The sequence below is a fragment of the Panthera tigris genome, chromosome A1 (assembly GCF_018350195.1).
Source record: "Panthera tigris isolate Pti1 chromosome A1, P.tigris_Pti1_mat1.1, whole genome shotgun sequence".
NCBI lineage: Eukaryota > Metazoa > Chordata > Mammalia > Carnivora > Felidae > Panthera > Panthera tigris.
This window is the reverse complement of record NC_056660.1, coordinates 215,439,099-215,511,187: the sequence shown is the minus strand read 5'-3', so window position 1 is coordinate 215,511,187 and position 72,089 is coordinate 215,439,099. Positions and strand designations below refer to the sequence as shown.

The 72,089-nt window shown below is 36.9% G+C and overlaps 1 long non-coding RNA gene and 1 pseudogene across 2 annotated transcripts; both read left to right on the top strand.

Annotated features, from left to right (window-relative positions):
* The first annotated feature begins 808 nt into the window (after positions 1-808).
* Positions 809-4,760, top strand: LOC102957266 (annotated as a pseudogene).
* An 18,545-nt stretch (positions 4,761-23,305) lies between these two features.
* Positions 23,306-66,049, top strand: LOC122231859. Of its 2 annotated transcripts, XR_006209126.1 has the most exons (6): positions 23,306-23,479; positions 26,919-27,034; positions 32,778-32,873; positions 38,165-38,331; positions 38,955-38,998; positions 40,494-40,573. It is a non-coding gene; the product is annotated as an uncharacterized LOC122231859 (long non-coding RNA). The 2 variants fall into 2 exon arrangements; XR_006209127.1 differs by lacking the exons at positions 38,955-38,998; positions 40,494-40,573 and adding an exon at positions 65,752-66,049.
* The last annotated feature ends 6,040 nt before the right edge of the window (positions 66,050-72,089 follow it).

Here is a 72,089-nt window from a genome sequence, read left to right as displayed (position 1 = left end):
GTACCATTTCTCGGGTTTATAGTCATTAGAATGGTTTGTCATATATTTTGTTATCTGACAAATCTAAGGTAACTATAATCCTCTATTTTCAGATTTTCCTATTTATTTTATATACATATAAGCGATATATTTCATATTTATTTTTCCATGTGAGCTTTATAACCAACGGTCCTATGTGTGGGGGAAGGGTATGCTATATTTATTGGAATTCGGTGGAACTGACTGACACTCTATTACTCTAGCAGCTGTTTGCAGGTGGATTGGTGGTGAGAATGGTGAGCAATGAAGGAAAGAGGATGAACAGGCGATAACGAAATAATCTTGGTGAAAGATGGCTAAGACTTGGCCAGGTTAGTAACAATGGAGATGGATTAGTGCTAAAAGTTTGAACATATTTAAAAAAAAAAAAGGGGGGCGCTTGGGCGGCTCAGTCGGTTGAGTGTCCGACTTCGGCTCAGGTCATGATCTCCCGGTCCATGAGTTTGAGCCCCGCGTCGGGCTCTGTGCTGACAGCTCAGAGCCCGGAACCTGTTTCAGATTCTGTGTCTCCCTCTCTCTCTGACCCTCCCCATTCATGCTCTGTCTCTCTCTGTCTCAAAAATAAATAAAAGTTAAAAAAAAATTTTTAAAATAAAATAAAAATTAAAAAAAATTTAAAAAAATTTTTTGAACATATTTTAAATGCCATAGCAATGGGATTTCCTAAACAAACAAACAAAAAAAAGGTATGTGAGGTATTAAAACCAATTATATTTCCAAGTACTCTGGCCTGAGCTACCAAATTGGTGAAGCTGTTCTCTACTAAGGAATGGAGAGCTGTAGAGGAAATAGCTTTGGTGAAATTTGTGAGTTACAGATCAATCCCATCTTACTTTTGGTGCGTTAATTTTGATTGAGTTGCTTCCTAGTAGTGGTACATTTTCTTTTTATATTATTATAGAATCAATCATAATATGTCCTTACTTTTTTTATACTTCACTCTCTCTGTGGTTGAGCCCTATTTTTCTGTGTTAGCTTCATTCCGACCCCTACCTTTCTTTTTTACCCTGATCATTCTTCTAAAAGTCTATCTTTATTCTGAGTCATAATTAGAGAGCCAAAATTTCATTCTGCTGTTTACCTCTAATAACATTTGTTCATTTTAATCCCCTTATTTACTTTTCTTTGAGTTTACATTTGATTTTTTTAAGTTACTGATTTGACCGCTTCGCTAAATTTGCTTCATTCTAGATAATTTTCTAAAACATTCGATTAGCATTATAAATTTTTCTCCAGTAAAATTTTTGGTTGAATTTGAAAACTTTTGCATGAAGATTTTTAAGTTCTTAAAATTTTATGTATTTTATCATTTCAATTATTACTTGTTTGTGAGATAATATCACATCTCTCTCAAATGTTTGTTCATTTTAACAGAAGATCTGTCTTATCTTCTGTAAGAAATATTTGGAATATATATTTTTTTCTATATAACTCTAAGTACACTTGAAACAAATCAATCATTTTGTATGCAATCAAACCCCTAGATTGTGAAGACTTGTTATTTGGTAATTGAAATATTTATGCCTTAATGAAATACTCAGATAGAACTAAAAGTGTTTGCAGCTGCTTTGTTTCAGAAATGGCTTTAAAATGATTGTAATGTCAATCCTTTGTGACTAGAAAAAAAAAAACTTCAAAATAATTAGAAGCCATTTAGTTTTAGAATAACTTCTCAAAGAATTGGGAATTAAAATTAATACCTAGACACTAAAGTCTCTCATTAGTTGAACTGTTCATAATCAATAAATTTATAGTTCTAAAATGCTTAAATTTTTGGAAAGAAGAAGTATGTAGTGGTTTACAGATAAGTGTCATTTGACAAAAATTTTACAAAGACAACTGACATTTTCATTAGTGAGATTAAAACATGGGAGCACAGGGGTGCCTGGGTCGGTTTAGTGTCCAACTTCAGCTCTGGTCATGATCTCATGGTTTGTGAGTTTGAGCCTCACGTCAGGCTCGGTTCTGACAGCTCAGAGCCAGGAGTCTGCTTTGGATTCTGTCTGCTTTGGATGCTTTCTCCTTCTCTTTCTCTGTCTCTTCCCCACTGTGTTCTCTCTCTCTCTCTCTCTCTCTCTCTCTCTCTCTCAGAAATAATAAATGAATAAACTTTATGAAAAAGAAAAATATGGGAGCACAAGGGCCACAAAAGGGGCAATGCCCTTGGGGGTCGGTAGGCTTCAGCTTTAGCAGGCGGCCCCTGGTGGTGGTATGGCATGACTGGCTAGAGATTTCTAGCACCATGGCCAGCTTCTTAGCTGTCATGGACAGAACTGATGAAATGCAGAAGGATCTCCTTAGTAAAGACAAAGACATGCAGTTATCCACGAACTGAGAAGAGTGAAGCTAAACACGTTGAGAAAAATGATGCTGACCCTATCTTTGTGATGAACAAAACCATTTCAACTCATTACAATTTGCCAGGCATCTGAGTGGGTGGTAATCCTGGAAGTCCATTCCAGCTCTTGTGGACAAACAGCCTTGGAACATGTACACCCTGGTGACCAAGTTCCGAGGAATTTAGTTTCTTACTTTCAAAGGTCATGAGCAAGGAGAAGTGAATACGTCTTATGGGCATTCTTGTGCCATGATGATGGACTGTATGACAGAGAGGGCATTGGAAAGTGAATATGTGGTCAGTTTGTTCAGAGCTCCAGAGGTTCCTGCAATCTTTGGAGCCTTCTGTTATGATACAGTTTTAGATAAGGGACTTGATGAGTAGATGCCAACAAAAGAGAATCTACATTCCTTCACCAAAGATGCTTGCCCTTTGACTTATAAAGATCTTCCATTTGAAACGCTGGAAGTTGAAACAAATTGGCATTAGAAAGACTTTAAAACAACAAGCAAAATAGATCTCGTAGAAGAGAAGGCATCTGGGAACGCTGAGGATATCATCCAGCTACACAGATTTGATGACTTAATTGATGTGAGGAAGGGTTCTCTTAGTCCAAGAACAAATATTTGTTCCTGTTATGTAGCATCAGCAGACCACTTTCTAAAATTAAAAAAGAATATTAAATTAAAATAAAAGTCTTCTATGAAACAAAACAAAATAAAACATGGGAGCACAGGCTTCTCAGCAGGCCAGGAGTTACAGTGGTTGTGTGATGCTGGCCTTGTTAGCTCTGACGCCTTTCCTCGGTTTTTTGTTTTTCCTCCTACTATCCTCTGGAACTCTCTCTCATCACCTCTCCATTTCCATCATCTCACCTTTTCAGAGAAATATTCCTGTGGTTTAGCTCTTTGTAGGCTATGTTCTCCGGTTTCATTTTAAAACAGTGTTTGGGGTGCCTGGGTGGCTCAGTTAAGCGTCCGACCTCAGCTCAGGTCATGATCTTGCAGTTCGTCAGTTCAAGCCCTGCGACAGGCTCTGTGCTGATAGCTCAAGGGCTGGAGCCTGCTTCAGATTCTGTGTCTCCTTCCCTCTCTGCCCCTCCCCCGTTCTCACTCTGTCTCTCAAAAATAAATAAACATTAACAACAACAACAAAAACAACAACAAAACTGTTCCTGGGGCGCCTGAGTGGCTCAGTTGGTTAAGCCTCAGTCCTGATCTCCTGGATCATAGATTCCAGCATTAGGCTTTGAGCTGTCAGCGCAGAGCCTGGAGCCTGCCTAAGGTTCTATGTTCTCCCTGTCTCTCTCAAAAATAAATAAACTTTTAAAGGCATTAGTAAGTTAAGAATAATAATAAAATAATAGTTTAAAGAAAGTGTTACGCTGGGCCACCTGGGTGGCTCAGTGGGTGGTTAAACATCTGACTTCTGCTCAGGTCATGATCTCACAGTTGCTGAGTTCAAGCCCTGCATTGGGCTCCCTGCTGCTGTCAGGAGGGACCCTGCTTCAGATCCTCTGTCTTCCTCTCTCTCTGCCCCTCCCCCACTTCTCTCTCTCTCTCTCTCTCTCTCTTTCAAAATAAAAGTTAAGTAAAACATGTCCTATAACCTAAACTTGACAATTAACTAGCTTTAAACACAGAACTGAAAAAATTTTATATAAAACTATATTTTCATTCTGGTTCATTTCCATGTGTTAAGCCTAGAGCCCTAGTTAAGGGCCTCCATTCACTGTAGCTAAAGACAGTCCTACAAGACTGGGATTGTTACTTGATTTTTACTATATTCAGTACCATTTTTTGCACTTACTGCATTTGCAACTAATTGACTTAGAAAAAATGACCCCAAAATACACTTTGTGCATATGTCAAATAGAAAATGAAAAATAAACACTTTATGTTTTAGAACAACTGATATCAGAAAACCCGGTGACTTAAGGTTGCAAAGGACACCTTGAGAAAAACACAATAAAGCACAAGAGTAGTGGGCAGATTGTAATACTGATAGGCTCCAAAGGATTTAAAGAAAATCTTTCCATGGAAAGACACCAAAAACAAAGGTTTAAAAAAAAAAGTCTATGAATAAAATATAACCAATGCATATACGTGATTTGCAGGATGATATTTATTCTCTATTTCTTATATTTGTATCAGGTTTAGGAAATTTCCACCATTCTCCCAAGAGGAAAGTAGTTGGTGGATGCATTCGGCTCAACTCCATACACAATAAGGAAACGTGGGAATTTATAGCCAAGGAGCAGAGTGGAGAATTACCAAGAGGAAACATCAGAGGTGACGATGGGGGCGGATTCTGGCTAAACTCACCTACGGGCTTCTTGCTGAAGGCGGGCCAGAGTGCTAGGACATCACCTGGGGAATGGTAGAGGTTGAGGACCCATATTAGATATCAAGGATTCTGACTAAACTGATAGCAGGATTCTCAATGAAATTGGGTAATGCAGAGATGACCATGGAAGCCGAGAAACCATACTTGCCAAGAGTTCAGAGTAGAGCTTAGTAGGCTGAGTAGAGCTTAGTCAAGGAGGGAATCTTTGCCACAACTTCTCCCCAAACCTACTGCCAGCTCTATGTTTCTCTATACCCCTTATCATCTTCTAATACAGTATGCAGTTGATTTATTCATTTTGATACATTTCCCCATGCTAGCATGCAAATTACAAGAGACCATGGATTTTTGTATCTAATTTATTCCTTGCAATTGATCCATCAGCTACAACATTGATTGCCCAGAGTAGATACTCAGTAAACATTTGCTGATTTATGATCTATTGCCTAATTTTTGTTGGGCTTTTGCTATAAAATAATTCATGAGAATTCCTTCTAATAACACCTAGAACAAAACCTTTAGTGAATGAAAGCAGTGATCATTTTGTCATATTTTAAGAAGTTAGATCTGTAAAGGGTTAATATAATGCTGTAGAAAGTGAAAGCTGACCCTCTTAGCTGACAATCCTGAATAAAAGGTGTAATTAGCATACTGTTTTGCCTCTTAGATACAATTGATTTTACTGTTGCTAGAAATAGTAAATGGAAGAATTCACTGATTTTATTCTTGTGGATGTTTCTCCTCTTCCATTTAAAGCACCTGAAGTGTTGCTGATAAGCAGGCTTGAAATTTGACAAATATTCTCTAATTTCCTCCTGGTTTTCAAGTGTGCAAAACACAGGCAAAAAAAAAAAAAAAAAAAAAAAAAAAAAAAAAAAAACCAGAAAGCCAGAAACCTTGTCATAATGTCAAAATGAGAATAAAAGGAGGTCTAACCTCAAAAAGAATATTTTTAGTTGAAATATACATTTGTATGTGAATATTCTAAATATTATCGTTCTGAGTAACAAATCCCATGGATTTCAGGTACTCTGGGAAGAATAGTTACAATGCATTTGTCAATGATTTGCCTAAATTTCACCTACAGACTTTTAGGTGCTGAGGGGATTTTAGTGACCAAGAGAACAAGATGAGTGCCATTCACGCCCTCACTGAAGTTACTTATGAGAAGACATGGATTCAATCATGCATATACACGAATTTTAAAACAGTGTGCAGGGGCACCCAGGTGGCTCAGCTGGTTGAGCAGACTTGGGCTCAGGTCACCGTCTCGCTGTCTGTGAGTTCCAGCCCTGCATCCGGCTCTGCGTCGACAGCTCGGAGCCGGGAGCCTGCTTCAGATTCTGTGTCGCCCTCTCTCTGCTCCTCCCCACTCACGCTCTGTCTCTCTTTCTCTCAAAAAGAAAGAAACAGGAAAAAATAAAAATAAAATAAAACAGTGTACAATACACAGGGCGTGTTAGCAATGTACAGATTGTGCAATTTAAACCGCTTTGAGGTCTATGAAGGGACCCTTGAAAATTTGATGTGAAAGCTGAGACTGTAGAAAGAAGTAAGTAAATGCTAACCTAGGTAGAGAGGACATACAAGAGGAGGGGTAGTCTATGGAGAGGGTGTGAGGTGAGTATTTCTCTGAGCAATGCAGGACATTGAAGGACGCTCCCGCAAAAGCATAGAACTTCATCGAAGAGAGGTGGGCTATGGGGCTCAGAAGATGAATGGCCTGATCACATATATGAAAAAGGTTAAAATTTATCTTCAAGATAAATGAAGCCATTTGAAGATAAGTATGGCATCACTGAAGAGAATGAAACGGAAGACCACGAGAGACCCTTGGAAGACTAGTGCGGGCATCCAGACCGTGGTAACGTGGACTAGGTGGGTGGCAGTGAAAATGCAGAGAGATGGATAGATTCCAGAGTTATGAGAAGTAAATGATTGGATCTGTGCGATGTACGAGGAGGAGTGAGCAAGTCTCCCGTCGCCGTATGTGGCCTGAGAAACTAGGTGAATGCGCTTCCTAATTTGCATGTTTCTTTTCTAATATTGAAATAATAGAGGAAGAGTATGTGTGGAAGGAAAATTCAATGATGAGTTCAATTCCAGGGAGAAATATTAAACACAGTGGAGGCTGACTCAGATAAGTCGGAGCTGAAGAAAGAGATTGGTCATCAGCGGCACATGCATGGTGTTCTGTTTCAACCCTAACTGGTCCTAGTTCAGTGTAGTTCTGACATGAACACCCAGATTTAGCATCACACTCCATAAGTCTATGGACATGGTTTCCAGAAAGAATTAAAATCACCTTTATTCAGAATCAGAAAAATATGAATCAAAATAGTAATTATACCCTCAGATGAGGATGTAGCAATCCCATTCTAAGCTTTCAGTTATGTGAATATAGTTTTATTTTTCAGTTGCTCTCTTGAACTTGAATGTACATATAGTAATATAATTCATTGTCTTCAGCGATCCATAGTTTGCTCCTTTCAATACAAGACCCTTGTATTGGGGGGTGCCCGGGTGGCTCAGTTGGTTAAGTGTCCAACTTCAGCTCAGGTCATAGTCTTGCGGTTCACAAGTTGGAGCCCCGTGTCAGGCTCTGTGCTGACAGCTCGGAGCCTGGAGCCTGCTTCGGATTCTGTGTGTCTCTCTCTGCCCCTCCCGACTTATGCTCTGTCTCTCTCTCTCTCTAAAAAATAAACATTAAAAAAATAAATAAAAAAAAAGACCTTTGCTTTCTTTGTTTCTGTTTCCCTTTTATTTTTCTCACAAAATCCAATTTTCACTTGTAGAAGTAGCTCAATCATCTGCACTTGCAAACCTATTCCCAAACCTGCAATTCCGTGTCACTGGCTGATTCCATGGGGCTCTTGCATTTTTGCATTTCTTGTGAACCAAGGCAATAACAGCTGCATTTTTAGAGAAGCCTGAATCAAGCTTCGCAGTCTCTGCATTCCTGTTACAAAACCCACTCAATGTGTTCATGTCACCTGTCACCTGTCTCTCTTCACATCTTCCTGTGGGAGTTGGGCTTGGGAACTGGCATGAGAAAATACTGGTACTGTCACTACTGCTCTTGCCATAAATAATAAAGTCTTTTGGCTCTGACCCGGGAGTATTATGACTTCTGCCAGCATCCATGAATGAGAGACAGAATAATGAGCTAGCTTGCAAGTAAAGTAACATCAGAGCCTTCACAGCTCTCCATTAATATGAAAAATAAAAACAAAAACAAAAACATCAACTACTCTTTGTATGAACTAATAGCGTAATAGAGTATCCTGATATGCAATAGACAAAATGAGAGGCAAATTTATCGTGATCACACAATGATATAGGGGCTAGTCAACTTGTTTACATGATAAAAATGAGGCTTCAAGAGGTAATGCCAACAGGAAAAACTCATACTAGATACAATATTATGCAAGGAGAAAATTCTGTCAATCCAGGGAGCCAAAAAATTACAGGTGCAATTTTATTGGTGAAGACATAAGCTATTAATTAGGATTCAAACTCTGATATTATCTATCCTAAAAAGATAGGGTTCTGTTGCAGCCGAAAATATAATTAAATGGGGTGGGGGGAGATGAGATGAGGGCATGGTGGCATTTCTCATTTCCCAATACATGTAAGCACTTCAGAATATAGCTGATTGGTTATAGCATGTGTAACACCCATATACACACATACACTCCTGGGATTCAGTGTTTGTGCTAATAGTGTGATCCTCAAGTTTCAGGAGAAGATATGCCCTGGAAAGAGTTCTCATTTTGGAAATGGTTAGGAGAAATAAACCACCACAGTATTCACCATGTGTATCCCAGGAGCTCTTCCAGCAGCACTAAACGGCAAGAACTGCTGAAGCTGGAGAATTCACGGGAAGGACAGGAGCCGATTTATCATAGCATGGCAGGCCCCTGAATTGCTAAAGAGTCAGGGGCATTCTGCCCCAAATCTTTCATCTTTCTAAAAGGTAATCTCTCAAACAGCACTTGCGAAGAGCTCCTCAGCTACACAGTACCTGGATTTATGACCTACAGAGACACTTGGCATGGTGGTGGACTGAGATTTTGCTGTCTCACATGTTTTTGGAGCGGAGGTAAGTGCTACGTTCATCTAAATCGCAGCTTCCAATGGCCTCCCTCTATCAGGCAGTGTGTGTCAGGGAGGCAGAGCCTGCATATAGCAAGGATTCCAAGATGTATGAACATACGTTTGCAGGTGTATGTTTGGACACAGGCATGCACATACGGGGACTTACGAATTAAGCCCTCATGATTGCTCACAAGGCTATGGGTGAGTTGGGTCGGTCTCCTGATCCTAACTGGGCACGTTCACATGTTTCCACTTAACCCCAAGTCAGACAGGTGGTTCACCTGATGTAGACTGGACTTTCTTATGTACCTGTAGGTCAGCTGGTTGTCAGTTAATCTGGGATGACTTTGTCTGGGTCCACTAGGGATACTTGCCTCGTCCATGTTGCTTCTTATCTTCCACCAGGCTCTCCCATACTTCTCATTTGTGTCTCGGAGGCAGAATTCCCAGAGAGAGTGGAAGGAACACAAGGGTCTTGAGCAAAGGCCCAGAACTTCCACACTATTGGATCCATTACTTTCCATTGGTTGAAACAAGTCACAGTCCAGCTCAGATTTAAGAATCCCCACCTCTAGGGGTGCCTGGGTGGCTAAGTCAGTTAAGTGTCTGACTTGATTTCAGTTCAGGTCATGATCTCACAATTTCTGAGTTCCAGCCCTGCACTAGGCTCTGTGTTGACAGTGTAGAGTCTCCCTGGGATTCTCTCCCTCTCTCTGTCCTTCTCTTGTTTGAGCTCTTTCTCTCAAAATAAATAAACAAATGCTAAAAAAAAAAAAAATAGCAATCAATCAATCAATCAATCAATAAAAAGAATCCCCAGCTCTAAATAGCCTTTTCTTAGAAAGGACTGTTGCACATTTACTATCCCATCATTTTGTTTAATTCTCTGATCAACACATATAACTATCAGAAGCTTGAGTGATTATTTACATTTTTATGTTTTAGTTGTGCTTATCTATCTTCACAGATGAGAATGTAAATTTGGATTCTTGTCCACTGCCAAAACCTCAGCAAATAAAATAGTTCATGGCACATAGTAGGTACCTGATTAACATTTTCTGGTGGTTCAGTGAAGATTCCCTAACTGCACAGGAATTCTTTCTTTTTAAGGGCACTGAAAACATTTATCCTTATACTCTAGTAAGAGATACTGCAAAAATAGATTGAAAAGGAAGCAGGTGAAGTAAATAAAGCAAAACTGATTTTATTATATTTATAAATATATGTGAAAGAATCCACAATGAAAGAATATCCATCTGAACATATCAGTTGTTCACTGGTTTATTCATTACTAACAAAAAATTTGTACAAAAAATCATTAAATCTGAATATTCTTTCAATTAGCAAATTATTCATTGAAACACAGATCATCAAAGTTTCTATTTTTAAACATTTAGGAAATAAAGCTAGATTTGTTAACTGTTAGTTTTATTTGAACGCCTGTGCTTTATCCAGGGAGGATGAAATAAATTATTCACTTTAAATGGAGAAATACATTAATAAATTCTGATCACCTCTATTCTGTGAATCATCTCTTTTGCATTGCAAAAAAAAATTAATGTCTCTTCCCACCCTGAATAATTTATGTACTCTCCTCGGTCTTTGCAGCAACATAATAAATGTACTGAGTTCCTGGCAAGTTGAAGATTCTGTTCACAAAGTGTGGTAGATTTTTTAACACACTTTCCATGTGCCTCTCAGTCATCTGCCTACTAATTATCAACGAGGCTGTCATTCAAGCAATACAATCTAAACCTTTTGCGGATTTCTGACCGAACTATGTGTCCTACATTCTCTATCAAAGTTAGTCAGGCAAATATAATGTTTAATATTTTTTTTTGCCTTTTTATGTCCCTAAGCAAGAGAACTTATGTTTAATACAGACTTAAAACTGAGTGTCCTGGAGATGGGGTCTTGGAGTTCTCTTCCTTGCTTGACCTTTAATAGTGAGAGGACCTTGGGCAGGTAGTTTTTCTCCCGTCTAAGTCACCGTTATTTGTTTTGTTTTGTTTTGTTTTTTAAAATCTGTATGACGGTGATAGTAAAACTTTTTAAACTTTTAGGTAAAATACCATGATTATGTGATACAACATCACAAATTTATTAGAACAGTGCCCCGCACAAAGAAATCCCTTTATACATTTAGTTATTACTAATAAATAGAATTTATACTTTCATCAATTCAAAACTAAATATCATTCTCTTATTAATGTCAGAATATGTCCATTAAAATGTTAGTTCATAGAACTGATGATTTTAATGAGAGAAATATCATTACTTTATTTGATTATAATAGAAAAATGATGGAATGGAAAAATATATATAATATGGTGTGTGTTACCCTTACCCAACACAGATAAAATTGGTCATGCATGTATTTTCACTTCATTTCTTTAAGAACTCAACTTGAAAAACTCAACGGGAATCCGGGATTACTTTCACTAGATGAACTACTGTAAGTTTAAAACTGCTGAGATGTCCAGGATTTACTTTGATGGTACCATTTAAGTGAACAAATTGAGAAAACCAAAGAGAAGTGCTATTTGGTTGTATTGGGCGGATGTCTTCCCTGGAAAATAACCAATTTCCCATGTAAGTCACAGGTTTTTTTCGTTCGTACTTTAAAAATACCCCAAACTTCAGACAAAAGTACCATAGCAAAGAGCATGGAAAAAAAAAAGTGTTTTTTGTGTGTTTGTTTTTGTTTTTGTTTTCAGAGGGAGGCCAGAAACTATGGGGAAAGCTTAAAACAACAGAGCACAAAAAAGAGAAGCACAAAATTAAGAACTGTAGCAGCATAGTTTAGCACATTCAAGGAACGTCCAAGGACAGGAAAAAGTAAGACTTGTGTAAAGAACCACAAAAGCATGACTTTAACAGCAATATCATAGAAGGAGAAATGAAGAAGAGAGAAAAGAAAAAAATATGAATATTTACAGTATGGTGAAGAAGAGTGAAAAACTCTAGTAATAACACTGGTAATCTGGGCCCTGATTTACTAAAGTGGACAACATTGAAACATAAATATATGAGGAAAACTATTCTGGTAATTCTCCCACTTGAATCCGCAACATCAACAGAAGACTGTGTAGGTAGGTCACTTTAAAAAATGGCAGGTGTTAGCATGCACCCCGATATTTATAGCAGCATTATCTACAGTAACCAAATTATGGAAACAACTCAGGTGTCCATCACCTGATGAAGGAATAAAGAAGATGTGATATATATATGGAATATTACTCTGCCATCAAAAAGAATAGAATCTTGCCATTTGCAATGACATAGATGGAGATAGAGAGCATAATGCTCAGAGCAATAAGTCACTCAGAGAAAGACAAATACCATATGATTTCACTCATATGAAGAATTTAAGAAACAAAACAAATGAGCAAAGTGGGGAGTGGGCAGGTGGAGAGAGAGGCAAATCAAGAAATAGATTCTTAGCTACATATAGAACAAACTGATGTTTAACAGAGGGGCAGTGGGTAGGGGGTTGGGTGAAATAGGTCATAGGGATTAAGGAGTGGACTTGTGATGAACACTGAGTGTTGTATGGAACAGGTGAATCACTATATTGTACACCTGAAACTTACTATTACACTAAATGTTAACTAACTGGAATTTAAATTAAAAAATTAAAAAAAATAGCAGGTGTTAACTCAGCATTGGGTAATGAATTAAGACTACTTAATAAAGTGGGAATGATACTCAAAACAATCCCATCATCCATCTGTGCATGCATCCATACAGGCATCAGTGTCCCTTTGTATCCATCCATTGTCAGTTAGTGGATCAGTCCGTCTAACAATTGTTAATTAACTATTTTACATTGCACTGAATATTCAGGGTACACAGGTGACAAGCATTTTATTTCCTTTAATATATAGTAATGCATATTTATTTAAAATATGTGTTTACATTAAAAAAAATTAAATATGTAAAAGATCTGTATGCTGAAAGCTGTAGAAAGCTTACGAAGGATATTGAATAAGATACAAAGAAATGGAAAAACATTCCATGCTCATGGATTGGAAGAATAAATATTGTTAAAATGTCAATACTACCCAAAGCAATCTACACATTCAATGTAATCCCAGTCAAAATTGCACCAGCATTCTTCTCGAAGCCAGAACAAGCAATCTTCAAATTTGTATGGAACCACAAAAGAACCTGAATAGCCAAAGTAATATTGAAAAAGAAGACCAAAGCAGGAGGCATCACAATCCCAGACTTTAGCCTCTACTACAAAGCTGTCATCATCTAGACAGCATGGTATTGGCACAAAAACAGACACATAGACCAATGGAATAGGATAGAAACCCCAGAACTAGACCCACAAAAGTATGGCCAACTAATCTTTGACAAAGCAGGAAAGAATAGCCAATGGAAAAAGGACAGTCTCTTTAACAAATGGTGCTGGGAGAACTGGACAGCAACATGCAGAAGGATGAAACTAGACCACTTTCTTCCACCATTCACAAAAATAAACTCAAAATGGATAAAGGACCTGAATGTGAGACAGGAAACCATCAAAACCCTAGAGGAGAAAGCAGAGTAAAACCTCTCTGATCTCAGCCACAGCAATTTCTTACTTGACACATCCCCAAAGGCAAGGGAATTAAAAGCAAAAATGAACTATTGGGACCTCATGAAGATAAAAAGCTTCTGCACAGCAAAGGAAACAACCAACAAAACTAAAAGACAACTAACGGAATGGGAAAAGATATTTGCAAATGACATATCGGACAAAGGGCTAGTATCCAAAATCTATAAAGAGCTCACCAAACTCCACACCCGAAAAACAAATAATCCAAGGAAGAAATGGGCAGAAGACATGAATAGACACTTTTCTAAAGAAGACATCCTGATGGCCAACAAGCACATGAAAAGATGCTCAATGTCACTTCTCATCAGGGAAATACAAATCAAAACCACACTCAGATATCACCTCACGCCAGTCAGAGTGGCTAAAATGAACCAATCAGGAGACTATAGACACTGGAGAGGATATGGAGAAATGGAAACCTTCTTGCACTGTTGGTGGGAATGCAAACTGGTGCAGCCACTCTGGAAAACAGTGTGGAGGTTCCTCAAAAAATTAAAAATAGATCTACCCTCTGACCCAGCAATAGCACTGCTAGGAATTTACCCAAGGGATATAGGAGTACTGATGCATAGGGGCACTTGTACCCCAATGTTTATAGCAGCACTTTCAACAATAGCCAAAATATGGAAAGAGCCTAAATGTCCATCAACTGATGGATGGATAAAGAAGATGTGATTTATATATACAATGAAGTACTACTTGGCAATGAGAAAGAAAGAAATCTGGCCATTTGTAGCAACATGGATGGAACTGGAGGGTGTGATGCTAAGTGAAATAAGTCCTACAGAGAAAGACAGATACCATATGTTTTTACTCATATGTGGATCCTGAGAAACTTAACAGAAGACCATGGTGGAGGGGAAGGGGGAAAATAAAGTTACACAGAGAGAAGGAAGCAAACCATAAGAGACTCTTAAAATACTGAGAACAAACTGAGGGTTGATGGGGGTGAGGGAGAGGGGAAAGTGGGTGATGGGCATTGAGGAGGGCACCTGTTGGGATAAGCACTGGGTGTTGTATGGAAACCAATTTGACAATAAACTATATTTAATTAAAAAAATAAAAATAAACTATAATGTATCTGTAAAAAATAAAAATAAAAATAAAATATGTGTTTAGGTTGTATACATGTATTCATAAAGTTAAAGTCAGATTTTACATCAGTCATCTGTGAACTGAAGTTCAATTATGAACTTGCTTTTAGCAAAATACTTCACATGTGTAGATCCACTCATGTGGAGGTCAACCTATCAGTGCCTATTCAGCATTAGTAAACTTTTCATTATTGAGTTGTGTTGTGGAGAAGCTGGTTTGAATAGGAACATTCCATTGAGAATGCTTGTTTACAAAACCCCCATTTCCAGCTGATGTGCCAGCATTTATCCTACTGCTACTGACTACTTCTTCACTGATGATGGAGTACAAGTAATACTTCATTGCTTTCAGTCCTGACATGGAACATTTCTTACATCAAGTACATATTCAGATAATCATTCTACCAAAATTTTAGGTGCTAATTCATTACTAAAACTCTCTTTCCTTAGTTTAAAGGAACACTTTTTTTAATATTTGTCCTCTGTAAAATAAAACTACTTGTAAGATTATTTATCTTTATAAGTCATTATTATCTTTTTCTGTATATATGTTAATTACATATATGTGTTATATATATGTTATATATAGAGAGAGAGATATTAGATACATATTAACCTAAGTTTTCACCACAACCAAGAAATCTAACATATTATAATTATTGTTCTGAGTCAAGTAATTACGAAGGAATCAAGATCAGAAATACTTTTAATAGTAGTTTATGATAAACTCTCAGATCTTCTATAAATCTTCTAAATATTTTATTTCACATCATGTATTTGCCATAGAAAAAAAGAAAACAATGGTGCAACCTGAATAACTTGCACTTGGTGTTGACAACTGAAGTGCTATGTGGTGCTCTCCCTCCAAATTGAGTCTACAAATATTCTTGCTGGTTCCCATTGTCTAGATGGAGGTTTCTCTTTTCTTCTCTAAGATGAATTTGTTGACATTTGTTCAAAATACCATCACTTTCAGTATCCTCTGGGAACTTGCCCCATCCATCATCCTGTGTTTCATGTGTCTTCATTTGTCTCATTTCTACTGGCCACCTCAGAGGAGTAGCACATATACACCAAACTCCTGCCAAGGCAGCGTTCACTTGGACCTTGTTCTTCTCTCAATCTTATGGTACATGCCTCTTTCTAGGCCATAAAAATTTGCTAGAAAGAATGGCCTGTAGCTGCTACTTCTACTTCTTAACCTTCTAGTTTTTTTGTTTCCAAAATTGTATCCTGGCTTTTACGTTTTCCATGTCAATGAAGTGCTTTTCTTAAGTCATTAATGCATCATCATATCTAAATACACCAGGATTTTTTTTTGTTTTCATCCTTTTGGCTCATTAATCTACATGTTAGTCTCTTGTATTAGTTCACTTCCTTAGAATATGTATCCCAGCAACCTTGGTTCCAACTTATAGCATTGCGGCTGAATTCTGATAAATAGAATGTAGGAACATATGATGCGTGTGACTTTCAGGACTACCTCTTTCACACTGCTCTGAGCTTTCTGTATTTGTTTACCAGTGTATCAACCATAGAGTTTCCATACGAAGACTCACAAATAGGAACAACAACAACAACAAAATGGTGGATTCGAAGAAAGAAACCCTAGTTTCAGAATACTCAAGCAGAATAAGGGTGACCACAAGTTGTCCCAGTTTGTCTATGACCTTCCCGGTTTTAGAAATGAAACTCTTGAATTCTGGGAATCTTTTCAGTTCTGCACAAATCAGGAAGGTTGGTCATCTTTAGGTAGAATGGTACCCACTGAACACTGTACTGTTATTGAACTAGGAATAACTATTCTACTCTATTAAGACATAAAGATTTCAATTTTTTTTATACCAGTCTACTTGAATAAACATTCAACTTGAATAAAAAAGAATCAATTATCTTCCTTCATATTGCTTCAACTTCCTGTTGTACTTATTACATTTGTAATTATTACTACTTAGTCCAGAACCTGATAATTATCTGATGTTCAATTATTTTTCATCATTCATAGATCCAATCAAACCCTAAATATAAGGACCTAATCCTCTACAATCTCTAAATGTTTTCCTCCCCAGACGTGAGCTCATGTTCTCCTATTTCCTCACTTAGAACACTGATAATCATACTTAGGGTCATAATATAATTAATTATTCAGTGATTTGTTAAAGGTTCCCTGAACACACCTGAAAGATTCTGATCGTAGGTCTGAGATGGAGCGGGGGGGGAATCTATTATTTAAATCACCCTTATGATACTGATAATAAATGTGACAGTTTAGAAACACCAATGTGGATTGTTGCTAAAGCCTTATTATGGATGGCTTGTGCATTAATAAAAATCCCCTTCATAGTAGGAGTTTGATAATAATAATTTTCTAAAGGAAAAAATAAGTTTGCATGTCTGTGGTAGAGTAAATAAGTTAAAATAATCCTTCTCCAACTTGTCCCTTGATTAGCGCTTGATTTTAAGTGTGCGTGATCTCTACAGGTTATATTTAAAATTTAAATCTAAACAACAAAGACTGGGGAGCCTGGGTGGCTCAGTCAGTTAAGCGTCCAATTTCAGCTCAGGTGTGAAGTCAACATTTGTGAGTTAGAGCCCCACATCCGGCTCTGTGCTGACAGCACAGAGCCTGGAGCCCGCCTCAGATTCTGTGTCTCCCTCTCTCAAAAATAAATACATATTAAAAAAAATTAAACAACAATAACCAAAAAAAAAGCAGTACAACAGTAACAGGTAACTCAGCTGAACCTCTTCAAGAAATTGTCAGATTTTGATGATGATCCTAACCCCCCTTAAACATGCCAGCTTTCACATAGGAAATTAATCTGGTTTGACTCATGTGAAACTTTTTTGAATATGTTGTCTTAAGTATTTTTAGGGTGATCACAAGGTGTCACTTGAGATAATGTAAGGCAGACAGAAGATGTGCCATTTTGGGTGGGGCTGTTCAAGTGGCTTTTTCATTTCCTTTTCAAACACTGAGTACATTTGTTTCACTGAATGTAAAATACGATATCCTTGCAATCAGGTGCAGAGCCAGACATGGCCCTGTTTTACCTCATTTACTTTGTTCTGTAATCTCCTTCCTTCTCTCTCCACCCCCAGATCGCCTGTTTCCCTTGTGTCCCTGCCAGTGCATTCTCAAGAGCAGTGATAATGTTCCTAAGGAGGCATAAGTTGGTTCTTGATGTGGGGTGTGTTGACAAAAATAATACTTTTTAAAAATATAAATCACAGATTTACAGATGGTACATAAACAGACTTATGGTGCATATGTGGCTTGAAAATTTCCTTGGGGTGGTTATTAGGAAAAAAAAAATAATTAAAAGGGCCCCATAGCAGGGTGCTCATGAAAATAAATAAATAAATAAATAAATAAATAAATGGCTAAGAAACACTGTTAGACAATCAAGAAACAGTTGCCATCGCTCTTCCAACTGGTTGTTTCCACTGCCTAGAAAATTCTTTCCTGGATATGTGCACAGCCCAGTCTGCCCAAAGTATTTTAAATTGCATCTCACTCTGATATTTTCCTTTCCTGGTTATTTTTCTCCTTACCCCTTAGCACTAACAGTTGTACTTTAAGTTTCTTTCTCATTGACTAAAATAAGACTTCTAACACCAAGGATTTTGCCTTTTTCAGTTTGTTCTCCAGAACCTCGAACATCGTACGCCTCAAAACGAGAATGCTGTCCATGAGGAAGGAAGAGAAGCCCAGGCCTTTACCTTGTTTACATACTTATAGTATAGAAATGTACTTAGAGTATTATTTGTCACTTGAACTTAGCAAAGCTACGTTCATCTCTGGATCCAGGGCACTGGGGTGTCTGGGATATCCTACCAATCTGAGGAAAGGCCAAGTGAATTGGCTCAAACTGTAGCTGGGATAAAGTGGTGTCGTAGACATAGGCATGAATGGACACATCCGTAGCAGCCCTGTCTCTTGGATCTATGAATTGGATACTTTCATGAGCAGCTGATACTCTGCGTCAGATTTTGCAAAACTACATAGGGCCTAGGGCTTTTTAGGAGCACCCAGGCAATGGATCACGTGCATTGCTTGCCTTATGAAAACACTCCGCATGTGCACAGAAGGGAAAAACATCTATCTCCTCTCCGTTTCTGATGTTTCCTTAATAGTGTAGGGAATTCTCTTTTTTCTCTTTTTTCTCGGTATCACTCAGACTCCTTGCTCCTCCAGATCTTGGAAAGATGGAATGATTTATGGGAATCGTAAACTGGGAAAACATTACTGTGCTTACCTAAGTCAGCTGCCCTTTCCTCGTCTTGTAATCAGGCCTGCTCATGGCTGTGTTACTTCACGACACAGAATTTACCTTGTCTGTGTCTATGCTGTCTGGGCTGATTGGCTAAATTTGCTGAAATTTACTTGACATAAACCCATCTTAGCTTCTGTCATAAACATGACCTTTTGGCCTGTACATAGCTGTGTTTTTCTTCTAAATTTGTTCAGAAATCGGGCACAGAAAATACATATTTGTAACCTTGTTGGATACCCCAAATTGTATAGCTCATCAATTCCTCTTTTATTCACTCATTTATTCAAATATGCATTTAAGCAACAATGTTCATTGAGGCTACTGCTTTTTATGGACTGTGCTGGTACTAAGAGAACTTACAATTTAGTCTCTGAAGTACAGGGAAGTCTTTTTTGGTTAAGAAAACAGAAAAAGTTGCTTCTACATTAACATTTCAGCTGTACAAAAGACGGTGTATAGAGAAAACAGAAGTCTCCCAAATGAGTGTTCTGCCCGATAAGCCAAATGCTGAGCCTTCTGTGAACGTATAGATACTACCGTGTGGCAAGGATTCATTAGAATCCTCAAATCACTTAGTAAATTGTCAATATTCATAATTAGAAAGAAGACAGGTTGCTGGTGTGCCGTGATTGCAACACATAAATCATAAGGAACAGAAACTAACTCAAGGTGCGGAATTTATTTTGTCCAATTCCAAGATTGGGGATGATGCTGTTCTTCAGGTAGAGACCCTGCATAAAGATTTAAAATGTTGTCAGAGCTCCTACCTTTGGTAGGAGAGGATCATCTTACCCTTCCCACAGCTTCAGTCATATGCGTATACTCTTTCTGCGTCCTATTTCTAAATTCCAGAGACAGAGTATCTGATAAGCCCAGTTTGGAGCAATCATCTTTCTTTTTTCATCAATTACAGCCAGAAGGTTGGGTAACATAGTGGAAAGATAGAATGCCTCGTATGTAAGGTAAGCGTTTCTAAGAGAGGTGTTGCTGGTCAGACCTACTGTAAGTCTCCTTTACCCAGAGAATGAAATCGATTTTAGTAATCACTCATGTCAATGTTTATTCATGATCTTTTGAACCAGCTTATAAGTATTTTGAGCTTTATGAAATTTGAAATTTTTGTCTACATTAACTTACCTGTAAGAATAAGAGGAAAGCAGCCTGCAAGGAATATTTGGGGGCAATTTGGCTTTAGTATATGTGCCTAGTGGGGTGCCTGACTTCAGCTCAGGTCACGACCTCACGGTTCATGGGTTCGAGCCCCTCGTCGGGATGTGTGGAGCCTGCTTCAGATTCTGTACCTTCCTCTCTCTCTCTCTCTCTGCCCCAGCCCACTCACACTCTCTCTCTCTTTTTCAAAAAATGAATAAACATTAAAAAAAAGGAATGGTTTAGTATGTGTGCCTATTTATTTTCAACTATTATTTTGTGATTTTTTTTTTATCTGCCATAAAACAGTAACTTTCCAATGCGGTTAGACCAGAATTAATGTGTATTGGGAATAATTTATTGTCCATAAACTAAAATGTGACAAATTTACAATGTTAAAATAAAATAGAGAACATTTGTGTTACTGTCACTCTCTTCCTTTCTTTATGGGATCTTAAAGAAGGAGAGGAAACGATGGGGTTATTGTCAGCTGGCAATTAGATACATGAGAGAAATCACATGATATATACCAATGAGTTAGTGATCCTAGCCTTTGCTGCAACCTCTAATTTATTAAAAATGATTTCGTATTTGGCCCCTGGCCCCAGGGTATTGCTGGGTTGAGTGATATAAATGATTCATTGCAAAGTTATAAGAATCTGAGCTAAACTAAATTGATTTACTATACAAATGATACAGCACCACTGCGGGATGAAAATCAAAACAAAATAAAACAAAACAAAACAAAACAAAAAAACAATAATGCATTTAAAAGTCTGCACCAGTCAGCCTAGATATAGGCAAAAGGATAGGGTAACAGGAAGCCAGGCTAGAAGAGTCTGCAGGAGAAAAGGCAGATTGGGACAATAGAGCAGTTAACTGCTACTGTGTAGGAGGTGAGGTAATCATTTACCAAAGAGCGCTCAGAAAAGTTTTGCTTTCTGTGATAGCTGAGATAATAACATACTAAGACTGCTCCTCTAGAGAGTTTATTTTTATTCACTTTTGACTCACGTCTTGAGAATTCCATAGAATGTGAATGCCATCTATAATGCCGCCGTAGTTCACAGACCAAACGACATAATTATTCTGAATCTAAGCATTCCAAGAGATTATTCATTACCTGCAGTAACTCAAATGGGTCAGCATCAAATATTTTATTTTTGAGGGCCACATGTGCAGATTTTGGGCCAAGTTAGAGTTAATACAATTGATTGCTTTCTTGGAGCAGAAAACCATTAAATGTTATCAAAGATAATCAGATATTCCTAAATTTACCAATTTCAAATATGGCTAATATCCCAATTTTCTAATTTATCCATTTCCCTAAGTTGAATGGATTTCCCTATAATTGGCATTGTTTCACCTGGACCGTCCAAAAGTATAATAAGAAATAGCTTCCTTATCTATTTTGAAGCAATCCTCTCTAAAAGCTAAAAGGTTTTAGTCTGGTATACAATCAAAGAGGATTGATAGGTAGGCAACTTCAGTGCATATTTCTCAAAAAAAAAAAATGTGACCCCTAAGAGTGATATTTAATTTTAGAAAACTACCTTTAATACATGCGAGATGTTTTGAAGAAGGCTGATAGCGAATAATTCAAAGTAAAAGCTAAGCTTCATTCCGATAAAGTCAGAGCTCCTGTGGCTGCAATTAACATACACTATAATCGATACAGTTTATCCTTAGTCCTCAGAAGCTGAAGCATAAGGAGCTGGACAGAGCCCATAATGTAACCGACTGACTGTTCCTAATATAGCCAGTAGTGAACAAAAACAAGCAAAGAAAAGCAACAATAACAGCAAACAGATAGTGGAGATTCGTTTTTCAATCTAAAGAATCCAGAGCCACCGATCATATAGCATATGTGAAGAAGATCCACCTTGCCCTAGTAAAGCCCCCGTGGTAAGCAGAATAATGGTCCCTGAAAATGTCCACATCCTAATCCACCAAAGGGCACATTACAGATATAATTATGGTTGGAAATATCAGCATGTAGAGATTATCCTAGATTCTCTAGGTGGGTCCAATCTAACCACATGAATCCAACAACCGTAAATCCTTTGCCAACTACAGTTACAGAAATAAGTGATATGGAAGGAGGGTCAGAGAAGTCCAATGTTGCTTTCTGGCTTTGAAAAGGGAAGAAAGCGGCCACGAGTTCAGTCATGTGGGTAATCTCTAGATGTTGTCAAAGGCAAAACAAAAAAATAAACACACAAACTCATTTTTCCCTAAGCCTGCAGAAAGGAACATAGTCCTATTGATACCTTGACTTTAGCCCAGGGAAACCCATGTCTGACTTCCAAACCACACAACTGTAAGATGATATATTTTTGTTGTTTGCAAGTCATTAAGTTTGTGGTAATATTTGAAGGCTGCAAGAGGAAATTAATACACCACCACCTAAAATGTTGTTAGTTAAACTTACCAGGAATATGAATTGCCTGAAGAACTTGAAAATGCAGTTCTTGGGCCAGTAGATCTTAGTTTGTACCCAGGATTCTGAACTCCTAATAAGGCCCCAGTTTATGCCAATACTGCTGATCCATGGATCATATTTTTGTTAGCAAGGACTCAAAACGTGCTTAGCTCTCTGGCTTGATGTCAGTCTGAACCATCCATGGAACTCATGAGAGAAAAACTGCATGCCAAGCATTCTAATTTTGCTTAAGAAAGTTATCTTGCACTATTTATTGTTGTTTTCTATTTCTATTTTGAGTCACCCTGTGTTCAGTTTGTGACCCTACATCTTTACTGATTCATGAGCAATGCCGATTATAAAAAAATGTTTTTTTTCTATTTCAGCCCCCTGACTTGTCACGAAGTTCTTTCTCTCTCTCTCTCTCTCTCTCTCTCTCTCTTTCTTCTTTTTCTTCTTCTTCTTCTTCTTCTTCTTCTTCTTCTTCTTCTTCTTCTTCTTCTTCTTTTTCCTCTGTCTCTCTCATAATTCAACTATTCTTAACTGCTTTGCATATTAACACTATCATGACTGGTCCCGGCATGTTTGACTCAACAACAATCACCTTGATGACCAACCTTTTAAGAAGATATTTGCCACCTGTTCAATGTTCAGGAGATAGAAAACATAGCTTACTATTTAGAGTAAAAAATATGCTATTTAAAAACATGCCCCATTTGAGCAAAGACATGTCATATAAACAAATCTAGACAAGTGAAAATTACAGAGTTTCAGAATGCAAGGATCATTAGATGTGATCTTTTAATTAGTGTAGTCTTTTGTGTGTGTGTGTTATTCTATTGCTTCTGGTTATGAATAGTCCATTGTGACAACATTCTATTTTTGGATACGTTAGAATCTGAATAGATCCTTTCTGTTAATCATCCATATCTCAACGTTCAACTTTACATTAGAATTCTCTTAGAAGTTCAATATAGATAGATAGATAAATAGATAAACTAGCTCCTTCTCCACTCTCCAGATATCTCTAGAAAAGGGAAGAGATGTTAACTTTAAAATTTGCCTGGATGACTCAAATCAGTGACCAAGTTTGAGTACTACTCACACAAGGTAATACTTCTGAGAAGCTTGCATTCTTCTTAAAGTACATAAAATTTACTTTCTAAGATAATTTGAATTAAATATTATGCCGAAAGTCAATTTTCTACTCCAAAGATAATGACATAGTCAAAACTATTTGCACGGAGAATTAGTTATTTATTGCTATATAAACAACCTTTCTAAAATTTAGTGAATGAAAACATCAATTTATTTTGTTTATGCTTCTACAGTTTAGCCTGAGTTCAATTAACGGTTCTGTCAGGCTTACCTGAGAGCCCGCATGTGGCTGCAGTCTTCTGGCAGATCAAGTGGGGCTGAGGTGGGGCAAGATGATGGAGAAGCGGGCCAGGGTTGTTGGCTGGGGTACCTTGGTTCTTGTCCCTGTGGCCTCATCAGCTCATCAGTCTAGATATCTTTCTTTCTTTTTTTCTTTTTTAAATGTTTGTTTATTTTTGAGAGAGAAGGAGAGAGAGAGAGCAATAGGGGGAAGGGTAGACAGAGAGGGAAGCGCAATATACAAAGCAGGCCCTGCTCTGAGAGTGGAGAGCGTGACACAAGGCTCGAACTCACAAGCCGTGAAATCATGACCTGAGCCAAAGTCTGACACTCAACCGACTGAGCCAACCAGGGGCCCCTCAGTCGAGATTTTGTATATAGCAGTGTCCGTATTTGAAGAAGTCAAAAGGCCATGTACAAGTGTTTCTCAAGCCCCTTTTTCTGTGACACGTACTGATATACCATTTGTCGAAACACATAACATGGCCAGGTCCAGAATCAATGTAGGAAGTGATTAAACAAAAGCACAAATTCTGAGAAGTATGACCATTTGGGGACCACGAAGGTATATCACAATCAATGTGTGTCTGCACCACAAACTTTGGACAGGACTAATTATGCAATATATATTCTGATTTCAGCTTTTTCAAAATGGCTTTCCTTCTGAAATAGAGCTTATTTACAAAAGTATGTGGAGCATGACTGTCAAGCTTAATAAATGAGAAATGATTGCAAATACACACTGTGGTGACCAAAACTCAGCGCAAGAAGGGGAATTTTTGCAACATTCCCCTGGATACCCCTTTTGAATCACAAACGTTCATTTACCACAAGTTATCTGCTTCCCTGACACTGTGAGAAACACTTGCTTCTCTTGGGAACCACTTTCAACAATTTTCATCCCGTTTTTGAACTTTGTAAGACTATAATATAGTACTTATTGTTTTCTATTCCAGTCATACAGGGTGTTGCATGGAGCTACACATCATTGATTTAATGGCTATATGCTATTAATTTTATAAATTTTATAAATACACCATATTTTCTTTGTTCACTCTACTGCTGTTGGACATTTCAGTTTCTAGCTTACATTTATTATATTTATTATATTTGTTATGAATAATATTGTCATAAACTTTGTTATAAATATACACACATTAAAATTATGTATATTTTTCTAGGTTCCAGTGCATGCAAATATATATATATATATATATACACACACATATATATATACATATATATATACACACACATATATATATACATATATATATATACACACATATATATATATATACATATATATATACACATTCCAAATATATATATATATATATATATATACACACGTGTATATATATACACATTCCCAAAATGCATATATAATCTCAGAATAGAATTATTTCTGGGTCATAGAGCATCTGCTCAAATTTAAAGACAATAAAATATAATAAACACTTTAGCAGTACGTGGATAATTTTAGTGTTTCATATTCATTTGATGAATGGATTTTAACATTGTATAATTCTGTATCTGTCATGTGATAATTCCATTTAACTTATGTATAGATTTGTTTAAAATTGTTTAGGGGTTTCTGGGCATCTCAGTGGGTTAAGCGTCCCACTTTAGCTCAGGTCATGATCTCACCACTCTTGAATTGGAGCCCTGCACTGGGCTCTGTACTGACAGCTCAGAGCCTGGAACCTGCTTGGGATTCTGTGTCTGCCTCCCTCTCTGCCCCTCCCCTGTTCATGCTCTGTCTCTCTCTTCCAAAAATAAATAGAGATTAAAAAATTAAAATACATACAATAAAATTGTTTACGTTCAAATTTAATTATCTGTGAATAATGAAAACTTTCTCTTTTCTTTTTTCTTTTATTTATCCTTTCTTCTTTTTTTTTTAATTTTTTTTAACGTTTATTCATTTTGGAGACAGAGAGAGACAGAGCATGAACAGGGGAGGGTCAGAAAGAGGGGGAGACACAGAATCCAAAACAGGCTCCAGGCTCTGAGCTGTCAGCACAGAGCCCCACGCGGGGCTCAAACTCACGGACCGCGAGATCATGACCTGAGCAGAAGTCAACCGCTTAACCGACTGAGCCACCCAGGCGCCCCTATCCTTTCTTCTTAAATATACAAATATTTTCAGATCAATTATGATGAGAAATGATGGGAACAAGTAAATATTTTTATATGAGAAAATAAATGTGCAATTCAAGCATTGTAAAAAATTGTATTTTTGCCTTCTTGACATCAAATCATCATCTCAATTCTATCTGCAGCTATTATGCATGTTATTTATGCCTATTAACTTTAATTAACTCTATTTTCATTGACATTCATTATTATTTCTCTATATTAAGCACTTTAAAATGAATTTTGAAGGGATGTTATGAGAGCTATTTTTATTGCATGTTAATATTATTATGTTCATTATTTAAGAAATAAAAAGCTTTTTTTTTTTTTTTTTTTTTTTTTTAAATCCAGTGTTGTCAGCATTCAATTCGTATTTTAGATATTTAAACCCCTATGTAAGAAGTGTCAGAGTCGGCTTGGGCTGCCATAACAAAGTATGAGAGACTGGGCCCCTATACAACAGAAATCTGTTTTCTCAGTTTGGCTAGGTTCTGGTGATATATCTCTTTTTGGCTTGCAGATGACTGCATTCTGGTCTTGTCCTCACATGGCAGAGAGAGACAGAGACAGAGAGAGAGAGAGAGAGAGAGAGAGTAAACTGGTGTCTCATTTTATAAGGGCTTTAATCCCATCAGGAGGAAGCCATAATTGTGATCTCATCTAAACCTCATTATCTTCCAAAGTCTATGTCTCCACAAACCATCACATTGGGATTGGGGCTTCAATACATCCATTTGAGAAACACACAATTCAATCCATAGTGAGATGTACATTTCCCTCCCTCACTTTTTTTCCCCTTTTTTTTTCTCCTTTCCTCTCTTCTCTTGTTATTTTTCTTTCCCCTCTCTCCCCTCCCTCCCTCCCTTCCTCTCTCTCTCCTTCTTAGTCTTCTTTCCTTCTTTATTGTTCTTTGGTTGAAAAGTCTTTAAATCAAATTCTTTAGACAATAATTGTTTTAGAGTACTTTCATTTTATGTTAGTATTCATTTCATGATAATCTTTCAACGATTTATTATCTCTTTGGCACTTTCAGATTGTCACAACTTCTCTCTAAATCCATTGGGACTACCTTTAGTGAGGATTGAACAAGAAAACATATATGACCTGATTGGCCTACACGCTTCACAGCAATAGCATCTTTCTTATGCAGTAAGATTGTCTTTAAAGCCTAGTATTTATATGTAGATAAATTAACTAATCCCCTTTTCATAGCATATCCACATGTCTTTGTTTAACTAAATTGACCTGTAATTATGCATTTAATTTAATACTTGCGTTCTAGATAAAAGAATAGCACCTGTGAGGTATTGAACTATGAGTTATACCTTTTAACTCTGCAACATAGTAATTTATTGTGGTCCTTTTTATGTTGGTATATATACACTCTTGTTACAGAGTTTTATTTCTGAATACATTAGAAAATGGTAGTAAAGCATTCTTGTCACTTTGTGTTTAACATGGTGGATTTGGATCTAAGGTATATTTGCTCTGTACTTTTACTGAAATATTTACTCTGGCAAAGTATAAACAAAGATAATCTAGAGGCACAGTCAGTTAAATGCCTGACTTTGGCTCAGGTCATGATGTCACGATTCATGGGTTCGAGCCCCACCTCAGGATCTGTGCTGACAGCTCAGAGCCTGGAGCCCGCTTGGGATTCTGTGTCTCCCTCTCTGCCCTTCCCCTGCTCATGCTTCCTCTCTCTCTGTCTCTCAAAAATAAATAAACATTAATTTTTTTTAAAGATAATCTAAACACTGGTTGTTTATTATCAAAATGAATTAATTCCATTGGAAACTGTTTACTCCAAGACAGTTTATCCACCTTTTTTTTCCTCCATTTCTGTAAAATTATTTTGAACATACAGATGTGCACCTCTCCTCATTTTTTATATTGGACTACAGATTATTTTCAACTGAAGTTCAACTAGCTTCAACAGATTCAATTTCTGCCTTATTAAAAAAATAATGTAATTTTAAAATCAAACTATTACATTACTATTTTAAATATATGCCACATAATACAAGTTAAAGTTGAATCCCTATGCTATTTTTAACAGTCAGAATGTTTACACTCCTTTTTCTCATTTAACTTGTATTTGTATCTTGTTTTCTTCACTATTTACCCCAATACAGTGTACTTTTTTAAGAAGCGTATTTTTAAGGTGGCCGGGTGGTTATTTTGGCTCAGGTGATGATCTCACAGCTGGTGGGATCAAGTCCTGAGTTGGGCTCTGTGCTGACAGCATGGAGTCTGCTTGGGATTCTCTCTCTTCCTCTCTCTCTCTGCCCCTCCCCCCCTCACTTCCCCCTCTCCCCTTCTCAAAATAAATAAATAAACTTTAAAAAAGAAGTATATGTTTAAGAAGTATATTTTTAGAAGTGTATTATTCTCCAAAGAATGAGAACATTAATTTGTTATTTACAAGCAATTTATATTATCTGAATTAGGAAACTTTTTTTTTTCCTGGAATTAGTGATGGTAACAATTAGTAATAAAAAGTAACCACAACCTCTCTCAATTCTGAAAAACACATTGAACTGCAATGTGAAATTTTATGGGGTAATTTCTTCTTCAACAAGATTGAGTGCTGCCTTGGTAAAGTAAACTTCTTTGGGCACAGATTTTCCGAACTGTCCCTGTTTGAGGCACACACAAATATTTTACCACTGAAAATATTGCCCCTTTTAACATTTTAGGGTAGGTGAAGACTCCGCTTTATTTTTATAAAATTAAAGGGCAGAGGGTGATTATAAAACAAACAAATTAGAATATAAAATCCCAGTGATACCTAGGTCACAGATATATCATCAAACAAACCAATTTTAGGAAAGAATCAATTAATTTCTTAAAAATTACTGGTGCCCATGTACTCTTTGTAAAGTCTTCATATATCTCCAGGGTTAAAAACACCAAAATGTAAAGATTTGTCATTCCAAGAAAGAATTCAAAGTACATTTTTTCCTCTGAAAATTTGGTAAGGCCTTCCACTATAGACTCTGAACGAGCCATCCCTTCTGAAAGTAATGCTCAATTAATTAAATAAGGAGGCCAGGAGGCTGAGGTGGCTGCAATTCGGGGTGCCCTACATAAGCAATCTGAAACTTAAAACAGAAATGCCTCAAGGTTACTGAATCAAACCCTAGGGACAACCAGTAACTAGCCGCTAACTACGCTTTAAGCTATAGCCAATCAGAAATGTTCCTGCTTGGCTTCCGCTTTTTCCCCCATAAGTGTCTCCCAGAACTCCTGTCCCAGGCGGGGCACTCCCAACCACTTCTGACGTTGCACTTCCAGATTGGAATTGATTTTTACTCAAATAAACTCTTAAAATTTTTAGCATGCCCCAGTTTGTGTTTTAATGGAAATAAATTCGTGAAATCCCTGTGTGAAAAAGTAAGTATCAGCAAATGTTTTTGAGACAAACTTATTAGTAGCAAATATGATCCATAAAAGAGCTTATTTTCCAAAGAGTTCACACAAGTGAGGGCAGAGGGGAAGGGAGTCACTGAGTTCAAATTGCTAAACAGAACAAAAACTAAGATGCTAATTCATTAAATGCAAATGATTATTACAGCATAAGGAAAAGTGATACATAATCATTAGTAACCCTTAAAACACAGACTGAAATAAAAATGTTATAAATTATGCTTAAAATATTGAAAAATATTGGGGCCCGTGGGTGGCTCAGTCAGTTAAGCATCCGACTATGGCTCAGATCATGAACTCCCAGTTCGTGGGTTCGGGCCACGCGTCAGGCTCTGTGCTGACAGCTCAGAACCTGGAGCCTGCTTCAGATTCTGTGTCTCCCTCTCCCTCTGCCCCTCCCCTGCTCACACTCTCTCCCTCTCTCAAAAATAAACATTAAAAAAAATTTAAAAGTATCGAAAAATATTTGCTGAGGTTTGAACTGAATGTATTATTATCTTGTTAAAAAATATCTTTGGGTTTCTGGGTGGCTCTGTTGGTTGAGTGACCAACTCTTGATGTAAGTTCAGGTCAGGATATCAGAGTTGTGAGATTGAGCCCTGTGTTGGGCTCTGCATTTACATGGAGCCTGCTTAAGAGTCTATCCCTCTCTTTCCCCTGCTCTCTCTCTCTCTTTTGAAAATGAATTTTAAAAAAACAAAAAAAAATCTTAAAACAGTTGGGTAAAGAGATCTCTGCTACTTCTTTTTGCTTCAAATGTGTCATTAAAGACAAAAACCTGGGGCGCCTGGGTGGCTCAGTCGGTTAAGCGTCTGACTTCAGCTCAGGTCACGATCTCACGTTCTGTGAGTTCGAGCCCCGAATCCGGCTTTGGACTGATGGCTCAGAGCCTGGAGCTGCTTCCGATTCTGTGTCTCCCTCTCTCTCTGCCCCTCCCCCGTTCATGCTCTGTCTCTCTCTGTCTCAAAATGAATAAACGTTAAAAAAATAAATAAATAAATAAATAAATAAAGACAAAAACCTAAGGAAGTCTTCTAGCCCTTCTTTCTAGCACATCACTTAGTTATTTATCTTTGGTCAGTCTGAGTTGTCATCACTTAAGAAGCTGTATTAGGTTACATTTCAACTAGTGATTTTTTTTTTTTTTTTTTGGTAACAAAGTAGCAATTCTATGTGCATCATTTTTCCTTCTTATTTCCATGTGTTGAAGTAACTAGGATCTATGTCTTTGGGTAAGGCTAAAGAAAAACTCTTTTCTTTTTCATTTTTTTTTCCTTCTACCTGGGGGAGTAAACTGAGGTTTGAAAGAAGCCACCCTTCAGATCTCCAGACCTAAAAAATCAATTCTGCAATCCACCTTTGCCCGGACAATGTAGTCTTAATGGTAACTGGTTCTTGCCAATCTTTTTGTTTGTTTTGCTTTTAGTTCAAGTGGAAATTAATTATTTTTTGTGTGATTTAATTTTTGACTAGAGGTAAAGAGCTAGATACCCTTTATTACAGTAATCTTGAGTCCCCTTAAGATATCTTAAAAGACAAATCTGTGAAGTACAATAAAGATAGAATACTCATCATTGTCTTACATATATTTACATAAACATTAAGTGTTTTTTAGGACTATACACAAAAAGTATTATAGGCATAGACAGAGATGTTCATGAAAAATTACTTAGAAATATGATTATGCTTTAGAAAATTATACATGACAATAAATGTTACGTGTAATTTAAAATTCTGTGTTTTAATCTATTGAGAGAGAGACAGAGAGATGACAGGCTGCACATCAAATCTTTTGTGCTAAGCCCACATCACCAAACCAAGACTTAGTACCTTACCTAACAGCAGTTCCAGCCTTTTCCAGAAATGTAATCTTAACCAGTCAGTCCTGAATTTCCCGGTCGGCACTAATGAATTAAGCCACGTGATAGACCGCTGCCATTCCCCCAAAGGAGGGCGACCTTGCCTGAAACAATCCATTCTTGCCTAGTAGCCTCCTTGTCCTGCTCCCTTTCTGCCTATAAAAATATTTGGTTTTGTACGGCTCTTCTGAGCTTTCTGTTTGTTAGATGGGATGTCGCCCCATTCATGAATCATTGAATAAAAGCCAACAAGATCTTTAAAATGTATTTCGCCGAATTTTGCTTTTTAAGAAATGCAAATAAAGTGTGGAAAACATCTCCCATACTATGAACAAAATCCGGATAAAGTGTTATAAATACCATAGTATGGAAAAGAGCTTACATTCACAAAAAGAACAGAACTAAAAACCAAAATATATCACCATTATTTGTTCTTTTAGTAAATCATAATTTTTAAATTTTTATTTTCTAAATGTATTAATAAGCCTAAATTACTCTTTTAAGGCAGTTGTACAATAATGTCAATATAAAGAAAAAGGAAATCGTGAAGATAATTTGTACAACTCAGTATATCTTACAGTGTTGATTTTAACTGTCTTCTTTCATGCTTTTCTTAGTATTCCTAACCTTTTAAGATGTTTACACCTTTTTATGAACATATTTTCTTTTGTATCTATACCTCACAGGAATACAAATGAAGGCATTTAAATATATGTGTGTATATACATATATACATATATAATATGCATGTATACATATATATTATATATACATGTATATATAGTTATACATGTATATACAATATACATGGATTTATAATATATATATTCTTATATTGATAGTTTGATATCATGTCCTTACATTTTAGATTTATTCTGAACGAATTTTTCAGCAGATATTCTATTTGTAGTGACTTTTGAAGAATATTACAATACCTGTTAAAAACACAATGGGTTTAACTCCAATTTGAAGGCATTTCTTTGTATTCTCTGTTGAAACCGCAATTACAATTTGCATTTAGTGACATTCTGATAACAATATACAAATGTTTGTGCTCTTAAAGTTTTACCATGCATTTGTCATGCTCAAGTTCTATTAAATGTCCATTTATTTAATTTTGGAGTTCCATGAGAGAATCCAGGGGAAATTTATCAGTATTCATATATTAATGTTCACCTTATTCTGTTGAGCTCTATTGGGTGTGGGTTGAAGAAATTATAACTGATTGTGAGCGGTTTCCGTGCCCATGTTAAAAGCAAAACTTCATCTTATTATTAAGAATATGAATATACCCAATCACGTATGCATAATTAGTTCAATAGTGTTGCCTAAAATAATGATGATAATAATAATAATGTATTTTGGTTCATATTCTTTGAAACCGACTTTGTTCCCCATTATTATTTGTTGTTAGGTTTTCTTCAAGTTTGACTGTACGCACTAAAGAATGTTGCACATTCTCCGACTTTCTGTTTTGGCATCAAATTTAAACAAAATAAATGTAACCCACTAGTGTAAACAGCCTAGGACTTCAGATACTGATCTGAAGCAAAGCTCCACTCCAGAAACCAGAGATGGTTTTTCTTTTTCTATTTCCCCTACAGAGCCTTAACTGAACTGAAGAATCAAGTGCACTGGTCCAGAGACTGAAACAAAGCAGGGGTGCTAAAGCCCTGCGGGGGTGGGCTTTACCTGCTCAGGTATTGACCATTCCCCATCTTTTACTCCTGGGGGTTGCTTTTGCCTCCGACACCTTCCCCTTGCTTTCACATTTCTCCTCCTTGCAACAGGTTCCTCCTTGCCGGATTCATTGGTCTCAGTAGATTCCCCATGTTAATCAGGGATGGATTTTGACTGACATATCAGATCTCAGAAGTCAGATTGTAGGAATGCGACCTTTCACAAGACCCCCATTCGTCTATTCCACAGATCCTGAGCTGCAGATAATGTTTGTTTGGGTGTTTGTTTCCAGTAATTAGCTCTCAGGCTATGTAAACCATCACAAAATTTTACATGACATTAATTCTCATGTAAAGTAGATGAGAGCATATCATATATAGTATATTCGCATATACAGTATATTCTCATAGCATATTTTACATATACAAGGAGGAAGAAGATATTTTCCAGCCTCTTATGATGTGTTTAGTTTAGTTACCAAGGAACCGAATGCATCACGTGCTTGGCGAATTCTGTGTTTTTTGTGTCTTATTTCAGTCAAGCTCCCACTCCACCCTCACAGGAACAACTAAGGCTTTGAGAATCACTTCTCCCAGTTTATCTTGCAATGAAAAATATTGACTGAAAATAATGCTTATAATGTCCCATGCATCGTTCTAAGTGTTTTATTGATTTAAAATTATTAATTTCTCAAAAGAACCCAATAAGGTTGTTACCACTGTTATTCCTGTTATACAGACGAGGAACCTGAGGAACAGAGAGGTAAAGAAAGTTGCAGAAGGTCACACAGCTTTTCAGTGTGGTAGATAGGCAGTGCAGCATCTCAGTCCGTGGTCCTAAACTCACCATTTCATGGCTTCCGACTATCACAAATGCCCAGAAATGTTCTTCAGGCTCTACCTGTCATACACATTCTCTGTTGACTTTGACCAAGGAGCTGGGGACAGAAGTGGGAAAGTATTGAAAGTTGTTGTTTGTTTGTTTGTTTTTTTTCCTCTTTATCTCTGAAGAGTGTGGTGACCATAATAATTACAGAGCTAATAGGACAAACTCTTAGTGTCCCGTCCTTGGTGGCAGCAACCACTTTTCCTCGTCAGATCAGTTCCGCATCAGGATCTCGGTGGTTGTCCCTGGAATCTTGCTACTAAATTAGGTTTCCCAGTTCTCCAAAAGGCGAGCTTCCCAAAATCCTTAACAAATGTAGTAAAATGCTTCAGCAGTTGAATTATCAGCCAGAGTTGCATTTATCACTTTCAGCCAGGAGTAGTAACTAAATCTGACTCATCATTTTCAAGGCAACTAATTGCCTCAGGACGATGTATGAACTTTACGTATAGGAGGATTAGAGGCTTTGCTTCAATTCTTGCTACAGATTTTAACTCTTCATTTATGTCAGGGATATGAAGTCAATCACCACATACCAATTATATTCAACTCCTTATTGTCAAGAGCTGTGCGGAGCTGAGGGAGAACTGAACAGTCATTGTTAGAGCCGATCAAAACAAGTCAAGAGGTGCCCGGGGGGATCAGTCGGTGAAGGATCCAACTCTTGATTTCGGCTCAGGTCATGATCTCAAGGTGCTGAGATCGAGCTCTGCATCGGACTCCACACTGGGCTTGGAGCCTGCTTGGAATTCTCTCCCACCCCCCCCCCGCCTCTCTTCTGCTCTCTTTCACTCTCTCAAAAGAATAAAACTGAAATAAAATAAAACAACAAGCCAAAATTAAAGTAACAGTCAAGGCTTAAATTGCTTATTGCAATCATATAAGAGGCTAAATCACAAAGATGTCGGCTACTGTCATGTTCGATTCTTGAGCACAGATCAGCACCAGATGCATCAGTGCAGCCAGGGGGAAACGTCTCAGCGCCAAAGGATCTCTGGACAAAAAGCTGCTGCCATTTTATTGGCCACAGGAGCCAAGAGAAGGGGGGAGGGGACAGGGCCGGGAGTCAGAAAGTACTGAGACAGACTCAAGTGCCTTTATGGTTTCCCCTCCTCCCCTCTAAGGGGGTCTTATCAGAGGTGCCAGTGGGAAGAAGCCCAAATGGAGGTGTGTGGGCCCAGGATGCAGACACGCTTGGGGCTTGGCTGGTCACAGTGGGGCCGGATTCTTTTGCTGTCACTCCCTTCAGAGACCACAAGGCATCGGCTGAGGGCCCTTTTGGGTTTAGGGGAACTTCTCCCATGAGGTTCCACAGGGAAAGCCTTGTGACTGCCTGTGGTTGGGCCTGGAAGACCTGTATCGTGTTTTGTTCAGAAGCTGGACTCCTCGCTTTTTCACTGCACTAGTGCGTCGGGTTTCCATAACATAGTGTTACAGACTGGGTGGTTTCAACGATAGAAACGTATTTTCTTACAATTCCAGGGGCTAGAAGGCTGAAGTGTGAGGAGGGTTGGTTTCTCCCAAGTCCTTTCTCCTTGGCACGCAGATGCTGTGGAGTTGCTCGGGACATGCTAACCCCAAACATGGCAGCTTGGTATACTGAGTGTTTCCAGCCAAGGAAGATTGAGTGACCAGCAGAAGCAGGTTCCTCCTCCCCTGAAACAGGTCATAAAGTCCTTGACGAATCTGAACAAGCCGGCCTTGCTAAGTTCCCCACAAAGTATCACACTTACTTCCTTCTCTTTGATCTATCCTATTCCTCGAAGACTGTCCATTCTTCAATAAGCCTAGCATAAAAATACTCAGACCTAACTGTGTTTTCATTCTGAAGGGAAGGAAAAATTCTTCCCTACCCTCAGGGTCTTCCAGCTAAATTGAGAATTAAATTTAAAGGAGACATTAACAGGAGGGGGAAAAAAAATTAATACATGCACAGGGAGGCCTTCGAATAAAATTGGGACCCCAAGAAATGACCAACGCAGGCATTTTTTACACTTTTTTAGACACAGAGACAATACATCTGTGAGGAACTGACAAAGAAAACTTACTTCGAGATTTTCAGGAAGTAAGGAATTCTGAACAGAATGTGGACTGTGGTAGTAAATTACTAAAAACTAACAAGGGTTCTTGATACAGGCTTCTCGGCTCTGGATTCCCCATTTCTGGTGATAAGGCTGCCCTTTTATCTGATGGTACCTCTATCTTTCACATGAGAGATTTATTTCCTGCTTTCGGGGAGATAGGGGAGGATCTGAGTGTCCTTCTTATACAGGCTGTCTCTTTAACTAATGTTTATTTTAAATATTCAGTATGCCAAAGTGGCACATTTGGGGGCAGCCTATTCATGGCCCCTACAGTTTTGTTATGAAGTTTCCTGTGTCATGTAAAACTTCTCTTAAATAGGCTGATATGCTTTCCTGCTGTTAACGTCTTTGCCTGTTTGATTTTCAGACCCACCTAAGGTCTCTACAAAGATTGGGGAAAACTTTTTCCCTCTCATATAGAGTCTTGATCTATTTGGGTTACTAGAGGGAAAGGCCACAGAGTGAGTGGTGTATAAACGATAGAAATTTATTGCTCACCGTTGTGAGCCTCGAACTCTGAGATCAGGGTGCTAATATGGCAAAGGCCCTCTTCCAGGTTGCAGACTTCTCTTTGAATCCTCACATGGCAGAACGGTCTGGGGGCGGGGGAGAGGGGCACCTGGGTGGCTCAGTCTGTTAAGATGATCTCTGTCTCTATCCCTCCCACTCTCTCTGTCTCTCTCTCTCAAGATAAATAAACAAACAACAACAACAAAAAAAAAAAAAAACAGAAAGGAAAAAGAAAGGACTAGGGAGCTCTCTGGGGTCTTATTTATAGGAACACTAATTCTGTTTATGAGGCCTCCACTCTCATGACCTATTTGCCTCCCAAAGGTACCACTAACACCATAGCATTAGACATTAGGGTTTCAAAATGTGAATTTGGGGGACACATACCTTCAGACAGGAGAACTAGTACAGCACAGTCTCAGTTAAATTATCAATGTTTTAGGAGAGTCCTCCTCGCACGGCTGTATGGTATTCCCAAGGTGATAGTTGTCACCTTGTCAATCTTAGTTTGTATTTAAATATTGGGGCGCCTGGGTGGCTTGGTCGGTTGGGCGTCTGACTTCGGCTCAGGTCATGATCTCACGGTCCGTGAGTTCGAGCCCCGCGTCGGGCTCTGTGCTGACAGCTCAGAGCCTGGAGCCTGCTTCAGATTCTGTGTCTCCCTCTCTCTCTGACCCTCCCCCATTCATGCTCTGTCTCTCTCTGTCTCAAAAATAAATAAACGTTAAAAAAATAAATAAATAAATAAATAAATCTTGCTTGCTCTCCTGCTCTTTATGTGCACACACACACACACACACATAATGTTGCTAATTAAATAATATAAGTGTAATGGAAATTGTCAATCAGATCACTTAAAAATACTGCAAATTTTTATATATTTTTGTAAATATTTGCTAAGGTTTTATTTTGTTTCATTTTTTAAAAAATGTATATGTCTCTCTCAAGATCACAGCACTTGTCTGTTGTCTGGACCACAATATTTCTTAAGAGATAGCATCAAACTTTTCCAATGATTTCTTCTTTATTGATAGAAACAGGTGCTTTTTAGCTTCAATAGGTGTAAGATTACTTTTAAGGCTCATAATTTTGTTCATTATGCTAAAGCTTCTCTTACGATCTGCTGAGCTAAAAGCAATTATGCAAAAATATCACAAAACTTAAAATAGTATCTAAGGTTTTTATATATCCAGTATCTTTTTTGTGAATTAAGTCACAAAACTATGAATAAGAATGTCATATTTAATTAGAGCAAATTTAATCCACTAGGCCAGACAAGAAATGCTGTGGGTTGAGTACAAAGAGTGTGGGGCTGACGAGGTTTGAATCGAAAGCTCTGCCACTTATACCAGCTCTCTGCATCTCATTTTCCTCCTGGATTAAAAGGATGAAATAATACAACTGAAAGCAAGCGAAATGAACAATCACAGATACTAGGCATTGCGCTGGCCTGTAACCCTGGAGAACCTCTGCTGTGCCAAGCATTGATCCTTTAGTTTCAGGATCGTGGGAATCTGGAGGCGTTTCCCAGTGACATTCCACGGCAGCAGAAAAACACGGGTAATACTTAAGAAGCAGTGGTTCATATGTGAAGCGTAGAAGTACTTTGCTATCTTAACGTCTAGTAACATCAGTATTTTAATATCTAGTAATGCCAACACTAAATAATATAGGATACCATCAGCATGCTGGCTGCGTATTGGCTGTGATCACACTCTAGTTAATGTGTGAAATTCTTTCTGAGTGAATATGAAACAGAAGAAGGGAGATGAGAGCAAGGCTTTTGTGGAGAAGAGTGAGTGGATTGCAGTTAATAAGCTGAATATTTACAGGAAGAAAAGGAACAAGAGAGATCTTTGAGCCAGAAGAGGGGTTCAAGAAGGAGATGCTGGATGGAAGTTTCCAGTGAATAAAGATGGTGGCCTTTTTCAAGTGTTTGGAACTTGTGGTAGCTGTATAAAAAGTTTTGCCAGCGGATAATCCAGTCTCCACATTACAGGTAACTTCGTGTATCATTTGTGTCCAGGGACCTGGAAAGGCAAACATTCAGAGTATACTTGAATCAACAATTTCCATTGGTATAATCAAGCCCTCTTCTTGCCATATTTGTAGAAATGCTTTATTTCTGCATCCAGACCCCTCACCAAAGGAAGAGTAAAGCTTAGCCTCTGTTTTTCATCTACCTGAAAGAGTTACCATGTTACCATGGTAACAAAACAAAACAAAAAGCCCTATGAGGTAATCATGTATGAATAAATTCATGGAGTTGAGACAATGTAGATGAGAAAGTCGAGCTAACAAGTAGAGGACCTGGAATTTAAGCCTATGCTTGATATCAATAGCCATTCTTTTAACTACTCTTCTGTAACGACTTTGAGGAATCAATGTACCAGTATATATAAATCTATGGATAAAGATTATCTAAATTTCTCAAAGACTTTGTATAACACTTGCAAATTTATAATAATAATAATAATAATAATAATAACTATATTAATTTGATAGTAAAATTAATAACATTTATAGAATATCCATAAGGTAAACATATTACTAGGGGTTTTACGTTATCTTTTTTAAATCCTAAGAAATATCCGGTATGTAATTTTGTGTCTCATTTCACAGATGAGTTGAATGGGAATCAAAGGCGAAAACCAGGTTGACTGAGAGTAAGTGGGCAATGCCAAGATTTGAACATGTCGTGCTCCAAGTGGCATTAATTTTCCACTATGTTAACCAAAGTACCAAGATAGGATAAAAGCTCAACAGAACCTCTTTAATAATTAAATTTTCCAAATGCAGTAAGGCAGGTATTAATCAAGTGGTATATTTTAATGATCTCAGTGTATTCATTCATATTAAAAATACTTGAAAAAATATATGAAACAATATTAGACACTGAGATCCCATTCATATACTCAATTCTGCTGCTTAGTGAGAAGCAATTCAATGATGCGTTTTAAAAGCAAACACTCATCACATGATATTTGCTTTGCAAAGGTATATTTTATTCTTACCAAGACAGGAATTTTTGAGTCATTGTGTAGATTTTTGTGTCATTTACTCTGTAAGAATGCAGTTAGGGTTATAGTTAAATCAGTGTTTTTCATCCCTGTATGTTTTAGTATTGTAAACAGCAAAGAAGTTTGAAAGAACAATAAATCGACATCAAGTCAAAGAGTCTGAACACCAGGTGCTTAGCGATATCTATTTTAAAAGTCTAAATCTACTTCTTTGCCAGCTAATAGCTTCCCCTGAGCAGACATGAGGAACAAAGTCTATTGGGTGTTTGCATGCATTTAAGAATTGTTTCATTCATTATACTCTGCAGGTGCTTTCTCTCAAGATACAGTCTTGTTAACAAAAAACAGGGTTTGACAAGGTGTTTTAAACATGAGAGCAAGGGTATATCAGTCCTGGAAGGAGCAGAGTAAGTTAACTGTAATGCACCCAACTCTGTAGTTAACCTGATTTTCAAAATGTCAATGTTAATGATATGACACCAGCCTACAGTAGCTTTTGGGGAAAGAAAAAATAATTTTCTGGTTGCAAAATACACTGAAATTATAAGATTTAGATGCACAGGGGGTCGCTGTGGGATTTAGTGTGGTACAGGTAGATGAGGCTTTGGGTTTTGAAAGGTATATGCAAGTTTTGCATTTGACCCTATTTTTTCCACTTCGACTTCCTTCACTCGGTGATTTTCCATCTTTCTAACAGGCATTTCTGTCATCCCCTAAAACAGAAAGAGCATTGAAATTGTGGAAGATGAGCGATCACCTTAAATGATTGACTGTCCCCATCAACTGTAATCGTTACTATTCTCTATTATCAGAGTCTTTGAATCCCTTTAATTCATTATCTGTATTTTACAAGAGAGCCTGAAAATTATCTGTGCTATTAGGAAAAGAGCCAAAATGTAAAAGCAAAGTGTGAACCTAACTACAGCAAATCATATTACATAGACAGTTCAGAGCAAAAATAACGTTAGATAATTTAGCTAATTGAAAATGAGTCTTTGTAGCCTAAATTTTGAGAGGAATAAACTCCATTTATGATCATCTCTGTAATTCCATTTCTATTTCTGTCTCCATTTTTCTTTACTTATTTAGTAAACTTTTTTTTTTATTTAGTAAACATTTATGTTGTCCTGCTTTATTCCAGATGCTTTGCTAAATTTGGGGAATATAACAATTCAAACATACATGGTCAAGGAGCTACCTAAACTACAATGCAAGATGATAAAGACAATGTACAGTATTCTATGCAAACACAAATGTGGCAAGATATTTTGATTTGTAATAAGAAATATATATTTGGCTTTCATCTCGTTTCTGGCACCCGTGGAATTTTCTAAGTGATAAAGTCCCATAAAGGGGTCTTTCGTTATGTTAGTGAGGTGACATTTTGGACTGCATGTAAGGATGGGGATTGGTTGCCAGGGGAAGCATGTGATTAGAGGGTTGGAACTTTTGGTCCCCCTCCCTGACTTCCAGTGAGGGAAGAGGGACTGGAGGCTCAACCAATCTCCACTGACTGATGATTTAATCAACTGTGACTTTGTAATGAGGCTTCCATAAAAACCCAAATGAATAAGGTTTAAGAGCTGTGTTACTGAACACATGGAGGTGGTCAGGGAATGGCCTGGAGAGTAAATGGAAGCTTCCTGCCCTTTTCCCATACCTTACCCTGTACAACTCTTCCCTTTTGCTATTCCTAAGTTATGTCCTTTTATAATAAACCGGTGATCTAGTAAGTAATATGTTTCTCCAAGTTCTGTGACCCTTGCTAGCAAATTAATCAAACCAAAGAAAGGAGCTGTGGAAATCTCTGGTCTATAGCCAGTTGGTCAGAAGTTCAGGTAACAACCCGGGCTTGTAATGGCATCTGAAGTGGGACAGGGCAGTTTTGTGGAACTAAAACCCTCAACCTGTGGAATCTGATGTTAGGTCGGGGTAGAGTGTGCCAGAATTGAGTTGAGTTCTTGGACACCGGGAGTGTGTCCAAGAACTGCTTAGTGGTGTGTGGGCAACCCCCCCTATTCATATTAAAATTGGGTTCAGACACCCTTTCATGTGGGTATAACTAACTGCCTGGACGGAATGACTAGGAAATCCCAAGTTTGCTAAGAGAGGGAGTCCTATGACAGAGAGATGAATAGTAGATGTAAAAACAAGGAGACCTAAAAGCCTACAGGAAATATAAGAGATATAAAGGAGGAGGAGGGAGCTGGGCAAAAGAAAATGTGGTTAGGAGGCCGCTCATGAGATTCTGACTAGAATTTCTGGGACCAAAATATTTGGGAACGTGTGTGTGGAATTGAGCTGCATAGATCTGGCAATTTAAAGCCTTGAGACCCCAAATATGGCCCGTGGTCCAGAAGCATTGTCATCACTTGGAAGTTTGTTAAAATTACAGGAGACTAGGATGCACTTAAAATTTCAAAATTAAAATTACATGTTATAAAGATCCTGATATAATGCAAATCATTTGTACATTAAAGTTTGAGATAAATTGCAAATGACATATTTGACCGTGTCTATCTGAAGAGCTTGAAAACAATTGGCCAAAACCAGAAATCATCACTGAAGTCCTTTAAGGATAGAAAAAGCTCAAAGCAATTCACTCTGGGAAATATAAAAAAGAATTTAAAGCCAATTGCAAAAATTTGCAAAAGATGACCTTGTAGATGAGAAAACCATTTTATAGACACATTGTATGTTTTTTTTCTTTTTGTTTTGTTGTGTTTTTAAACAAATCAACCCTTTCATTTTGATGTAGCAACCTGTTTCAGAATATCTCAGAAAGATAACTCTTGGGAATTTCTAATCTGAAACTGAAACTCAAATGGTCACAGCATTTCATATCTTGAAATTTTAAATTGTCATTGTCTATTTCAAAATCAGGTTTGTCTCTTAACGAAATGGAGAGATACCCAATGCTCATTGCATGCTGTTTCACATCTTACACTATTATAGGTTTTCATTTTTAAACTTTTTCTTAAATTTATTTATTTATTTTTAAAGAGACAGCAAGGGGGTGGGGGCAGAGAGAGAGGGAGGCAATCCTAAGCAGGCTCATGATCCGAGCGGAAATCAAGAGTCAGACGCTTGACCAGTTGAGACACCCAGGCGCCCCAACATGATATTTTAGCATAGTTTATAAGTGTAATGCTTATTTAGACATCCCGTATTTATTATTTTAAATTCAAGCTTAGCACAAAATCTATTTTACTAATGCTAAACTACCTTCAAGTTTCCTTTGTGTTTGGCTCAAAAGAGAAAGAAAATGATATTGAACGCTGCACAAACCTATCAAACCCAATCATGTAGGAGAACTTGAATTTTCCTAATGGAATACATTGAATATCTCCATTGTTGCCCCGAGGCTCTTTACTCCCATCCCTGTTCCTTAATCACAAAATGCCAAGGACTGTTCATTGTACTTTGCCTCCCATGTTCAAATTAAAGCAGGTTTGGTCCATTGTTGGTCTCAAAGTCAAAAGCCCAAGCCTAATTCTGGTGTTACAGCTGAATTGTGTCCCCTCGAAATTCAGATATTTAAGCCCTAAGGCCTCAAATTGTGAATGTATTAGGGCTTTTAAAGAGGTGATTAGGGTAAAATGAGGTAATATGAGTGGGTCCTAATCCAATGTCACTGGTGCCTTTATAAGAAAAGGAGGAAGTTAGGATACAGAAAACATGCAGACCAAGGGCAGATCATGTGAGGACATAGACGTAGGATTATTATTTTATTTTATTTTATTTTATTTTATTTTATTTTATTTTTTTATGGAGAAATAGCTCTAGAGTCAAGGCACAGGGAAAAGTTGGAAAGAGTATTTCATTATATGGTTTACTGTTATTGCTGGTAGTAAGTGTTTTGTGTTTTTGTTGTTGTTGTTGTTGCTGTTAATCCAAGGAAATAGACAGGCTGCCTTCATTTTGCCCTCCTTTAATTTAGCACCTACTGTGGGCATGTAGGTCTAGTGCCTGCACTGCTCTCAAGAATGAGAAGAAGCGGGAGAGAGGGAAGATGGTGGCGTAGGAGGACGCTGGGCTCACCGCGTGTCCTGCTGATCACTTAGATTCCACCTACACCTGCCTAAAGAACCCAGAAAACCGCCAGAGGATTAGCAGAAGGGAGTCTCCGGAGCCAAGCGCAGACGAGAGGCCCACGGAAGAGGGTAGGAAGGGCGGCGAGGCGGTGCATGCTCCACGGACTGGCAGGAGGGAGCCGGGGCGGAGGGGCGGCTCGCCGGCCAAGCGGAGCCCCCGAGTCTGGCTGGCAAAAGCGGAGGGGCCGGACGGACTGTGTTCCGACAGCAAGCGCGACTTAGCGTCTGGGAGGTCAGAAGTTAACAGCTCTGCTCGGAAAGCGGGAAGGCTGGAGGACAAGGGGAGGGAGAGCTGCTGGGCCCCCGGACGACAGAGCTCAGCTTGGCGGGGAACAAAGGCGCCAGCGCCATCTCCCCCGCCCATCCCCCAGCCAAAATCCCAAAGGGAACCAGTTCCTACCAGGGAACTTTCTTGCTCTGTGCAAACACCCAACTCTGTGCTTCTGCGGAGCCAAACCTCCGGCAGCGGATCTGACTCCCTCCCGCTGCCACAGGGCCCCTCCTGAAGTGGATCACCTAAGGAGAAGCGAGCTAAGCCTACCCCTCCTGCCCCCGTGCACCTTGCCTACCCACCCCAGCTAATACCCCAGATCCCCAGCACCACAAGCCTGGCAGTGTGCAAGTAGCCCAGATGGGCCACGCCACCCCACAGTGAATCCCGCCCCTAGGAGAGGGGAAGAGAAGGCACACACCAGTCTGACTGTGGCCCCAGAGGTGGGCTGGGGGCAGACATCGGGTCGGACTGCGGCCCCGCCCACCAACTCCAGTTATACACCAGAGCACAGGGGAAGTGCACTGCAGGTCCTCACCACTCCAGGGACTATCCAAAATGACCAAAGGGAAGAATTCCCCTTAGAAGAATCTCCAGGAAATAACAACAGCTAATGAACTGATCAAAAAGGATTTAAATAATATAACAGAAAGTGAATTTAGAATAATAGTCATAAAATTAATCGCTGGGCTTGAAAACAGTATACAGGACAGCAGAGAATCTCTTGCCACAGAGATCAAGGGACTAAGGAACAGTCACGAGGAGCTGAAAAACGCTTTAAACGAAATGCAAAACAAAATGGAAACGACGACAGCTCGGATTGAAGAGGCAGAGGAGAGAATAGGTGAACTAGAAGATAAAGTTATGGAAAAAGAGGAAGCTGAGAGAAAGAGAGATAAAAAAATCCAGGAATATGAGGGGAAAATTAGAGAACTAAGTGATACACTAAAAAGAAATAATATACGCATAATTGGTATCCCAGAGGAGGAAGAGAGAGGGAAAGGTGCTGAAGGGGTACTTGAAGAAATTATAGCTGAGAACTTCCCTGAACTGGGGAAGGAAAAGGCATTGACATCCAAGAGGCACAGAGAACTCCCTTCAGACGTAACTTGAATCGATCTTCTGCACGACATATCATAGTGAAACTGGCAAAATACAAGGATAAAGAGAAAATTCTGAAAGCAGCAAGGGATAAACGTGCCCTCACATATAAAGGGAGACCTATAAGACTCGTGACTGATCTCTCTTTTGAAACTTGGCAGGCCAGAAAGGCTTGGCACGATATCTTCAGTGTGCTAAACAGAAAAAATATGCAGCCGAGAATCCTTTATCCAGCAAGTCTGTCATTTAGAATAGAAGGAGAGATAAAGGTCTTCCCAAACAAACAAAAACTGAAGGAATTTGTCACCACGAAACCAGCCCTACAAGAGATCCTAAGGGGGATCCTGTGAGACAAAGTACCAGAGACATCACTACAAGCATAAAACATACAGACATCACAATGACTCTAAACCCGTATCTTTCTATAATAACACTGAATGTAAATGGATTAAATGCGCCAACCAAAAGACATAGGGTATCAGAATGGATAAAAAAACAAGACCCATCTATTTGCTGTCTACAAGAGACTCATTTTAGATCTGAGGACACCTTTAGATTGAGAGTGAGGGGATGGAGACCTATTTATCATGCTACTGGAAGCCAAAAGAAAGCTGGAGTAGCCATACTTATATCAGACAAACTAGACTTTAAATTAAAGGCTGTAACAAGAGATGAAGAAGGACATTGTATAATAATTACAGGGTCTATCCATCGGGAAGAGCTAACTATTATAAATGTCTATGCACCGAATACCGGAGCCCCCAGATATATAAAACAATTACTCATAAACATAAGCAACCTTATTGATAAGAATGTGGTCATTGCAGGGGACTTTAACACCCCACTTACAGAAATGGATAGATCATCTAGACACACAGTCAATAAAGAAACAAGGGCCCTGAATGATACATTGGATCAGATGGACTTGACAGATAGATTTAGAACTCTGCATCCCAAAGCAACAGAATATACTTTCTTCTCGAGTGCACATGGAACATTCTCCAAGATAGATCATATACTGGGTCACAAAACAGCCCTTCATAAGTTTACAAGAATTGAAATTATACCATGCATACTTTCAGACCACAATGCTATGAAGCTTGAAATCAACCACAGGAAAAAGTCTGGAAAACCTCCAAAAGCATGGAGGTTAAAGAACACCCTACTAACGAATGAGTGGGTCAACCAGGCAATTAGAGAAGAAATTAAAAAATATATGGAAACAAACGAAAATGAAAATACAACAAACCAAATGCTTTGGGACGCAGCGAAGGCAGTCCTGAGAGGAAAATACATTGCAATCCAGGCCTATCTCAAGAAACAAGAAAAATCCCAAATACAAAATCTAACAGCACACCTAAAGGAAATAGAAGCAGAACAGCAAAGGCAGCCTAAACCCAGCAGAAGAAGAGAAATAATAAAGATCAGAGCAGAAATAAACAATATAGAATCTAAAAAAACTGTAGAGCAGATCAACGAAACCAAGAGTTGGTTTTTTGAAAAAATAAACAAAATTGACAAACCTCTAGCCAGGCTTCTCAAAAAGAAAAGGGAGATGACCCAAATAGATAAAATCATGAATGAAAATGGAATTATTACAACCAATCCCTCAGAGATACAAACAATTATCAGGGAATACTATGAAAAATTATATGCCAACAAATTGGACAACCTGGAAGAAATGGACAAATTTCTAAACACCCACACTCTTCCAAAACTCAATCAGGAGGAAATAGAAAGCTTGAACAGACCCATAACCAGCGAAGAAATTGAATCGGTTATCAAAAATCTCCCAACAAATAAGAGTCCAGGACCAGATGGCTTCCCAGGGGAGTTCTACCAGACGTTTAAAGCAGAGATAATACCTATCCTTCTCAAGCTATTCCAAGAAATAGAAAGGGAAGGAAAACTTCCAGACTCATTCTATGAAGCCAGTATTACTTTGATTCCTAAACCAGACAGAGACCCAGTAAAAAAAAGAGAACTACAGGCCAATATCCCTGATGAATATGGATGCAAAAATTCTCAATAAGATACTAGCAAATCGAATTCAACAGCATATAAAAAGAATTCTTCACCATGATCAAGTGGGATTCATTCCTGGGATGCAGGGCTGGTTCAACATTCGCAAATCGATCAACGTGATATATCACATTAACAAAAAAAAAAGAGAAGAACCATATGATCCTGTCGATCGATACAGAAAAGGCCTTTGACAAAATCCAGCACCCTTTCTTAATAAAAACCCTTGAGAAAGTCGGGATAGAAGGAACATAGTTAAAGATCATAAAAGCCATTTATGAAAAGCCCACAGCTAACATCATCCTCAACGGGGAAAAACTGAGAGCTTTTTCCCTGAGATCAGGAACACGACAGGGATGCCTGCTCTCACCACTGTTGTTTAACATAGTGCTGGAAGTTCTAGCATCAGCAATCAGAAAACAAAAGGAAATCAAAGGCATCAAAATTGGCAAAGATGAAGTCAAGCTTTCGCTTTTTGCAGATGACATGATATTATACATGGAAAATCCGATAGACTCCACCAAAAGTCTGCTAGAACTGATACATGAATTCAGCAAAGTTGCAGGATACAAAATCAATGTACAGAAATCAGTTGCATTCTTATACACTAACAATGAAGCAACAGAAAGACGGATAAAGAAACTGATCCCATTCACAATTGCACCAAGAAGCATAAAATACCTAGGAATAAATCTAACCAAAGATGTAAAAGATCTGTATGCTGAAAACTATAGAAAGCTTATGCAGGTAATTGAAGAAGATATAAAGAAATGGAAAGACATTCCCTGCTCATGGATTGGAAGAATAAATATTGTCAAAATGTCAACACTACCCAAAGCTATCTACACGTTCAATGCAATCCCAATCAAAATTGCACCAGCATTCTTCTCGAAACTAGAACAAGCAATCCTAAAATTCATATGGAACCACAAAAGTCCCCGAATAGCCAAAGTAATTTTGAAGAAGAAGACCAAAGCAGGAGGCATCACAATCCCAGACTTTAGCCTCTACTACAAAGCTGTCATCATCAAGACAGCATGGTATTGGCACAAAAACAGACACATAGACCAATGGAATAGAATAGAAACCCCAGAACTAGACCCACAAACGTATGGCCAACTCATCTTTGACAAAGCAGGAAAGAACATCCAATGGAAAAAAGACAGTCTCTTTAACAAATGGTGCTGGGAGAACTGGACAGCAACATGCAGAAGGCTGAAACTAGACCACTTTCTCACACCATTCACAAAAATAAACTCAAAATGGATAAAGGACCTGAATGTGAGACAGGAAACCATCAAAACCTTAGAGGAGAAAGCAGGAAAAGACCTCTCTGACCTCAGCTGTAGCAATCTCTTATTCGGCACATCCCCAAAGGCAAGGGAATTAAAAACAAAAGTGAATTACTGGGACTTATGAAGATAAAAAGCTTCTGCACAGCAAAGGAAACAACCAACAAAACTAAAAGGCAACCAACGGAATGGGAAAAGATATTTGCAAATGACATATCGGACAAAGGGCTAGTATCCAAAATCTATAAAGAGCTCATCAAACTCCACACCAGAAAAACAAATAACCCAGTGAAGAAATGGGCATAAAACATGAATAGACACTTCTCTAAAGAAGACATCCGGACGGCCAACAGGCACATGAAAAGATGTTCAACGTCGCTCCTTATCAGGGATACAAATCAAAACCACACTCAGATATCACCTCACGCCAGAGTGGCCAAAATGAAGAAATCAGGAGACTATAGATGCTGGAGAGGATGTGGAGAAACAGGAACCCTCTTGCACTGTTGGTGGGAATGCAAATTGGTGCAGCCGCTCTGGAAAGCAGTGTGGAGGTTCCTCAGAAAATTAAAAATAGACCTACCCTATGACCCAGCAATAGCACTGCTAGGAATTTATCCAAGGGATACAGGAGTACTGATGCATAGGGGCACTTGTACCCCAATGTTTATAGCAGCACTCTCAACAATAGCCAAATTATGGAAAGAGCCTAAATGTCCATCAACTGATGATTGGATAAAGAAATTGTGGTTTATAAACACAATGGAATACTACGTGGCAATGAGAAAAAATGAAATATGGCCTTTTGTAGCAACGTGGATGGAACTGGAGAGTGTGATGCTAAGTGAAATAAGCCATACAGAGAAAGACAGATACCATATGGTTTCACTCTTATGTGGATCCTGAGAAATGTAACAGAAACCCATGGGGGAGGGGAAGGAAAAAAAAAAAAAAGAGGTTAGAGTGGGAGAGAGCCAAAGCATAAGAGACTGTTAAAAACTGAGAACAAACTGAGGGTTGATGGGGGGTGGGAGGGAGGGGAGGGTGGGTGATGGGTATTGAGGAGGGCACCTTTTGGGATGAGCACTGGGTGTTGTATGGAAACCAATTTGACAGTAAATTTCATATATTAAAAAATAAAAAATAAAAAATAAAAAATAAAAATAAAGACCACATTTACCCAAAAAAAAAATTTCTCATAAAAATATAGGTTGAAAGTAAATAAAATAAACTTTTTATCTCAAAAAACTAAATAAAAAATAGCAAAAAAAAAAAAAAAGAATGAGAAGAAGCCCTACAAGTGTTTGTGGCTGGTGATTAATTATCAGTGTTCTCAGTGTGTATAGTTATTTCCAACAACAACAAAAAAGATAATTTTAGAGACAATCACTGAATATGAAAATTAATCTATTAGCAAACTCATCCAGGAAACCAAGGGCAACTATCAGACTAAACTCTTAACACATGATACTTAGATTTCCAAAAGAAAAGTTAAACATTTGCTTTGTTTGCAGAAAATATACAGAGAAAAATATACATTGAACATTTTACTTTAAATGAATAATAAATGATTTGACAAAAGCATTTGCCAGCTCCTACATTACATTTCTACTTTGTGATTACAAATATCGGTAAAGAAATTTAACATTTTGGTCAACATCTGATAATTCCTACTTTAACATTCTTCTTCGTGATCCAAAAAAGAAAAAAAAAATCAAAATCTTAATAGTTCATTGGCCAAAGGCTTTCAAACAGACATCTCTTAGACTTTAGCAAATTCAAAATATCTATAAAGTGTTCTGAAACATGCTTTTATCTATCTATATAAAATATAATTTCCCCCAAATAAGTTAATGATATTACAACATTTTATAATACATTATATTCATGATAGTGTTGAATAACAAATACATTGGAAATAGTAGTTTAGGAATTTAAATTGGCACAGACCTCTTTGGGAATCATTTGGTAATATCTCATTTTAATGCTTATATATTCTTGGCCTTAGTGTTTTTACTTTTAGAAATTCATCCTAAAAGTGCATATGTACACATATGTAAAAATATACTTGAGTAATGACTATCGCTTCATTGCTGTTAATAGCAAAATTTAAAACACTGAAATGCCCACCTACTGAAAACCTGTTGAAACAAATAACATGGGTCCTTACATCAGGATCTTTTATGCCATTAAAATAGATGCAGTAGATACAGTGGGTACTAATAGAGGAAGATATGCATTATATAATGTAAAGAAGCAAAGAATGTTTGCAAGCAATATTAAGCCACTCATTTCACCTTCTGGAAAAATGAAAATAAAGACCTCGCTGCCTTGCATTTTCATCAGTGGCTACCTATTCTATCGTGCCCCTCCCAACCAGACTCCTTGGAAGAATTGCCTCTATTCATTCTCTACATCCTCTTTGCCTGTTCCCTCTTAAAACGTTTACTCAGCCCTTTGACCCCATTACCCCTAAGAAATCTCCCCCTGGCAAAATCACCAATAACCTCAAGTTAGCTAAATCCGATGATCACTTGTCAGTTTTTATCTTATTTGACCTGTCTGCCTGATCAGTGATAGTTAACTGACGTGAATATTTTATTTTTCTAGAAATCTGTGTCTCATATTTCACCTACCACGTTCTTCTTTTCTTGCTAGCAGGTACGCAGTGCTTTTTAAACCTTCTTAATTGATTTATCCTTACCCGTTAATATTGGAGTGACCAGGGATCATTCCTTCCACCTCCTTATCACTTATTTTCTTTGTCCTTCCATCTGGTTATATGGTTTTAAATTGTATGTATGTTCTGAGACTTCTCTGAATCTCACACTCTATAAAATGAGCAAACAACAAACAAACAAACAAAAAACAGAAACAAAAACCAAAACCTTCTAATTCAGCATCACCACTTTCATATCTATTAGGTCACTTAAATGTAATTATCTAAAACAGAACTCCTGTTTTCTTCCAAATCTATTCTTTACACAATCTTATCAGTTAGTGGCAACTACATTGTTTCTATTTGGAGTCATTCTTAACCTGTTTTCTTCTTATACCACATTCACTCCATCCAGAAATCTTATTGGGTCTACCTTTAGAAAATATACAGGATCGGATTTCAGACCATCTCCACTATTTTCACTCTGTTCCAGGCCACCATTACTGTTCTTCAAAGAGACAGGAAAAGAACGAGTAACAGTTCTAATATAAACTCTCTAAGAAATGGGAAGGGGAAAGCTTTTTCCTTTATTTTCAATAGGGAAATTTAAGTCTCTTATTTTTATTGATTGATTTAACCTTAGCATTTTTTTTTTAATTCAAGTCAGTTATCATACAGTGTAGGATTGGTTTCAAGAATAAATTCAGTGATTCATCATTTATATATCACAGCCACTGCTCATCCCAACAAGTGCCTTCCTGAATGCCCAGCACCCATTTAACCCAGCCCCCCACCAACCCCCCTCCAGCAACCCTCAATTGGTTGTCTGCATTCAAGAGTCTTTTATGGGTTCCTTCCCTCTCTGTTTTTATCTTATTTTTCCTTCCCTTTGCCTGTGTTCATCTGTTTTGTTTCTTAAATTGAACATATGAGTGAAATCATATGATATTTGTCTTTCTCTTAATGATTTATTTTGCTTAGCATAATACACTCTAGTTCCATCCACCTTGTTGCAAATGGCAGGATTTCATTCTTTTTGATCGCCAAGTGATATTCCATAGTCTGTGTGTGTGTGTGTGTGTGTGTGTGTGTGTGTATACCACATCTTCTTCATTCATCAGTCAGTGAACATTTGGGCTCTAAGTGTCTTATTTTTATATTGTAAGGGCAAAAGTAAATTAAAATTAAGAGACTTATTTTTAATTTACTTTTGCCCTTACAATATATGTGTATCTATTTATACATTTTAAAAATATTCTGGATGCATCCACTAAAACTCTCAAGAGCTTTCTTTGTATGTATGCATGTACATATTTTATTCTTGGGAGCATGGCTTGGTGTTTTGGGGCAAAAGGGAAATTTTTCATTTACTTGAATTGTAGAATTACATCTGAACTTTTTTCCTTACTATAAGTATGAATTTTTATTCATAATTATAATAGCTTAAAAATTTTTATTACAAATAAAATCAAATTCTGGCATCTGACTTCATGCTAACTACTTTACTTTAAAAGTATTTACATATTTTTATGTACAAAGTACATAGTACAAAGTATTTTAAAAGTACAAAGTACTTTTTTTTATGTACAAAGTACATAGTGCAAAGTACAAAGTACTTTAAGAGTACTTTCCATATTTTAAAGTAGTCCTAGACCCAGCTTTCATTTCTTTCTGCATTCATCTGCTTGCTTGAATATTTCTACTCATTATCAAGCATAATAAAATGGTTATGTTTATTCCTTAGGAATTAATTACATCTGTTAAGCCAGATTGGGGTCAGTTTAGTTAAAGAATTAGTTCTAGGTCACAGGCCACAATATTGGTGCTGTCTTCATTGTGTTGGAATCAACACATATGAGCACGTCCTACCAGGGCCTTAGTCCAGGGCCGAACCAAGCTCTATGTAGGGATGGAGACTGGCTCTTGACTTTGTAGTGAGATGATAAGTAAAGTAATACATCTTTTCAACTTTTCTAAAGGTCAGTCACAAAAGGTGGCAAATAAAATAGGCAAGTTGAGGATGTATTTTGCTGTAAGTGGAGATAAATTCACCCCTTATTACATATAACAATTTTGTTTATTGGTTCATTGTTATTATCATAATCATCATCATTACATTTATACTGATCTATTAGCAAATAATGTAAAGGATTATTTTCTCTCTTCAGAGAAGCATATGGCCTAAAAACAAGTTATACAATATTGAAGAAAGACTTTTTTCAGTCCTACTTTAAGCATAGACGACATTTTGAACCGTAAGAATATCCAAAAAATGTTGCAAAAGACAGAGCAATGTTGTAAATTAGAACAAAGAGAAGTCTGTGATGCTATAGAGAGTGAGACCTAGTTGTGCCAGGGAACCATCATCCATTTCTTCTCATCTTGTTATAAGAATAATAGAAATCATAAGCTATAGAACTTACATACACAGAAAATAATTGTATTTTCAATTTTTAATTGTGAGCAACATTAAGCATAAAAAATAGAAACACTGTTTTTAATATCTAAACTCTAAAGCAAAAATTAACCAGACTGATGGGAATCAGAATGAATACAGACAAATATTTAAGATGACTTTGAACGGGAAAAATGATTTAAAAAATCAAGTTAGAATATTTTTTTGCACATGCACCCTTTAAGGATTCTAACAATGGAATGCTAATAATGAGATAAGGGAAGGAACATGTTAGTATAGCCTAGATAATGAATTAGATGCCTTGCATAGAGCGGACTAAATGTTCACACAACACTGTTTTGCCTCCAGTGTTTTAATATATGCTATTAGAATGTTAACATTTCAGACACAGACGTTTGGTCAGAAAACATACTTACATTCATGAGTAAAAAAAATGAAACAAAGGCAAAAACATTATCAATGCTATTGATTAATTCCTTTTGAAAAATTAGTTTCCATTATGAAATTTTATAACCACTCTATATTAGCATTAATTTTCTATATGGACGATAAACATTCTTATCACATGTCTTCACCTAATGTAACTTAAATTAGTATTATTTTAATTAATTTCCACATAAATATTATAGTCATTTTTCCAAAAATATTACAAGAAACACTAAAATAACATTTTTCTGAGTTGTGTCTCAAGTTCAATTTTCCTGGGTCAATTTAGCTGATCTACATTTTAAAATGAATATTTAATTATTTCCTTTATTTTAATAAAGAACATATTTTATTGAATGCTATTGTAGTCACTAAAGTTTGTGGAATTTATACTAGCAATATAGATTATTAATGTGCTATTGAAAAAATTGTGAGAAATATTTTTGAAACAGAACCAGATTATTATCAATTTGTATTATTCAAGAAGTATAATCCCCATTACAGTATTTTTTTTCCAGTGAGAAAAACTGAAATAGCAGGGCCAAATATTTTGGGGGCAAATTTTTCAGGCTCTAAATGAAGGATTCAAAATAGAGTGACAAAATCCTTGTTTTAAAAACAGAATCCCATTTCAATGCAATAAGCACATTGCAGAAGTATAAGTAATGGGATTAAATCACAGTGTGAAGATTTCTTCTACTGTTGCTCTAACTTTATTCAGCGGGTTGATTTTAACCTGTCACAGATAATTTTTCTGATTACTCAGTTTCCTAGATATATTAAATTTGCCAAACTATCTTATTTCAGTAAAATCAAACTTCCAGTTCTTGAAACAATCTGAATTTTTAGTTTGCTTGTCTTCTTCATGAGCAAGGGCTCACAGGGAGTGGTAGTCCTAAAACATGGGAAAGGGGTACAAGAACCTTTTCTCCCATTTTCAACTTCGTATTTTTTTTCCTAGACTAGTCAGCACCTATTTCTAACCCCTAAGAGAGGTGGGAGAAGGGAGAGAGAAAGAAGGAGGAATAGTAGTAAAGTCTTTAAACTTACTAAAGCAGTTTCAAACTGGCTTCCTGGGGCTCCTGGGTGGCTCAGTCAGTTAAGCGCCCAACTTTGGTTAAGGTCATGATCTTGTGGTTTGTGAGTTCGAGCCCTGCATCCGGCTCTGTGCTGACAGGTCGGAGCCAGGATCTTGCTTTGGATTCTATGTCTCCTTCTCTCTCCGCCCCTCCCCTGCTTGTGCTCTGTCTCCCTCTCTCTTCAAAAATGAAGAAACATTAAAAAAATTAAAAAATTTAAAAAAATCCCCCTTCTGTGTATGCATACAAAGGACATCGAAAACACATCGACACTCTCATGTTTCTTGTGGCCCTCCCTATTCACAATAGCCAAGATATGGAAACAATCCAAGTGTCTGCCCAGGGATGAATTGATAAAGAAGTGTGGTGTGTGTGTATATGTGTATATATATATACATACACATATGGCATTAGGCTAAGTGAAATAAATCAGAAGGAAAAGGATGGATACTGTATAATATCACTTACATATTGACTCTAAAAAAGCCAAACTTGTAAAAACAGAAAGTAGAGTAGTGGTTACCAACAGGTGGGGTGGGGGTAATGGGAAAATGCAGTTTAAGGATACTGACTTGTCACCAGTAGATAAAAAAATTCTGGAGACCTAATGCAAAACATAGTGATTAAAATCAACAATACTGTGTTATAAACTTCAAAGCTGCTAAGAGATTAGATCTTAATTATTCTTTCCATAACAAAGAAATGATAATTATGTGATATGATACAGGTGTTAGTTACCAGTAAGTTTGTAAACATGTTGCAATATATAAATGTATGAAATCAACATGATTCGTACCTTAAATTTATTCAATGTTACAGATCAATTATATCTCAATAAAAATTAAAACATAGGGATGCCTGGGTGGTTCAGTCACTTAAGCTTTCGACTTCAGTTCAGGTCATGATCTCACAGCTCATGGGTTCGAGCCCTACATTGGACTCCGTGCTGAATAGAACCTAGAGCCTGTTTCAAATTCTGTGTCTCTTTCTCTCTCTGCCCCTCCCCGACTGAGGCTCTCTCTCTCTCTCTCTCTCTCTCTCAAAAAGAAAAAAAATTAAAACATGAATAAAAATTTTGCTATACATATTTCTAAAAATCTTTGTGGTTGGACTTCGGTTTCCTTCTCTTATATTTGTGTAAAAAGTAATTCAGAGAAATTAACTAATTCCGTTAAACTCTATACTTAACAGGAGTGATAGCAGCTATTTGAAGCCAGATTTTTCTCCCTATTTTTATTGTGTCTATACCACGTGTGTAGCAAAACAAAGCACTATGGTGCAGTGAAGTTAATCTTATCTTGATATAGTATGTATACGTATATGTATATGTATATGTTCAAACAAACACATTTATGCTGCATTATTCTATATATTTTATTTCCAACTACTCCCTTTGCTATTTTCATCCTAACATGTGTTAATATACTGCCTTCAATAGTTAAAGACAGAATTAGCAAATCACTCATTTGCGGTGATTATCAGCATGCTACTAATTCTCTAACCAGATAAGCAATGTGTTTATACACCACAGCCTTGGGGGTATGTGCCATTAATTACACATGCCCAGCAGCTGACATATGATTAATTAGAAGTGGGAAAACTATTCTTCAGGTGACCAGAAAACTCCTTCCAGTTGTCAATGTTTATCTCTTTTTCAAAGTTGCATTATCCCAGAAGATATAGGAAATAGTATTAAAAAGAATAAAGCTGATTCAGAAACTTTGACAATCAAGCTCCCAAATATATTTAGAGGATCAATGCCAAAGCTATTTGAGAAACCAGATCAAGAGTATACCAACAAAAACCCAAAACCCCAAACCAAACAAACCACAGGCCAAGATCACTGATAAATATTAACAAAAAAATAGGGCTAGAAGGAATTTTTATTGTGTAATTTAATCTGAAATATCATAAATAAAAATGTTCTAGAGTAAGGTCTCTGGACTAAAAATTAAATGTTCATTCTGTAATTATACCCATTTTCACTCAAGTTCCAAAAATGCAATTTAGAGTTCTCTCTTAACCCTAATGTTACGAAACTTTTTCACCTTTTAATCTATGTTGAGTCTAATGGTTTGTATGGAATGAGAATGAATGGATTATTCAGTTGAAACTCAACCGCAATTTTTTTAACAAAAATTTTAACGTTTATTTATTTTTGAGAGAAAGAGAGAGACAGAGACAGAGACAGAGACAGAGCATGAATGGGGGAAGGGCAGAGAGAGAGGGAGACACAGAATCCAAAACAGGCTCCAGGTTCTGAGCTGTCAGCACAGAGCCTGACACAGGGCTTGAACTCACAAACTGCGAGATCATGACCCAAGGCGAAGTCAGATGCTTAACCGACTGAGTCACCAGGAGCCCTTCATCTGCAATTTTTTGCTTAAACTTGGACTCACAAGCTTTGGATTCTATACAGGATTACTCATTTATTGTATTGGTGTTGAAATTCTCCAAGCATCTTATAATCATGAGATTAAAATATTTTTTTTTAAATAAGGGCTAAAATTGTCAAGGAGAAGCTAGTCATAAATATGTACTTTCATATCTGACAATTTTATAAATGTGAAAATAAATCTAAATTTCTAATTACTAATAGTTAAATGATAAATTGTATATCTAATTATATGAAATCTTAAAAAAAATAGTGTTAATTTGAAGGAAAATAGTGTTAATTAAAAAATCACAATCAAGCATACGTTGGTGGCCCAGTCAGTTAACTGTCCGACTCTTGGCTTCAGTTCAGGTCAAGATCTCATGGTTCGTGAGTTTGAGCCTTGTGTCGGGATCCACACTGACAGCAAGGAGCCTGCTTGAGACTCCCTCTTTCTATCTCTCTCTGCCCCTTCTCTGCTCACTCTCTCTGTGTCTCTTTCAAAAAGAAATAAACTTAAACAAAAATAACAATCAAGTTTTTGCAAATACACATACATAAATACACACATACACATACACATACTTGTAGATTATTATACTAATGTTTTTTATCAATTTTCTGAGTTTTTTACACAGTGTTCTAAATGCATGTATATGGAAATAGCCTCTTAAAAAAATCTGACAGTTTTGTCTAAATAGGATCTGCAGACCATTTGTTAAAACACCAATTCAGGTAAGTATCCCTCATCTACAAAATTGGAATCTTTGGAGTTGGGTTCAGGCACAATTTTGACAAAATCTCCAGTATATTTTCACTAAGCTACATTGTTTAAATCATTGCTATAGGAGGTATATGCTATTCTTCCATTATAGAGGCAAAAATATTGGGCCTCCGAGAGACGATGTGACCTCAAAATGTTACACAGCTGCTAAATTGCTGATCACTGAATCCAACACAGAGTGTTGTCCCTCTAAAGCCCAGGCTCATGATGATGATGATGATATATATATATATATATATATATATATATATATATATATATATATATAAAACCTTGGACTAATATTGTTTTTAAGCTCTTACTATAATAAAAGGATGCCCCAACAAAAATCATATATTGGTTCAGAAGAGTGAGTTTAAAATCAAACTAAAGTATAATTTCAAAACATTAAAGATTTGCAAAGCTATGTTTCATAACCATTATTCCATTAGTATGTTCTGAATTTTTCACTTCTTGTTTTGCCCATAAATAATAAATTCAAGCTAAATTTTATAAAGTGAATAAAAACAAAGCAGAAAAACGTCAATCTGAAATTTATAGGTAAAGACATATGTGTGTGTGTGTGTGTGTGTGTATACATATATTTTCAAATTACGAGATGTAACAGTGAAATAAAAAATGCTATGAATGAAAAGATTCTCAAGTCCAACCAAAAAGACTTTCACCTTCAGAAGCCCCACGTGTCACCTCCCTTTGAACTGCCATTGATTCAAACAATGGTCAAGTTTTACTTTTAGTTTAAAAAAATGAGAAACCGTGACCTTAGGTAGTGGTGGCAACAGTCTCAGAGGACAACCACGGGTTCCAGGCCCGGCAGCAGCCGCTGTGTGTGGTCCAGCCACGAGCAGTATGACAACAGCAGGCTTAAAATTCTAATCGGATTAATTCTGCCCTGTGCTTTGGAGAGGTGTTCCTGGCTCAGTAATGCTCAGCTTACCCAAACAACTCCAAGTCCTTGTGATGAATTAACTTTCTGCAAAAATCCCCAAAACTTAGTTTCTGTTGTTCACATACATGTAGGTATGACAATCTCATTTTCCGTTTGACAGTTAATTTAGGGAGGTTAATTTATTATCCAAGTGATGGAGCTGGTAGGCAGCAGAATCAAGTTCCAAATCCAGGTCTATCTCACCCCAAAGGCCACTCTCATTTATGTCCTAAGAGAAGCCACACAATAGAGGTAAATGGAAACTAACAGATGTTCCCACGGATATACATTTGCTAAGTACCTCAGATAGCTACAGCTGTTTTGAAGCCCTATAACTTAAATGTACAGTGTGTTAAATTTAAAATTTATTTTAAACTTAAACCACATTCTCTTTTGTGATTCGGTTATGATTATGCTTGTTCTGCTGCTATTTTCTAGTTTCAAGCATGCATTTTGCATTGTCATAATTTATACGCTGGTAACCCATCAGCGTATCTCTGATCACCATGTTTTTGGCTCCCTGAGCTGCGGTTAATGTTGTGATTCAGTGCAATGTAACCTTATTTAAATTCATCTCTTCATCATAACAAATAAGACTTACTGCATGCTGTTTGCATGCCGCATAGATCCATGATACAGTATTTAGCATGATTCACAATAGGAAAACTACAGAAGAACTTGAACTACCAAGAGACCAGACAATGGAGTCGAGATGAATATCGGCTTCTGAGTTTAGCGACTGACAGAGATCATACAACAGGAGCACTTTGGTAAAGAGGTAGATCTTGACATAGTATTAACAATCCAAGCTGGAACAACTGAAACCTGCCATGAAGTGATTCATTGGTTCATTAAGTGGAAAGAAAAAGAACACTCTTATTGACTGATGATATCTCTGGGACAATGTCTTTGAGCCTAAAGCTAAGAATCTGAAGAAAAGTGAGAGGGAGAAGTATAGTAGAATGTGGAGGTAAAGGAAGAAATGATCAGGGAACGGCTAGGGGGACAATGGACTGCAGCCTCTGTGCTCTGGTAGCTGAATCAGAGTATAAAGTCATTGTGGATGGGGTGGTTCCGGGAAGCCATGATGGATCTTCACTTTCAAAAAAGGAATGGCTCCACTGAGACCTTATCAATCAGTAGGGCAAAGACACCACATGAAAGTCCAGAGAGTTTTCCTGGATTGACCCCAACTCCTCCCTTTTTGTCTCTGCCTGAACTTGTCTTTGCAATTTTTCCTGATCCCTCTTTCCATTCATACAATGACTTTGTTTCCATTGTGTTCCAAAGTTGGCATCTCATCGCATTATCCTGTAAACTCAGGTAAAAGTTCAGAAGTAACAGAAGTAAAACCAATGAATCATTAAAGTGGGAATTCGTAAAAGTTTATCGTGCACGCATCAAAAAAAGACAGTTTCTAACTAGCAGTGCTCAAACCTAAACATGGAATGAGGCTCAGGGGTGTATTATTATAAAGCAGCTTATATGGTGGGAAGGCAGTGACTACTTACTCTTCAGAGTGACTGGTTAAATTTTTTTAAATAATAAAGAATTGGTCAGTAGTTACATCATATCATCCCTAGGAAACATGTGTTGTGCTTACGATTCCCAGAAGTATGGACGAGAAATGACCCAGGGCAAGTTAGTCTTTCAAAAGAAGCTAAACTAAGCTTTGTTTGTGTAACTAAATTGGTTGTGTCGGCTCAGGGAATTTTCAAGCCTGATCACCATTTTTTTTTTAATTTTACAATCCACTATTTTAGCCTTACCTCATACTTTATCTTCTATATCAGGCTCCTATCAGAAATTCTTTATGGTAATGAAACTCCAGACTTGGAAAATTACTTCTCAAATTTCTTCAGGGATGCCTCTAGAGGACCATTCCCTGCTGGCCCAGGTAGTAAGTAGCCTTACCTAGGCATACTGAAAGATGGAGAAGTGCTTGCTTTCAATTTGTCTGTCTTCTGGAGTTACAAATGCATGCCAACAAATTCCCAGCAGAAGGCAGGAAAAAAGGGACATTAATTTTATATGCATAGGACAGTAGCCACTCTCTGTCATTATTTACCTTGGAGAAAAATTATAAACTTAGAAGAAAAATTGTATACCTTATAACTCATAAACATATAAGTCAACAAAGAAGCTCTAAACTTTCACAAACATAGCCTGATCACAAATAAATATTATGAAAGATGAAAATTTCAGCTATCATGTCATTTAAGAGACTGTACTAATGACGTCAGTCTGCCAAAATTTGAAACTACTTCAAAAACATGGGGTTTACCACATATTAGTATAACTTTGCTTTTCTGCAGAAAATGCTACCTTATATGATGGACTGTGCACAAGAACTGGGGCCCAAGACATTCAGTATAATCCACTCCGCTCCCTGGAGCTTTGCTTGCATCAAGGCAGTATTTGACTGATACAAATTCAGTGCGCACACTTTTGATAATATGGTCAACCATCATATTGCAATGTTTTAACGAAAACATTGTGTACCCAGAGACCTCTCTTCCAACCTTCTCATTAGCAATTATTTGAGAGGCAACTATCGATTAAAATAATAACTAAGAGTAAAAAGTCCCTTGTAGGACATTATGCTGAAGTTGATGTTGCGTTGCTACTAAAGTAAAATTCAACTCTCTCAAATATTAATTTATGGCGAGAGTAATCAGCTTTTGCTCAGTTAATCCGAATCCTTAGAAAGGCATTGAAATTTTCATGAATACTTCTGAGATAATTAGAGAATTTCTCTATTTGCAGTGTACTGACATCTCATAAATATCACATTGTGCTTTTCTCTTCATACGTGCCTCTTCTCACTAAATATAGAAAAGTGGTAATTAGCCTTAAAAATATCCATTAAGCACAAAGGAAGATAAATATAAGGACTGCAATACCATTAACTCATTAGATTTTACAAAATAAAAATACCGTTAATTCTTCAGTTTCAGTTATTAACATGGCAAAATATTGCCTATTCACATAAAAACCCGAAACTCACTGTACTCCCTGTGCACTAGAGGTTTACTAGGATAGCATTGACCATGAAAACAAGATATTATCATTAAAATTGGAAGAAAAACTAGTAAGAGTGTGATCTTTTTAAAACATTATTTCTTTTAATAAACTACAAAACAGGGTAAAATATTAAAAATGATTTAAAATGTTTACAAAATTTTTATGGCAATATTAAAATATTATAGATATTAAAATTTTTGAGCATGGGCAAAGGGGGTAAAAAATGTAAACTAAATTACATTCCTGGATGAAATAATTAAAAAAAAATTTTAAGTTTTATTTTATTTTTTGAGACAGAGAGAGACAGAGCGTGAGCAGGGGAGGGGCAGAGAGAGAGTGAGACACAGAATCTGAAGCAGGCTCCAGGCTCTGAGGTGTCACCACAGAGCCCAACGCTGGGGCTCGAACTCACAAACCGTGAGATCATGATCTGAGCCGAAGTCGGACGCTTAACCAACTGAGCTTCCCAGGTGCCCCCCTTGATAAAATAATTTAAACATCAAATAGTTTGAACTCATTGAAGTAGAGATTGCTGCTATAGGCCTCTAAGATTATAAATATAATTCTACTTTTATTCCTGCTATAATATTTAATTACAAATATTAGGATAGCTATTTATTTGTATTTATTCTCTCAGACTATGTCTTATAAAGACAAGGTTAAATCTGTAAAACAAAAATCTAAAGAATAATATACGGCACACTTGTGTCCCAGTTGTAATAATTATTAGTAAATTACTTCTAAGGGCCAAATTACAATTTTTAAATGTCACTTTTAAAATGTTGCATGTTTGACACAGCTTCTAAGACCTGTGTAAATTTTTGTCCCTCTTGAATATTTATATTTCTCAGTTAGTTATATGAAAGTATTTCTGAGTAAGAACAAATCTATATTAAAAAAAATAAAGTTAAATAACACCCCATTTCTCAGTCTGATGAATGAATTACATTAGTCACCATTTGTTTCTAACAGAAACTTACCTTTTAAAAGGATTTCTTATTGGAAAAACTGCATATAACATTTATGTATGCACATAATTATTAAAGTAGTAATGCACTAATTATTTAAGTGTAAAACAGGAATATGACTAGAACAAAATACAAACTTTAATAGTAAGAAATAAGGGCCATCCATTTTCCCTTATTGAAAACAATAAAAATTATCATTATTAATCTATCAATGAGGAGGATGCCACCCTATAAGAGAACCAGTTATTTGAATGTGAATATAAAAATCCAATTTAAATCCAGCTAATATAAGCTAATATAAAAATCCAGTTTAAAATAATGTAATTGATAAATATAATAAAATTAAATCCAAATGTCAAGATCATCTATACAAATGGAAAAATATAAGCAGTACGTTTATTTTTAGTTTTAAACAGAAAATAAAATGTCTTGATTTCTGTACTTTAATGAAAACTGCAAGTAAAATTAAATGTCATATAAAAAATTGGGAAAATATTGACAATTTATGATAAAAATTGAAAACCATATCATATAAAAAACATAGTCTAGGATAAACCTCAGATTGGTAGAGAGTATTTACAAAACACTCACAACTAACATCATACTTAATGGTAAAAGACCAAGTGCTTTCTTCCTAAGGTCAAAAAAAGAAAGGAATATCTATTCACTACTTTCATTCATTGTTTTACAAGAAGTTCTAATTAAGGCATTTATGCAAGAAAATTAAATAAAATCCATTCAGATTAAAGAAGAAGCAAACTCATCTGTATGTTGAGAAAATATATATATATATATATCCAAAGAATACACTAAAAACAACATTAGAACTAATAAGTAAAGGAAGCTTATAGAGTACAAGACTAATGTATAAAAATAAACATTATTTACATAAACTATCAATAAATTATCTTAAAATCAAATTATATAAAGAATTCATGTTCTAATAGTATTACAATAATATAGTTTGGCATACTTTTTTTAAAGTGCAAATGTATACTCTGAGAATGGCAAAATCAGTTATAAAGGAAATTAAAGACCTGCGTAAGTGGTTACCATCCTATGACCATGGATCAGAAGACTTAATATTAAGTCAGAGCTAAAACTATCAAACCCTTAGACAAAAATATAGGAGTAATTCCCATGACCTTGACTGAAGCAAATCTTCCTAGATATGACACCAAAAATATAACAAAAGAAAAAAATAGATGAACAGGACATCATCAAATTTAAAAATTTTGTGACTGAAGACATACCTTTAAGAAAGTGAAACAATAGCACACAACAGGAGAGAAGATGTTTCAGATCATATACTGATAAGGAGTTTTTATCTAGAATATATTAAGAACTATTACAACTCAATTATTTTTTAAAAACTGATCATGTAGTTCAAAAGTGGACAATTTGAATATACATGTTACCCCCAAAATTACACAAAAAAACAATAAACACATGCAAAACTGTTCAATATCATTATTCAACAGGAAACGTAAATCAAAAGCACAAGTTGGGGTGCCTGGAGTATCAGTCAGTTAAGCGTCCCAATTCCCCTCAGGTCATGATCTCACGGTTGGTGAGTTCGAGCCCCGCGATGGGCTATGTCCTGACAGCTCAGAGCCTGGACCTGCCTCAGATTCTGTGTCTCCCTCTCTCTGCCCCTCCCCCACTCACATTCAGTCTCTCTCTCAAAAATAAATAAACATTAATTTTTTTTTTAAATAGCACCAGTCATGCGATCCCATTTCATGCCCAATAAGATAACTATAATCAACAAGAAAGATTATAACAAGTGTTGACGAGGATGTGGAAAAATATGAACATTTATATATTGCTGCTTAGAATATAAAGTGGTGCAGCCACTTAAAATGCATCTTGACAGTGCCTCAAAATATCAAAAATAGGGTTATGGTATGACCCAGTAGTTGCACTCCACGGTATATACACAAAAGAAATGAAAACGCAAAAGTGCATAACAATATATTCATAGTAGTCAAAAAGTGGAAGCAACCCAATGTCCATCTATTGATTAATAAATACATTGTATATCTATTCTATAAAGTGGAGTATTATTTGACAACATAAAGAAATGAGGTATTTTTTTTTAATTTTTTTTTTTAACATTTATTTATTTTTTTTTTGAGACAGAGAGAGACAGAGCATGAACAGGGGAGGGGCAGAGAGAGAGGGAGACACAGAATCGGAAGCAGGCTCCAGGCTCTGAGCCATCAGCCCAGAGCCCGACGCGGGGCTCGAACTCACCAACCGTGAGATCATGACCTGAGCCGAGTCGGACGCTCAACCGACTGAGCCACCCAGGCGCCCCAAGAAATGAAGTATTAATGTGTGATAAAACGTGGATGAACCAGAAACATTATGCTAAGTAAACAAAGCCCGTCACTAAAACCTGAACTAAAAATGTGAAAGAAGCCAGCCACACATTACATGATTTAATTTATATAAAATGCCCAGAATAGACAAATTTATAGAGATAGAAGGTCGATTAGTGGTTTCCGAGGGTTGGGAGGCTGGGGAAGGTTAATGATAAGTGATTGCTAAGTGATTTTAAGAGGATAGATTATCTAAAATTGATACTGGTAATCGTTACCCAAGCCTGAATATACTAAAATCCATTGAATTGTACTCTTTAAATGAATAAATTGTATAGTCCGTGACTTTCTCAACAAAGCTGCTATGTGTTAAAAAAGAACAACAACAACAACAAAGGAAACGGCTTCTTAGTAGATATCACTACATAAAAAGGGAAATATATGGGGAATTTTCTTACATATTTGGCTTTTTTTCTTTAATAGAAAACATTGTTGGTGTCATAAATTGTATAATAAATATACATTCAATTGTTTTAAGTTTTCCATTTTACTTGATCTTCCGTAGTTCTCTAATTCTATCATTACAATAGTTTGATGCAATAGTAAAGAGGATTTGGTAATATTCTTATATCAATAGATTGTATCACCTGACGCTTTTCAAGCTGGTCCTGAACACCAGATGATGCTCTTTGAAGGCAACGCAAGATGTGGGAAAATGTGAAGAGAGATAAGGCAGAGGAGATAATAGCCCTCCGTTCCCACTTTGTTCAGAATATTTGATCAAATCAAAGTCTCCACTTGAGAAGTGAAGGTGCCCAGCTCCAAGATACGCAAAGACTTTATCGTTAGCCAAAAATGTTCGTAAAGAATTAAAACTAGAAATCAGATTCCCTGATTCTCCATTCAGTGAGTTTTCACTGTAGCCTACTTAACTTAAGGAGATTTAACTATTTCATGAACAACTCTATGGTTCAAATAAAAATCAGATTGATAGACAAGTGTGAGCTGTTTCTGAATTAATTTTTGAATATTTATTTATAATTTGCTATTTTTCCCACCCTTGTTGTATCCATATTCATCGAATAAATTTATTATTTCGACTAATCCTTTTTGGGGGAAACTGGCCACCCCTTCCATTTTAATCATGTTTTTTGGAATGGACAAATTCATTACAACATTTTCTGCCTGCTAGAGCCAAGGCATGGTGATTACACAGAAATAGGTGTGTACCCAGGAAAGACGACGGTATACGCGAAAAGACATGCCTTCTTGGTTGGAAGTTTTAAATATGTGAGGTGTATGATATTTTTGTATACAATGTATACATTGTATACATGTATATAATTGTGTCTGCAATGTATACATGTATACATGTATACAATTGTGTCTGCACTAGGAAATTCAGATGAAAATAAGGAACCAATATGTAGATAGAAGCCAGAAATGAGGCAGCAATGACTTCTAATGGTGCTTAGGTCCCTAAACTTGGTTATATCTGAGTTCCATCTCATAGTTACTTTAGTCCTACATATCTGAAACCACTTTAAAATTACCAACAGTTCTGCTGTTTTCAGTTATTTTACCCTTATTTTATAATTGTAAACTTTCCTGTTCCAGTAAAAAAAGACAGAGGCATGCTTGTATCTAAGAAAAATACTGAATAATAGAAGATATAAAAACATATTTAGTGAAACTGATATTAAGATACGAGCCAATTATCTGTGTGTGACCTTGGCTTAAAGGAGTTCTATGTATTGCTCTGTATGTGCACTAATAAAATAAGTTTGACATATGAATATTAATCCCATAAATTTTCTTATCTTTCCCACATTATGTAAGTCACTTGAACATGATTTCATTCACTATTTTCTTCCTGGCCCTTTATAGACACCATCTTGTTCAATGTTCCTAACAAATTTTCCAAGAGGGAAAATTAGATGTGACTGGCTTTTATTAAATTTCCCATGGTACAAGGAACAAGGGGACTGTCATTCAGAAAGGCCAAGGGAGCGATGTCAGTGACAGAACTGTGAATAGTATACATTGGCTCTTAGCCAGACCCACCGTATTTGGTGTTGTTTTGGCCATAAATTGAGAGGAGTTTGTGAATTCACATAAGTGCTTATACTATGCGACACATCTCGGATTACCTAAATTCTCTCTGCCAAAGCTGGAAAAAGATACATATGAAATATTTATGAGTTGGAAGGAATCCTGGAGAGAGGTAACAATATCAAATGATTGATTAGGATTCAAAGGTACAGACAAATTCAAATGTGCCTAATATATTCAAGTCAATCCTTAAAACTAAGATTTGCCCATAGATGGTTACTATTCCCTAACATGGCCTTTTCCTCACTTCTAGTCAGCTACAAGTGAGTGTGAGAACCCTAGTATAAGTTGTAAATGGTTAGAAATAGACTTTTCCTTGAAATACAAGGTAAGACTTGGTATATATCAATAATACATATTTTAACAAAAATTATTCAAATTTGATATCCTCTTTTCTTAAATGGTTTGTTAGTATCTATAGTATGTTTTCCCTGTTTAAAAACAACCAAAATATTATGTTAAATCTGTGTCACAAGGTAATTCTCATCATTTTGTAAAAAATTCCAATAAGTTGCTTATTTTAATAACAAAAAGAACCATGTTCTATAACAAAACCTATATTTTACAAAGAACTCTTCCCAAGTCCTAAACAGTGATGTAAGGATCACAAGTTTATTGTAATTAAAATATAATTAATGTTAGAGGTCTTAATTAATATTGGTAAGAATTCAGAAGACATACTGCCTTGCATAAAATTAATTTGACAACCATATTTTACATATCTTTTATGTATGTGCCAGAAAATAGAATCATCAAGTATATTTTCATTATATTCCTCACAAAGTCATGCACGGCTTGGCCATTTTTATTTAATTAATGTGTGTCAGCTCATTAGCAATCCCTTCTGTAAAAATATTCCTTTAGGCTCTGTTTCTTAAAAATTTCCCATCTATAAACATATAATTAAGAGACTGTATTTTTATTCATTTTATCATAATATTTTATCACTCCATCTTGTAGACCCTAGAGGATATAAAGAGATGATTTGATTGGTATAACTTTTGAAGATAATTTGGAGTGAATCAATGTCCCTTACTGCATCCGTTTCCTATTGCTGCTCGTAAAATCTACCCCAAAACTAGTTCCTTAAAACACCACTTACTTAACTCGCAATTCTATGACCTGACTGGGATTCTTTATGCATCAGCGGTCAGCTGTGCTAATATTAGCGTGGCTTCCATTAGTTTTGGACCTCACGTGGGAAAGCTGGGGAGACCTGGCTCAGATCCCAGTGACCTCCCATCTTCCAGCAGGCCAGCTCGCTGTTCACTCAGAGGGGGCAGATGTCCTGAGAGGGCAAGTGTGCGTAAACTTTTGAGTGCTGGACTCAGTATTGACATTGTATAACACGTGTTATCCTACTGGACTGAAAGTGTCACAAGGCCAGTCCAGATTCAATGGGTAGAAAAATAGACTCCACTGCTTTAAAGTGGAAGCTTGAAGGGTCACGTTGTAAAACACGTGCATACAAGAAGGTTGGAGAAATGGTGCAGTTTTTATACTCTTTCTACCTGCTGCTGAAGCCTGACTCTGAGTGAGACTTGAATGAAGTCTCATAGATTTCCAAATTATAACAAATATCAAAATGTCATACCCTTTAGCTTATCTTCTGCTTTCTCAAAATATCCACCATTTAGAGATATTGAAATCCCCAGACTGATGATTTCTATGATGGTAGATCTTTATCTTGACCGATCTCTGTTAATATTTTTTGTTCGTGAATTTTGGACATCATGGCCTTTAGATTCTGCCTGTACATACTGGGACATTAATAATCAAAGCTCAAAGTTGTATACTAACAAAAGAGGAGAAGGCTTTGTTGCCATCCCATCTTACACACTTATCTCCTTATTTCCAAAAAATGATGTCACACATGCTCACACTTATACAAATGCACAAAACATGTCCATACGTATAATTAAACAATGATTGCCCTCCTTGTATCCACGCTTCCTTGTAATTTACCTTTGAAATTCCTCTCATCATGAGAAGATTATTTTCCCTATCCCTTGCATATGCTCTGGTCTTATGACTTACTTTGACCTTTAGAATATGGCCGATATGGCAGTGTGCCAATTCTGAAGTTGGGCATTGAGAAACTTTGAACACTTCTGCTAGACTTCTTGGAACTTTATTGCTTCAGGAATAGTAATCCAAGCTAGCCTTCTAGAATCATTGGGTAAGAAATGCAACACCCAGCTACTTGATCCCGCTACCTAACAACTAAGCAACCACTAAGATATGTGAGTGAATCCACTGAAGACAAGACAGTCCTAACTAACCCATCGTGTTACCACACACACATGAATGCACCCAACTGAGGTCCTTCAAAACTAAGTCTGATTGCCAATGGTGCCCAGTGACCAATAGATTTGTGGAGAAAAATAAAATTGTTGCTCTATTGTTAAACTGTGAAATGTATGCATCACTTTTTACAGCTAAAACTAATACATCTCATTGGTATATATGCCATAAATTAGGGAAAAATGAAAATAATTATTCAGATATATATGTCATAACTCCTATCATTGACTAGAAAGAAGATGATTTTAAGAATCTTGCACTCTTGAAGTACATTTAAATTCTGGTGTATTTTTGGACTTGTATCATTTTAATGTTATTTCTCAAAAATTTATTGTACAAATTGGATCAAATGGATTGACCAGTATGCAAAACAAGTACATACTGATGAACTAATTCCTTCAGGACATTTGCATTTTCAATCATAGCCTAACATATGCATTGCCAAGATATTTAGTTAGTAGTTTGAATTCTTCTTTGCGAGACCTATATTTTGCTGTAGTCAGATACACTATGAATTTGAATTAGACCTCCCTTGGTTTTTTCACCTGTCAAACTCTATCCTATTATAGCAACATCAAAAGCTTAACTGTCTTCCCTGACCTAATTTTTACTCAAGTGGCCAGATAAAAGGGAGTGGAAAATAAATTATAAAACCATCAGTTGCAGCACAAGAAAGTAAATATGAAAAGAGGTTAATGAGAAGACAAAGATCAAACAGCTTCCGCCAAAATAACAAGCAGCCTCTTCTTAATGACTGCACATGTTCACAAGACTTTTACTTTTATCCTGTAAAATAAAACATCCTAAAACACAATGAATTATATTGAGATGTGAGTGAATACCACCTCAAGGCCAGGGTTCATTGTCCTTATGTTTTTATCAGAAGATTGTTTCTCACAAGTCTCTCTACATCAAAGCTTTCTATCAGATCACGGTGGTTATTTTTTAGTTGGGTGTTTATTCAACAGACTCATCCAGCACTGCAATAGGGCAAATGATTATGTTCTTATATACTCCCTTTATCAGGATTGTGTGAACTCACAATTCTTTGCCTACACAAAACTGAAATAGAATCACGAGATGACCGACTTTATGACTCAAGAGAACACCTTACCTCTGTTGACCAATTACTTACTTGTTATTATACATATTAAATCAAGGGCTTTGCATTGCAATGTCAGAGCTTCTTATAAATTTGTATCCATAAACAATGATAAGAACAGACTTAGCAATTTGCATTTTGATAAATCCGGCTATTCATTCCCAAAGTAGAGGAGATAAATTTCAGAAACCACTTTTTCAGCAACTTGAATCATTCTGTCACAAGTTACATCCAGTCTCACGGTATATAAAAACACCAAGAACACTCCTGGAATCTTGCCTCTTAAAAGGCCTTTTTTAATATATGTGGAATTATAAAATTCTTGAATTCAAGTAACTTGAAAATATCTTGATCGATGTATAGTAAGCCCTAAATGAGACCTTCTATTTTTAATATAGTGACTTTTCACAAATAAGTCTGATAAACCAGGAAGTAATTTTTTAACCAGGAAGTATTTTGTCAATGATAACTTCTGTTCCATTTTTTTTCTTTTTTCTTGCAAAACCTTGGCAGTATCTAGGTTGTGTATCTCATTTGTCTTCCTGCAACTCTTATGTTCACTTTTTCCTCCTCTTATATGTAAAGCTTCAGGTGAGTTTTTTGCACAGCTAAAGCCAGGAAAGCTTCTTTTCTAACTATATTGAAAGTTTTCTCCATGCACGGATGTGAGTTCTAGTCCAGTGAAGGTGTGATCTGCTGGGCATATCAGAATCACTTGACGCATTTATTAAAATTACATTCCTTTGGTTTACAATAGAAAAGTTATTTTTTTTTCTTAATGTTTATTTATTTTTGGGAGAGAGTGAGACAGAGTGCTAGTAGGGGAGGGACAGACAGAGAGGGAGACACAGAATCCGAAACAGGCTCCAGGCTCTGAGCTGCCAGCACAGAGCCTGACGCGGGACTCAAACCCGGAAATGGCGAGATCATGACCGAGCAGAAGTCAGACGCCCAACCGACTGAGCCACCCAGGCGCCCCAAAAAGTTATTCTTTAGGTCAAAAGTGGGCCAAGAAATCCATGTTTAGTTTTCCAGGTATCTGTAATGTGCACCATTCTTTCAGTGAATTTAAAATCTCTTTAGTTTTTTTTTTTTTTAATAAAAACTCTATGTTGCAGAATTATAATTTTCACTCTGAAGTACTTCTTAGGCTGTAAGCATCAGTACTCTTCCTCTAGGAAGGGTCTGTATGCTTCTGTCACATCCATACAGCCCTCCTGTGTTGCGTAAAGTTAAATGGAAAGGTTGGCTAAACATCCCTAATTTGAGGATGTGTAAATCTTGTAATTAATTACTTTCTTTTCTGTTGGCTTACATTCTACATTTCTAAGTTAGAGAAAGACGATGAGATTGGAAAAACTCCTCCTCTCTTCTACCCAGGCAGTAATGATATTCAGTGACAGTCTGTGAAGCACATTTTTCAGTTCATTTCAACTCAAGTGAATGAAGTTGTACCC